We start from the raw sequence: 59388 nt of genomic DNA, 5'->3' as shown, positions 1-59388 counted from the left end.
CCTCGCATGAGGCACTCAGTGGACTGCAGCAGGACCCTATGAAAGGCACGCTGACATCAGCATGTGTACAGAGCAGGGTACAAAGCTGTACGGATCTATACGGGCTGCTGCAGGGCAGTGTACAGAAGAGGTATGGCCAGGACAAGGCGCCAGCAAAGGGCTGCAGCAAGGCACAGTATAGTGGGGGTCTATGGGCAGGTCTATGGCTTGCAAGCAGGGCTGGCAGGTGGCAGGACAACAGCAAAGGAGCTGGACCCTGCATGGAACAGAGGGCCAGCAAAGGGCCCTTATATAGGGCTGGTTGGGCTGAGCCAACCAGGTCGGTCGGGCCAGCCAACCTGGTTTGTCCAGTCGGCCCAGTCAGGGCAGACTGGTCGGTATTTTTTGCCAGGCCTTAGGGCCTATAAAAGGAGAGGCTTGTGGCCTCATTTCATATCCAGCAGAGCAGCTTTGGAGGAGCAGACAGGAGCAGCATATAGGGCTTCCTTGGGCCTTTTCCTAGGAGGTGAAGGAGACCTAAAGAGTGCTGCAGACTTAGCTCCAGGGAGAGGCTGAACCTAGACTGTCTTCTAGGGCAGAAGGTTGCTGAGATCATCATCTTCTGGAGCAACCATTCACAAGCAGGTTGGAGCAGTGGAACAGTTATCTTGGGGCCTACATTCAGGAGGACCAAGGGGACCTGTGTGCTGTAGACAAAGCTTGGCAGGGGCTGCCCACCTAGGCTGATTCACAGGCAGTAAGGTGGAGAAGAACACACTGGACGAAAAGTCTACAGACGCTTGAGGTGGAGCACGCGGACTCGAGTCTAGAGATAGCCAGCAGATAGGAGGACCTTGTGGTAAGATCAGAGGACCACATCATTGGTGGGACTCTGGATCTGTCTCTTTTGTATTGTGTCCATAGTTGTGGACGGAAATATATATTTTGGTGGTTTGTCTATCTGGCTGGTTCATTGTCTATTGATGAGTCTGCACATCTATTGAATGCACATAAGTAAAGAAGTTTGTGATTCCACACCCACACCACACTGTGTGTGTCACGATCTGTGACGTATTCCTTTCTCTAGTTCTAGACTTATGGATGGTTTGATGAATGGACACTCGTGGAAGGGTATGTCCTTTCGACGGGACACTTCCTATGAGGCACAACCCTTACCCTTTTGACGGGACACTTCCTATGAGGCACAACCCTTCACAAGAGACATTCTATTGAAGAGACATTCCTATTGTAATGTACCCTCTCATCAAGGGTCACACCCTTCACAAGGGGTCACACCTCTTCATGCACATACACTTTGGAGTACACACCTTTTCATGTGTGACTCTTCACTCTCTATATAAGAGAGGCCCAATTGTATGGATGACACACAACAGATACCCTACAGACATTCAAGCAATACAATTATTCCTTGTTCTCTCCTATTTCAGTCTCCTTTCTATTCCTTAGCACATTTCTAAATATAGTTAATCTAGGGTTTCTTATAGTGGTATCACAGCAAATTTCACTCCTGCCTGTAGGAAATGCCCTCCACCTTCTAGCGCCGATCTGATACATCTTTTTCCGCTAGAAGGATATCCGTGCACATTGTGCATGGAAGAGATGGAGAGGATGAGCATAAAAATTTTTAGCGCCAACCCTGCCTAAAGTCATCTATGGCCTCTCCATCTCCCCCACATCACGAGTTGATGTGAATGGACACGATAAAAATCGTGTCTTTTCAGGTGCTTGGGCTGTCCCAAAACCAAGGGACACACCTTTTCCACCATCGGACACACCTTTTGATGAAGAGTCTTGACTCCTCACCCAAGGGACACACCCCATCGTGGCAAAAAGGACACACCTATTCATGTGGGGACACCCCTTTGAAAAACAGGGACACACCCCTTCATGAAAAGGTGCACCTATTCCAAGGGTCACACCCCTTCGAATAGGCACACCTTTTAGGCACCAAGCACTTATAAAAAGGGTACCTAGAGGGGTTAAAATGGAAAACCCAACCCCAAACCTTAGGTTTACGCTAGCTACCCAAGGGTTAAATAAACCCACCCTTTAATTTTTGGGCAACCACCCCATCTAGGCAGCCCAAACGAATAAAAAACAAAAGGGAGGTACCTTTTCAATGCCCTACGGATTTTTCGTCAAATTAGGTTCGTTTCGCTGCCAGCCCCTGCTTGCGCCATCTCGCTGCCCGCCCCTGCTCGCTGCCAGCCCTGCTTGTGCCATTTCGCTAACAGCCCCTAGTTGCGCCATCATGCTGCCAGCCCCTGCCTCGCCATTTCGCTGCCAGCCCCCTCACCATTTGCAGCCCCTCCTCTCGTTGGTTTTTCGGCCCTGTTTCCTGCCAGCCTGCAGCGTGAGCACAGCGCCAGCCAGCCATTCTGCCACAAATCAGCCTGCAACCAGATTTGCGCCATTGATAGGCTGCTCCCCTTGTTTCGCCACCTTTTTCCTGCCAGATCAGCAGCAGTTTCAGCTTCCTATCGCGATGAAGACAGCCTGTTAAATGCCAGGCCCAGTTCTGCTCCTCGCCACCCATTGCAACATGGACCTCCGGACAGAAATCTGCAGGCCTCTTCTACGCAACAATTCGGCAAATTAAATCATTGCCAGGTGGAATCTTTCCATTCTGCTTTTAAGGATTCTCTTGTCATTATCAAATTATAGCAAATGAAAGATGCTCCCTTAAAGCATGGAAACCCCTTGTAATTCACCCGACATTTCAAGGACACCTCAGGCATCATCTACCACACAATATCGTCTTCAAATTGCACAACCAGCCCATTTCGGAGCTTTGGCATCGTGGGTCTTCTGTGTCACGTGCCCTCCTAGTGATTTGGACCACATCCTATACCTTCTGCGTGAGGCACCTCAGTTACATTACTTCCTCAGCACAGTCTAGGTTGTGTTCCACAAGACACGAAGATATCCAGAACCCAATATTCCTCAAGAGTTTGCTGTCCATCTTTGAAGAGAATTTTACCCCTCACCTTCGGCATGTCCAGGGTACTCTCCACCTCCTTCAGCTCCCATATATCCTACCATACAGGTTGTACCTTCCCCACGACAGTACAAATAAGGTCATCTATCTGATAAGGAGGTTTCCACAGTGGATTACTGCCGGGAATAAGTTTGATTGGGTGATCCACAAGTTGTCGAGGTGGTAACTGCTTTGGCAATTCCTGTGGAAAAATATCCAGGTAGGGCTGGAAAAAAGGTTGGTTGAGGTATTCAGGAGGATCCTTTGTTGGTGTCTCCTCTACTGCCGTAACCAACAAAAGTGAAGTCTTTACTTGACGTTTACGAACCCACTTCTTTACTTGTAGGGCAGAGGCAACTGGGGTTGAAGGAGAGTCCCTAGAACCAGTTAGCTCAATAAGTTTTTCCTGGTGGACAAAATGGATAGTATGGCTGCGAAAACTGATTGATGGATCATAGTCGTAGAGCCACTGTTGTTCGAGTATGACATCGTACCGAGAAAGAGGCATGATGTCGAAGTTCAACTTGTCCGTATAATGTTGGATGCGAAAAGACAAGTTTTTGATCCTGGTGTTGCACAAGAAAGTCATTCCATTTGCGAGTTCAATCTGATAGTCCATGAGACTAGGACTGGTGGTCAACCGAAGTTTGTCGACCATAGAACTAGCTAGGAAATTATGAGAGCAGCCACTGTTGATGAGGATAGTGACCGTTGTTCCACGAATCGATCCTTGAACACAAAGTACTTGAGTGGCCAGGGAAGGTTCGGGGTTGCTGGCAAGGCTCAGGTGGATGGTATTTGCCATTCGAACAGCTTTGCCTTTCTTGTCTTGTGCTGGGGTAGCATCTTCTGTTTGAGAAGTGCTAGGTTGCATATTGGAATTTTGCTTTGGTCGCTTGGGACAATCGAACCATCTATGGTCGCCTGTACAGATGGTACAAAGTCCTTTTGTGCTGGAGTTGTTCTTCTTGTCAGTGGCCGCACCTTTATGTTGGGGATGTCGATAATGACTTTGTGAAGAAGAAGAGGCGCGATCCTTGGAGGAGTGCTTCTGTTGGAATCCAACATATGATTTCTGAGTCTTCGGGGGATCTTGAGACTGTCGCTGACCTTGATTACCGGAGTTTTTTCAAAACCTGGTGTTATCTTGAGGGCGAGCACCTTTGGCCATAGCGATTAGCACTCTGCTTCCTTGTGTTTTGGAAATCTGTAATGCGCTCTGCGTAAGCAATAGCGCCAGCTGTGGTGGTGATGTTTGCTTTAAGGACATCAATGCGTAACGAGGGATTTAGGCCTGAGATGAAAGCATGAAGGCGATAATCCTCAGTTAAACCATCAATCTCCAGCACCAAGGAGCCTGTTTGCTCCAACTGTCGGAGTTTTGATCGTGCTTGGAAGTCCGCATTGGCAGGAATGAACTACTTACGGAGCACATGTTCAAAACGTTCCCATGTTAATACACTTTTGCCGTCCTTTAAGCGTCTTTGCCACCATAGGAAAGCTGTATCCTTAAGGAGAGAGGCTGCCAAGGCGATCTTTTTGCCTTCAGTGAGGTCAACAGTATCAAAATACATTCGCATTTTTGCGAGCCATTGGTCAACTGTTCGGCGATTGCGTTGACCAATATAGGCTTCCAGAAGTTTGATGTCAAGTCTTTTAGTTTTGGAAGCTTGAAGTAAACGGTAGAGAGCACATAGTTCAGTGTTTTCTATCTCTGGTGGGAATGAATCCGCATAGTCGTCTGGTTGCGTCACGTCATCCTCTATATGTGTGGTACTGCGAGAATCTTGAAGTTGTTGAACTTTTTGGACCAATTCAGAGATGCTGTCCTGAAGCTAGGAAATTTGAAGTTGCAGTAGTGTTTCACCTTGTACGTTGACTTCAAGGGTCTTTTTTGGACTTGAGTCTTTGATCTCTAGAGAGGCTTCACACGAGCGTTGCGACATATCGGAGATCCCTGTGAGAAAAGCGCGAACTTGCGCTCTAGTTTGTACCATTCCTGGAAGAAGATTCGGGCTGCTCCCTGAGGTTGCTCATGTTGGAGGGGGCAGGCGAGGCAGGATGGAACCACCCGTGGAAATCTGGTAAAGGAGGTCCTGTCTGAGGTAACACTGGTGATGTCGAAAGGGGTGTTACTGCTCGTGAGAGAACAGGAGTAGGTTGCAGAGTCCACGGATCTGAGAAGGGATAAGGAGCTGCTATCGGAAGTGGAGGATATCCAGGAGAAGGAGTGCCTTCGAAGTGTAAATACTGTCGTGGGGAAGGTACAACCTGTATGGAAGGATATCTGGGAGCTGAAGGAGGTGGAGAGTACCCTGGAGATCCTGAAGGTGAGGGGTAAAATTCTCTCCAAAGATGGACAGCAAACTCTTGAGGAATATCGGGTTCTAGGTATCTTCGTGTCTCGTGGAACACAACCTAGACTGTGCTGAGGAAGTAATGTAACTGAGGTGCCTCACACAGAAGATATAGGATGTGGTCCAAATCACTAGGGGGGCACGTGACACAGAAGATCCACGATGCAATAGCTCCAAAATGGGCTGGTTGTGCAATCTGAACATGATATTGTGTAGTAGATGATGCCTGAGGTGTCCTTGAAATGCCGGGTGAATTACCAGGGGTTTCCATGCTTTAAGGGAGCGTCTTTCATTTGCTGTAATTTGATAATGACAAGAGAATCCTTAAAAGCAGAATGGAAAGACTGCACCTGGCAATGATTTAATCTACCAAATTGTTGCGTAGAAGAGGCCTGCAGATTTCTGTCCGGAGTTGCAATGGGTGGCGAGGAGTAGAACTGGGCCTGGCATTTAACAGGCTGTCTTCATCGTGATAGGAAGCTGAAACTGCTGCTGATCTTGCAGGAAAAAGGTAGCGCCACAAAGGAGCAGGTTGTCTATGGCGCAACAGGCTGCAAGGTACCCAATTCTGGATCGCGATAGGGGCTGGAGCACCAGGCTGGTTCGCGGCAGAAATGGCGGGCTTCCAAGGCTGCAGGTTGATTTGCAGCAGAAAAGGCTGGCTGGCGTTGTTTTTACGATGCAGGCTGGTAGGAAACAAGGCCAAAAAACCAGCGAGACGAGGGGCTGCAGATGGCGAGGGGGCTAGCAACGAAATGGCGAGGCAGGGGCTGGAAGCGAAATAGCGCAAGCAGGGGTTGGCAGCATGATGGCGCAAGCAAGGGCTGGCAGCGAAATGGCGCAAGCAGGGCTGGTAGCGAAATGGCGCAAGCAGGGCTGGCAGCGAAATGGGGCTGGCAAGCGAGATGGCGCAAGCAGGGGCTGGCAGCGAAACTAACCTGATTTGACGAAAAATCTGTAGGGCGTTGAAAAGGTACGTCCCTTTTGTTTTTTTTTTCGTTTGGTCTGCCTACATGGGGTGGTTGCCTATATGGAAGGATATCTGGCAGCTGAAGGAGGTGGAGAGTACCCTAGAGATGCCGAAGGTGAGGGGTAAAATTCTCTCCAAAGATGGACAACAAACTCTTGAGGAATATCAGGTTCTAGGTATCTTCGTGTCTCGTGGAACACAACCTGGACTGTGCTGAGGAAGTAATGTAACTGAGGTGCCTCACGCAGAAGGTATAGGATGTGGTCCAAATCACAGGGGGGCACGTGACACAGAAGACCCACAATGCCAAAGCTACGAAATGGGCTGGTTGTGCAATCTGAACACGATATTGTGTGGTAGATGATGCTTGAGGTGTCCTTGAAATGCCGGGTGAATTACCAGGGGTTTCCATGCTTTAAGGGAGCATCTTTCATTTGCTGTAATTTGATAATGACAAGAGAATCCTTAAAAGCAGAATGGAAAGACTCCACCTGGCATTGATTTAATCTGCCGAATTGTTGCGTAGAAGAGGCCTGCAGATTTCTGTCCGGAGGTCCATGTTGCAATGGGTGGCGAGGAGCAGAAGTGGGCCTGGCATTTAACAGGCTGTCTTCATCGCGATAGGAAGCTGAAACTGCTGCTGATCTGGCAGGAAAAAGGTGGCGAACCAAGGGGAGCAGGCTATCAATTGTGGATCGCAATAGGGTCTGGCGCACCAGGCTGCTGATGTCAAGACAGACTGGCAAAACAGAAAGGGGGAGGCAGGCTGTCAATGGCGAAAATCTGGTCGCAGGCTGATTTGCGGCAGAATGGCTGGCTGGCGCTGTGCTGACGCTGCAGGCTAGCAGGAAACAGGGTCGTATACTAGCGAGACTAGGGGCTACCGATGGCGAGGGGGCTGGCAGCGAAATGGCGAGGGCAGGGGCTGGCAACGAAATGGCGAGGGCAGGGGCTGCTGGCAGCGAAATAGCGAAAGCAGGGGCTGGCAGCGAAATGGCGAAAGCAGGGGCTGCGCAGCGAGACCAACCTATTTGACGAAAATCTATAGGACGTTGAAAAGGTACGTCCCTTTTGTCTTTTCGTTTGGGCTGCCTACGTTGGGTGGTTGCCCAAAAATTAAAGGGTGGGTTTATTTAACCCTTGGGTAGCTAGGGTAGACCTAAGGTTTGGGGCTGGGTTTTCCATTTTAACCCCTCTAGGTACCCTTTTTATAAGTGCTTGGTGCCTAAAAGGTGTGCCTATTCGAAGGGGTGTGACCCTTGGAATAGGTGCATCTTTTCATGAAGGGGTGTGTCCCTATTTTTAAAAGGGGTGTCCCCACATGAATAGGTGTGTCCTTTTTGCCACGATGGGGTGTGTCCCTTGGGTGAGGAGTCAAGACTCTTCATCAAAAGGTGTGTCCGATGGTGGAAAAGGTGTGTCCCTTAGTTTTGGGACAGCCCAAGCACCTGAAAAGACACGATTTTTATCGTGTCCATTCACATCAACTCGTGATGTGGGGGAGATGGAGAGGCCATAGATGACTTTAGGCAGGGTTGGCGCTAAAAATTTTTATGCTCATCCTCTCCATCTCTTCCATGCACAATGTGCACGGATATCCTTCTAGCGGAAAAAGATGTATCAGATCGGCGCTAGAAGGTGGAGGGCATTTCCTACAAGCAAGAGCGATATTTGCTCTAATACCACTGTAAGGAATCCTAGATTTACTATATTTAGAAATGTGCTAAGGAACAGAAAGGAGACTGAAATAGCAGAGAACAAGGAATAATTGTATTGCTTGAATCTCTGTAGGGTATCTGTTGTGTGTCATCCATACAATTGGGCCTCTCTTATATAGAAAGAAAGAAAGAAAGAAAGAAAGTTTATTAAAGTCTTCGGGAGACCGTGAAGGTTTATGAGACTAAAGATAACTGATACAATGAGCATAACGGTGGCGGTCTCAAAACGGGCCAGCCAACCGTTTCTACAAAAAAGAGGTTATGAAGGACGGTGTGTCTAGTCCTGATACAAAAAATATGTGTCTACCTCCAGATGATACAAAAAAGAAGGGGGGGGCACCAAAAATGGGGCAGAGGGGGGAGATATAGTATATATGAAAAGGTGTGTACTCCAAAGTGTATGTGCATGAAGAGGTGTGTACCCCTTGTGAAGGGTGTGACCCTTGATGAGAGGGTACATTACAATAGAACTGTCTCTTCAATAGAGTGTCTCTTGTGAAGGGTTGTGCCTCATAGGAAGTGTCCCGTCGAAAGGGCATAAGGTTGTGCCTCATAGGAAGTGTCCCGTCGAAAGGGCATACTCTTCCACAAGTGTCCATTCATCAAACCATCCATAAGTCTAAAAATAGAGAAAGGAATACGTCACAGATCGTGACATCCTGTAAGAAATCCTAGATTTACTATATTTAGAAATGTGCTAAGGAACAGAAAGGAGACTGAAATAGCAGAGAACAAGGAATAATCGTATTGCTTGAATGTCTGTAGGGTATCTGTTTTGTGTCATCCATACAATTGGGCCTCTCTTATATAGGGAGTGAATAATCACACATGAAAAGGTGTGTACTCCAAAGCGTATGTGCATGACGAGGTGTGTACCCCTTGTGAAGGGTGTGACCCTTGATGAGAGGGTACATTACAATAGGAATGTCTCTTCAATAGAATGTCTCTTGTGAAGGGTTGTACCTCATAGGAAGTGTCCCGTCGAAAGGGCAAGGGTTGTGTCTCATAGGAAGTGTCCCGTCGAAAGGGCATAACCTTCCACAAGTGTCCATTCATCAAACCATCCATAAGTCTAGAACTAGAGAAAGGAATACGTCACAGATCGTGACATCCTTTCCCACTCAAAAGAAGACCCTGGTGGAGATAATGAACTCATGTAGAAAATATCACTGTAAATTCTGAAAATACTGCTGTAAAATGTCAAGGTACTGCTGTAAGTCTTCATCAGATTGCCAAGTAGCATCGGAGTCGTCCAGATCTCACCAAAGAGTAAGGAATTCCGTGATAAGTCGATGTCGAGTCTCTCGCTGTCGATGGTCCAGAATACGCTCAGGAATAAGGAGAACATAATCGTCTTCGATTTCTGGGACATATTCACTTGCAGGAGGAACTGCTTCATCGCCTGGAATGTACGTCTTTAGCCAAGAAATATGAAATGTCGGATCGATTTTACCCCATGATGGTGGTAATTCCAATTTGTAACTTAAAGGTGAATTTTTCTTGACGATCCGGAAAGGTCCATAGTATCTTGGTCGCAACTTAGGAAACACAGACTTAACCATCTTATAGCAATGTGGGGCTACAAATAATAGCACCATGTCACCAGTGTCAAATTCTAGGTGACGTCTATGTTTGTTGGCAGACCGTTGATACCGCTCTTGCGCTTTTCGCATATGATCCCTGACTTGGAGTAGAATGTCTTGCATTTCTTGAACCAGTTGATCAGCTAGGGCCACTCAATGTTGAAGTACAAAATTCGTTGGTACAATCGGAGTGTGTCCATAAGCTGCTTGAAATGGAGTCATGCTAATGGCACTATGGAAAGAGTTATTATAAGCAAACTCAAGGAGTGGTAGATACTCTTCCCAAGCTGCTAGGCATGACTGAATATAATGTCGAAGCATTTCTTCCAGAACTTGGTTGAGACTGAACTGAACAGTAGAGTTGTACCCAAAGATTCGAACAGTGAAATCCAAAAGTGACTGGTAAACTTAGGATCTCTGTCGGATATAATATTCTTGGGCAATCCATGGTGTCGGAAGATGTGTTATATGAAAAGTTTGGCTATGTCCGGAGCCTATGCACTGCTTTTGCAAGCAACAAAGTGTGCCATTTTGGACAATCGATCAACAATTACCATAATCTGAGTGTTATCTCTAGAGGATCGTGGTAGTGTTGTAATGAAATCCATGGAAATACTTTCCCACCTTTCAGTTGGAACTGGAAGAGGCTGAAGAAGTCCTGTTGGAAGTCGTCGGCTTGCTTTCATTTGTTGACAAGATAAGCAAGATGTAACCATTTTGATGACATTGCTTTTCATCTGAGGCCAATAGTATGTTGTACTGAGTAACCGATAAGTCTTGTTGATGCAGCATAAGGTACTACATGATGCTCTTTTGACAAAAGACGTCGAACATCCTTGTCATGTGGTACACAGACGCGATCTTGATAATACAGAAGGTCGTCCGTATAAGAATAGGATGAGAAAATCTTCTGTTCGGAAGTCGAAGGTTGATCTTTTGAAAGAACTTGTACTGCTGTGCCGAAGTCTTTATCATTGAAATACTTTCCTTTGAATGAATTCGGAACATCCACAGATAATGTAGAGATTACCATAGCTGATGCTAGAGTTAACCTGCTGAGAGCATCTACAACTACATTGCGTAGGCCTGGAATGTACTCAATGGTCATGTGAAAGTTGGCCAGAAACTCAACCCAGCGTGCTTGTCGAGCGTTCATGACTGGCTGAGTAAAGATATACTTTAGAGAGTGATGGTCTGTCTTGACCACAGAGTCGGCTCCCATGAGATAATGTTTCCAAGAGCGATAAGCATGTACAATGGCAAGAAACTCCTTATCATAAACCGGGTATCGGGTTTGGATATCAGAATGTTTATGGCTGTCAAAAGCAATAACTCTGCCTTCTTGCATCAAGACTGCTCCTGTAGTGATGTCGGAAGCGTCGGCCAAACCCTCCAATGGAAGGTTTGGGTCAGCAATAGCCATAATTGGTGTGGTAGTGAGTGCTTGCTTGAGTTGTTGGAAACTATACTCTGTTTTGGGAAGCCAGTGAAAAACTGCTGTGCTTTTGTGGGGGTTAAAGGTCACTGTGCCTTTACCCTAGTTATGTACAATACTCAAACATATATATAAATGAATGAAAAAGAAGATTAGGGTGGTTCTGCACCCACCAAAACTTGTGTGGCTCTCTGTCTCTCTCTCTCCTTCCATTCTTGCTTCCGTTGAGAGCACTCTCAACTGGTATCAGAGCCCGGGTGATCTAGCTGAGCGTGCGTGAATGCTTGAAGCTCAGCAGCTCTGTGGGAGGAAGGAGAAGCTCTGTGGGAAGCTTTGTGGGTGACTTTACTTGCATCCGAGTGTGCAGAGACCTTGGAGAAACATTTGGAAAAGTCCCTTTGGCTTTGCAAAGTGGTTTTGAGAGCCTGTTAAGAGCTTTCAAAGAAAAAGTCGTTTTTTGAGCTTTTTCCTGTTCCGTTCGATGACAGAGACTCCGTATTGACTTGTAGAGGCAACTATTGCTTGCTTTGGTGTCCACATTACTTCAGGAGCTTGGAAATACCTTCATTTTTGAATCTGGGATCATTTCAGTGGATTTCTGACTCACTGTGTCAGTTCCTGCGTTTTTTGCCCGGGTGTTGGAACTCAAGTTTGGAGCAACCATTTGCAGATCTGTCAGTTCCGGTGGACTCAGGAGGTCCTAAAACTTCTATGTTGCTCATCATTCGCACTCCGGTGGAGTTTACAAACAGCTCTGTTTCCAAAAACGTTTTTCAGTCCGTGTGTTGGACCCAGTGATTGAGACCACGGTTTCCAAAACCATCTGTCCCATCGCGTTTCGGACGCCCAAAAACCCCTACCTATCAGTTCTTGCATGATTCGGTGGAGGATTTTCAGAGTTATAAATCTCTGTGTATTCGATTTCGTCTCTCTGTTATGCATTTTTCATACTAAGGTTTTGAAACCTTAGATTTATGCCACATGGCAGTGGATAAGTGTTGACTCCCATTTCTCACTCATCGGTTGGGATTTTGGAGTTCTGGCAGAAGAGAGATATTTGCAGATTTTCTTGCTGAGTCCGATTATGCAATGGCGCCCATGTTTTGAGGCATCTCAGGTTCTATTTTCAGTAGCGGTCATTACCGTGGGACTATGATTTCTTGAGCATACCTTATGCAGATCACTCTGGTTGCAGCAGTGTGCGCTCATTCGTGGTATGCATTGGGTTGCAGTGGATGATTTATAGGCCATTTGGATGCATTGCGGTCCTTGTTGGATGCGCTGATAGGCCCAAATTGCCTTGTGGGATGCTATTTTTTATGGACACTTTGCACATGGATGCTATTTTATGCTGAGGGACAGCTTTGACACATTGTTGGTGATGCACTGATAGTGCTATGCTCTCTTGGATGAGATATTATTGATGCATATGCCAGTGGACGGTGTTTATGCTTGAGTCATTCGGCACTTATTGGCATTTTCTTTTGGGCCAGATTTGCTCATATGGATGCATAGTATATGCACATGAGTCAGATGCATCTTTTGATGCTTTGAGCTTTGAATTTTGGTGATATTTCACTCTATTGTGGCATACACATTTGGGTGCACCTAGTATTTGGTGTGATTCTCTCTTGCAGGTACTAGCATTTGGGATTTTGTTTCATTTGCATCATGGCATCCTCTTCCATGTCTGAAAAGGAGTTTTTCAGCATTAGAAAGTTTGATGGGACAAACTTTTCTTTGTGGAAAGAACAAATAAGGGATGTGCTTATTCAAAAGAAGCAGATTAAACCCTTGGCAGGGATTAAACTAAGCCTGCAAATATGTCTGAGGATAATTGGAATGAGTTGGATGCATTAGCAAAGTCTACTATTAGACTTCATCTTGCAGAGTCAGTTTATTTCACAGTAGTAAATGAGCAGACTACGGAAGATTTGTGGAAGAAACTGTGTGCCACTTATGAGAAGGAAACTGCCTCTAATAAAGTTTACCTCATGAAGAGGTTGTTTGAGCTGCAGATGAAGGAAGGGGTCTCCATTGCTTCTCACTTGAATGAATTCAATATTATTTTCAGCCAGCTTCAGGCTCAGAAGATGAATTTTGATGCGGAGACTAAGGCAATATTTCTCTTATGTTCATTGCCATCCTCATGGGATACCTTCCGTACAGCTGTCAGTAACTCTGCACCTGGTGGAGTACTGAAATTTGATGATGTTGTGGGTAGCTTGTTGGCCGAGGAGATTAGACGGAAGTCTATGGATGGCAACAAGCAGGATGCAGCCTTAAATGTGCAAAGGGGCAGATCACAGTTCAGGGGGAAGTCCCAAGAAATAGGGAAGCCTCGTAGCAAATCCAAGGCACGAAACATTGAGTGTTACCACTGTGGCAAGAAGGACCATATGAAAAAGGATTGCTACAAGAGCAAAAGGATAAGAAAAAGAATGCAAATTGGGGTGCAAATCAAAAGGAAGAGAGTCCAAGGGAGGACAAAGGAAAAGTGAAGATCGAGGAGATCAATGCAATCACACATGATAGTGACAATGATGTTCTCTTCATGTCTAGTTTATCTGCAGAGTTGCTTATCACTTCAGATGATGCATATTCCCAAGATTGGATTTTGGATTCTGGTGCTTCATTCCATGTTACTCCCCATAGGGAATGGTTCTCCACTTATGATAGTGGAAAGACAGGTTGTGTGCATCTTGGAAATGACTATGCATGTGACATAGTGGGAGCAGGTGACATAAAGTTTTCTTTTGCAAATGGGTCTGCATTTGTTTTGAAACATGTGAGACATGTGCCTAAGTTGACCAAGAGTCTTATTTCAGTGGGTCAGCTAGATGATGCTGGTTTTCACACCACTTTTGGCTTTCAAAGTTGGAAAATTCAAAAGGGCTCTATGCTTTTGGCCAGGGGTGCCAAGTGTGGGACTTTGTATCCCTTACATGTATCAGGGGTATTTGATCATGTTGTTGCAATAACCGAGCAGCCAAGCACTTCTTTGTGGCATTGTAGGTTGGGGCACATGAGCCACAATGGAATGAAACTCTTATGCCGCTTGGGTTATGTACCGCATTTGAGTTTCTCTGATTTCGAATTTTGTGAGCATTGTCTCTATGGGAAGCAGACTAAATCAACCCATAAAAGAAGGGGAAACAAAGAGTTTGAAATGCTTGATTTGGTGCATTCAGACGTATGTGGTCCCATGCCTACACGGTCATTAGGCGGGGCTGAATACTATGTGACATTCATTGATGATGCAACTAGGAAAGTGTGGGCTTATGCTATAGCTCGGAAGAGTGATGTGTTCCAGGTATTTCAGAAATGGCTGGCCTTGGTTGAGAATCAGTCAGGTAGAACGCTTAAATGCCTACGGACTGACAATGGTGGAGAGTATCTCTCTCATGACTTTCAGCATTTCTGTGATACACGTGGGAATACACGTGGGATTAAGAGGGAGCTCACATCCCCTCGTACTCCAGAGCAAAATCCAGTTGCAGGAAAAGATGAACCGTACCATTCAAGAAAGGTTGCAATGCATGCTTTCCAATGCAAGTCTTTCTGGTGGTTTTTGGGCTGAGGCAATGAAGACTGCAGTGCATGTGATCAATAGATCACCTAGTAAGAGTTTGGATGGTGGTATTCCTAAAGAGGCATGGAGTGGCAAGAAGCCCTCTTACTCTCATTTGCGTATATTTGGGTGTGAGGCATATGCACATGTGCCAAAAGAGCTTCGAAAGAAGCTAGATCCTAAGTCTAGGAAATGCATCTTTCTAGGTTATGGTAAAAGTGGAGAGATAGGCTATCGTCTCTGGGATCCAGAAGCAAAGAAGATCATACGCAGCCATGATATGGTCTTCAATGAGAAGAAGATGCATAAGGCACCCATGAGGGATGTGGAAATGAGGAGAATCACTTTCCAGGATGTGAATCCACCTGCATATGTTGATAGACAGCAAGCTGTCCATGCACCAAATGTGCAAGAAATGGTACAACCAAGTACTCCCACAGGTATACAATCAAGGGTAGATGATGGATCATCTATTGGTGGAAATGATGAGCCAAATATGGCTGATATGCAAATGGGACAGCAAGCTGAAATGCCCTTGAGAAGATCATCTAGAGTGTCTAGACCACCTGATAGGTTTGTTCCAGGGGTAGACTATGTGATGTTTACTGATTGCGGGGAGCCTTCTTGCTACAAAGAGGCTATGATGCGTGAGGATCAACGCAAGTGGGAGTATGCTATGCAATCAGAGATGATTTCACTTATGAAGAATAAGACTTGGGACTTGGTTTCTTTACCACATGGAAAGAAAGCATTGCCATGTAAATGGGTCTACAAAATGAAGGTCAGAGGTGATGATGTGCCTAGGTACAAGGCCCGTTTGGTTGCTAAAGGGTTCAAGCAAGAGAAGGGTGTGGACTTTGATGAGATATTCTCTCCAGTTGTGAAGATGACCACACTTAGATGCATGCTTGGACTAGTGGCATCAGAGGATATGGAGCTTATGCAGATGGATGTCAAGACAGCTTTCTTGCATGGGGATTCGCATGAGGAAATTTACATGGTGCAGCCGGAAGGCTTTGAAGAAAAGGGCAAAGAGCATTTAGTTTGCAAGCTAAAGAAGAGTCTCTATGGTCTTAAGCAAGCACCTAGAGAATGGTATCAGAAGTTTGATGCTTTCATCCGGTCCCAGGGTTTTAGAAGCAGTGAAATTGATCACTGCCTCTACACTAAAAGGGCTAAGGATAATAGCCTGATAATCTTTACACTATATGTGGATGATATGCTATTGGCTAGCAAGAATACTTATGAGCTAGATGCATTAAAGGCCAAGTTGCATGAGGCCTTTGATATGAAGGATTTGGGATTTGCAGGTCATATTCTTGTGTAAAGAATAAGGGAGAGAGATAGGAGACTCAAGTTCAGCTTTCTTCACAACACACAAAAGAGAGAGGACACAAGGTTGGAGGGTGAAGCCTTTCTTCACTTTTGCACACAACAACAATACAATAGAAGAGGGAAATACCCTATATGTCAAACCCTAGAATACGTGGTTCATATGTGAACCCAAACCAAAAACATACGTGGTAGTCTAACTACACCACGAGTACAACTAACATAGGCGGTGACATAAATGATAGTCATCCAGGAGATGTATCGGGGGTAGAGCTTGATATCTCAACACTCCCCCTAAAGCTCAAATCCATCTCACGTACACCAAGCAAGCTCCTAAATCTGCGAAGCTTCTCGGTACCCAATGCCTTCATAAAAATATCAGCCACCTGCTCCTCAGTGCTGACATAGACAAGATCAATCTCACCAGCTAGAACCTTCTCTCTCACAAAGTGATAATGCACCTCAATGTGCTTTGTTCTAGCATGATAAACTGGGTTATTAGCAAGCATGATGCTGCTAATGTTGTCACAATGAATAACAACTGCTACATGAAAGAGAGAATCACACCAAATACCAGGTGCACCCAAATGTGTATGCCACAATAGATTGAAATATCACCAAACTCAAAGCTCAAAGCATCTAACTCATGTGCATATACTATGCATCCATATGAGCAAATCTGGCCCAAAAGAAAATGCCAACTGCAATGGCAATCCAAAATGCCAATAAGTGCCAAATGACTCAAGCATAAACACCGTCCACTGGCATATGCATTAATAATATCTCATCCAAGAGAGCATAGCACTATCAATGCATCACCTGCAATGTGTCAAAGCTATCCCTCAGCATAAAATAGCATCCATGTGCAAAGCATCCATAAAAATAGCATCCCACAAGGCAATTTGGGCCTATCAGCGCATCCAATAAGGACTGCAATGCATCCAAATGGCCTATAAGTCATCCACTACAACCCAATGCATACCACGAATGAGCGCACACTGCTCAAACTACTGCAACCAGAGTGATCTACATAAGGTATGCTCAAGAAATCATAGTCCCACGGTAATGACCGCTACTGAAAATAGAACCTAAGATGCCTCAAAACATGGGCGCCATTGCATAATCGGACTCAGCAAGAAAATCCACAAATATCTCTCTTTTGCCAGAACTCCAAAATCCCAACCGATGAGTGAAAAATGGGAGTCAATACTTATCCACTGCCATGTGGCATAAATCTAAGGTTTCAAAACCTTAGAATGAAAAATGCATAACAGAGAGACGAAATCGAATACACAGAGATCTATAACTCTGAAAATCCTCATTTCAGAGCCGCTTGACTCTCCATCAACATGAGAGCTACCAGCAGACACATCAAACACTGGAGCATGGTCTACTTTTTCTTTTCCCTTATGTGATACCTGCACAACACTATCAGGGCTGCCATGTGACGATTCACTAGATCTCAATCTCCCTGTCCATGCATTAGATCCACTAGTAGAGGACTCTCTGGGTCCACTCAAGGCTTGAGATTGCTGCTCTGCATTTATTGCAGCATTCCCATTTCCTGCATCTGCATCTCCTACCATAATAGTTGGTGCATACCAGCTGCTCATTTCATCAAAAACAACATCTCTGCTCACTTGCATTTTGCGGGTGAAAGGGTTATAACAGCGATACCCTTTCTGGTGCTGAGCATATCCAATAAAGATGCATTTTTCTGCCTTTGGATCCAGCTTTGTTCTCTTCTCATCAGGAACATGAACATAAGCTATGCAACCAAATACCTTCAAGTGAGAAATATCTGGTTTTTGGCCTGTATACATTTCTTCAGGCGTCATGCCATGGACAGCTGCAGTGGGGGTTCTGTTCATAATATAAACAGCAGTTGCTACTGCTTCAGCCCAAAAATAATCAGGCATGTTTTTCTCATTTAGGATCGCCCGTCCTACTTCTGCAATATGCCTGTTCTTCCTTTCTGCAACCCCATTCTGCTGAGGGGTAGACCTGCATGAGTACTTCCTTTGAATTCCCTGTTCTTTCAGATATTCACAAAATTCTTCTGAAAAGTACTCTCCCCCTCCATCAGATCTTAGCACTTTAATATGCACACCTTTCTCTTTTTCAACCATGGCCTTAAAAGCCTTGAAATGGCTGAACACTTCACTTTTGTGCTTCATAAAATAAATCCACACCTTCCTAGTGTAGTCATCAATAAACGTCACATAATAATGGCATCCACCAATAGAAGTAGCTTTGGTTGTCCAAACATCTGAATGGATCACTTCCAAAGGTCTTCTGCTCACCTTAGCATTTTTGGGAAATGCATGTCTGACCTGCTTACCCATTTGGCATGCTTCACATACCTTTTGCATTCCCTCAACTCTGAATTTAGGCAAACCTGCAACAATGTTTTTCGTTTGCATAGATTTCAGCCTTTGTATATTCACGTGCCCAATGCGCTTGTGCCATATCTCAATATCTGCAATGACACCTCTCCCATGCGCAAACATAGCAGCTTTCACCTCAGGCATATCAACATCCAATGTGAACATTCTGCCATTTTTGTTGCCTTTCGCAACCAAGCGGCACTTATTTTTCAAGTCCTCAACAAAGCATCCATCAGGATTAAATCTAACCTGCAGACCTTGCTCAACCATCTGGCCTACTGAAACCAGGTTCTTAGTGATTTTTGGAACATGAAGTACATCTGCCAAGTACTTCATTTTGCCATCCTGCATAGCCAATGGCACTTTACCAACCTGCGTAATTGGGTGCGCAGTATCATCACCTGTTTCAACATAACCTGGCTTATCCAAATTTCTAACATCATGAAACCACTCACCATGACTGGTCATGTGGTTAGAGGCACCTGAATCAACATACCAAACATCATTGCAAGCTGCAGCATCTCCTGACATGGAGTTAACCATATGCTGCATCACAAAAAGGTGCTCATTTCTGTCGTCACCATGCCCACTTGATGATGCATAGTTGCTTTGCTGTAACTTCCCACTTTTGATGTCATTCTGCTTTTTATAGCATGTATTCTCCTTGTGTCCAGGCTTTCCACAATAATAGCATTCTGTGCTGCTATTTACTTGCTGGTTCCTTTGCCATGAACCACGGCCTCTTTGGCTCCCCCTGCCTCTAGACCTACCACGTCCTCCTCCATAGGACTGGTTTTCCTGTTGTTGCTGTTGGTTCTGATTTCCTGCACGGCCACCAAAACGGCCTCTTCCTCTACCCCTGCCTCTACCTGTATTCGAGTAGAAAGCAGTCTCTTGAGAAGTTGAGGTGGCTGAACCACCATTCCTTTGCTCTTCACTCAGCAAGAGAGCAATAAGTTCCTGAAAATCAGGAAATGTTTCACGGACTCCAATGGATGTCCGAAACTGTGCATAATCTTTTCCAAGACCATTCAAGGTCACAGACACTAAGTCCTCATCATTAACAGGTGCTCCAATGGAGGCAAGAGAATCTGCAAGGCCTTTCACTTTCAAGGAATACTCATTTATATTCAGATTTTTCCTTTGCACATTGTGCAACTCCTGCTTTAGCTGCATCTTTCGTGCTTTGGTATTTGTGCTATACAGCTTCACCAATGTATCCCATGCCTCCTTAGGCGTCTCTACATCCTGTATATGCACAATCATAGAATCTGAAATGCTAACAGACAGCCAATACAGGCATTTTCTGGCTTTTTCATGCCATTCTTTAAAGGCCTTCAATTCAGCAGAAGTGGGAGCAGCACCCAAAACTGGTTCTGCAGTTTCACCACTGATGTACTTCCAAACTCCCTTTCCCATAAGGAAGTTTGTCATCCTGAACTTCCATGCTTGGAAGTTGTTCTTGTCAAGCTTCTCACTGACAATGGTAGACGGATTCTCAGACATTTTACAAATCACGAATTGCAACAGCAACCTGTAAAGACAGCAAATGCCTCACAAGGGCAAATAGCAAAACTTCTGCAAAAAGCCTCACAGGGGCAGATCTGCAACACTGACGAAAGTGTTATTTCACCACACAGTCACTTCCTAGTGACGATTTTGCATCAACAGGCAACAGGCATGAATCTGCAACTCCCAATATCTCTGCACACAGGCATACGATGCAATTTCTGTGGCACCTTTCCACCGACTAGCCGCGCAGTGGTTGCACAGCGAAAAACAGGGCCTTTTTCTGAGTGCCTGCGAAGAACTTGCGCCTTCAAAACGGGCCCCGAAACGGCCTCAAATCAAAAAAATAAAGTCACCCGCAGCATATACTGCGCTCTCGCCACACCGCGAAGGGCCTCTCAATCTGAAACAGTGCACTCCTGCACTTCTGGCTGTGCTACCTGCAGAGATTTGCTCCCAAACTCGAAATAGGAAAGCAACACTGGTCCTCTTACCAGGACACCACAAACTTGGCTTGCTTTCTTGAGCTCCTTACCACGAACAAGGCTCTGATACCATGTAAAGAATAAGGGAGAGAGATAGGAGACTCAAGTTCAGCTTTCTTCACAACACACAAAAGAGAGAGGACACAAGGTTGGAGGGTGAAGCCTTTCTTCACTTTTGCACACAACAACAATACAATAGAAGAGGGAAATACCCTATATGTCAAACCCTAGAATACGTGGTTCATATGTGAACCCAAACCAAAAACATACGTGGTAGTCTAACTACACCACGAGTACAACTAACATAGGCGGTGACATAAATGATAGTCATCCAGGAGATGTATCGGGCGTAGAGCTTGATATCTCAACATCTTGGTATGCGCATCACACGTGATCGGAGTAGAAAACTCCTTTGGCTTTCACAAAAAGAGTATGTTACAAAAGTATTGCAGCGTTTCAATATGGAGGGGGGGAAGGCAGTGAGTACCCCATTGCCTCCATATGTGAAACTGAGTCATACAGATAGTCCCAAATCAGATGAGGAGAGGGCCATGATGGCCAAGGTTCCTTATGCATCAGCAGTTGGGAGTCTTATGTATGCTATGATAGCTACTAGACCAGACATTGCATTTGCAGTGGGAGTTGTTAGCCGATATATGGCTAATCCAGGAAAGAGGCATTGGGAGGCAGTTAAGTGCATCATGAGGTACATGAAGGGTACCAAGGAGATGTGCATTTGCTTTGGTAAAGCAGACATGCGTGTACTTGGGTACACAGATTCAGACTATGCAGGGCATGTGGATAGTAGGAGATCCACTTCTGGTTATGTGTTCACCTTTGCAGGTGGTGCAGTGTCGTGGATGTCTCGCGCACAGAAGTGCATTGCTTTGTCTACAGGAGGCTATATGGCTTGATCGGCTAGTGGGAGATTTGGGGATTCATACAGGTGTACCGACATTGCATAGTGATTCCATGAGTGCTATTCAGCTAGGACGGAATCCGGTCTTTCATGCAAAGACCAAACACATTGAGGTCAGGTACCATTTCATCAGGGAGGTACTTGAGGACAAGCGCATAGAGCTTGTCAAGGTTCATACAGATGATAACCCTGCAGATATGCTGACGAAGAGTCTACCTAGTCAGCGGTTTGAGTATTGTCGTGTATTGATGGGCATTGGATAGTATGCTCACTGGTTGTTCTCCGTTAAAGACACATTGTCCTTTAAGTGGGAGGTTGTGGGGGTTAAAGGTTACTGTGCCTTAACCCTGGTTATGTACAATACTCAAACACATATATAAATGAATGAAAAAGAAGATTAGGGTGGTTTTGCACCCACCAAACTTGTGTGGCTCTCTGTCTCTCTCTCTCCTTCTTTCGTTCTTGCTTCCGTTGAGAGCACTCTCACCCCCCTCCCCTCTCATTCCCACGCCCCCCCCTTCCCCTCCGTGTGCCTCCACCCTCCCGTTGAGAGCACTCTCAGCTTTTCAATAATTTGGACATAGGAGCTGCGATTTCGAAAAACTGATAGACCTACTCCAACTGTCGGAGTTTTGATCGTGCTTGGAAGTTCGCATTGGCAGGAATGAACTGCTTACAGAGCACGTGTTCAAAACGTTCCCATGTTAACACACTTTTGCCATCCTTTAAGCGTCTTTGCCACCATAGGAAAGCTGTATTCTTAAGGAGGGAGGCTGCCAAGGCGATCTGTTTGCCTTCAGTGAGGTTAACAGTATCAAAATACATGCGCATTTTTGCGAGCCATTGGTCAACTGTTCGGTGATTGCGTTGACCAGTGTAGGCTTCCGAAAGTTTGATGTCAAGTCTTTTAGTTTTGAAAGCTTGAAGTAAACGGTAGAGGACACGTAGTTCAGTGTTTTCTACCTCTGGTGGGAATGAATCCGCATAGTCGTCTGGTTGCGTCACGTCATCCTCTGTATGTGTGGTACTGCGAGAATCTTGAAGTTATTGAACTTTTTGGACCAATTCGAAGATGCTGTCCTGAAGCTGGGAAATTTGAAGTTGCAGTAGTGTTTCGCCTTATACGTTGACTTCAAGGGTCTTTTTTGGACTTGAGTCTTTTCTCTAGAGAGGCTTCACGCAAGCGTTGCGACATATCAGAGATCCCTGTGAGAAAAGCGCAAACCTGCGCTCTAGTTTGTACCATTCTTGGAAGAAGATTCGGGCTGCTCCCTGAGGTTGCTCATGTTGGAGGGGGCAGGTGAGGCAGGATGGAACCACCCGTGGAAATCTGGTAAAGGAGGTCCTATCTGAGGTAACACTGGTGATGCCGAAAGGGGTGTTACTGCTCGTGAGAGGACAGGAGTACGTTGTAGAGTCCACGGATCTGAGAAGGGATAAGGAGCTGCTGTCGAAAGTGGAGGATATCCAGGAGGAGGAGTGCCTTACGTCTTTAGCCAAGAAATATGAAATGTCGGATGGATTTTACCCCATGATGGTGGTAATTCCAATTTGTAACTTAAAGGTGAATTGTTCTTGACGATCCGGAAAGGTCAATAGTATCTTGGTCGCAACTTAGGAAACAAAGACTTAACCGTCTTATAGCGATGTGGGGCTACAAATAATAGTACCATGTCACCAGTGTTAAATTCCAGGTGACGTCTATGTTTGTTGGCAGACCGTTGATACCGCTCTTGCGCTTTTCGCATATGATCCCTGACTTGGAGTAGAATGTCTTGCATTTCTTGAACCAGTTGATCAGCTAGGGCCACTCGATGTTGAAGTACAAAATTCGTTGGTACAATCGGAGTGTGTTCATAAGCTGCTTGAAATGGAGTCATGCTGATGACACTATGGAAAGACTTATTATAAGCAAACTCAAGGAGTGGTAGATACTCTTCCCAAGCTGCTAGGCATGACTGAATATAATGTCGAAGCATTTCTTCCAGAACTTGGTTGACTCTTTCAATCTGGCCATCTGATTCTGGGTGGTAGGCTGAACTGAACAGTAGAGTTGTACCCAAAGATTCGAACAGTGAAATCCAAAAATGACTGGTAAACTTAGGATCTCTGTCGGATATGATATTCTTGGGCAATCCATGGTGTCAGAAGATGTGTTGTATGAAGAGTTTGGCGATGTCCGTGCACTGCTTTTGCAAGCAACAAAGTGTGCCATTTTGGACAATCGATCAACAATTACCATAATCTGAGTATTACCTCGGGAGGATCGTGGTAGTGTTGTAATGAAATCCATGGAAATACTTTCCCACCTTTCAGTTGGAACTGGAAGAGGCTGAAGAAGTCCTGTTGGAAGTCGTCGGCTTGCTTTCATTTGTTGACAAGATAAGCAAGATGTAACCATTTTGATGACGTCGCTTTTCATCTGAGGCCAGTAGTATGTTGCACTGAGTAACCTATAAGTCTTGTTGATGCCTGGATGGGCAGCATAAGGAACTACATGATGCTCTGTCTTTAGCCAAAGAACAAGGAATTCTGTGATAAGTCGATGTCGAGTCTCTCGCTGTCGATGGTCCAGAATACGCTCAGGAATACGCTCAGGAATAAGAACATAATCGTCTTCGATTTATGGGACATAATCACCTGCAGGAGGAACTGCTTCATCGCCTGGAATGTGGTTTGTCTATCTGGCTGGTTCATTGTCTATTGATGAGTCTGCACATCTATTGAATGCACATAAGTAAAGAAGTTTGTGATTCCACACTCACACCACACTGTGTGAGCTCCTGGGCATTACTATAAGTCTTCCGCTGCGTGTACCCGCTGCGTGTACCCTCTGTTGGGTATTTTCTAACACATGAACCTTGAGGCCTCACCATACACCACCAAATCAAAACTCTTCTTATATTGCCTCATAGGATTTCTCCCAACTAGAGAAACTCCAAGCCTTGGGCACAGATAAATGTGCAAGTCTGAATTATCTTTAGCTACCACAAACTGCAACGCTTGTCCTCCCTTGAGTAGCACTACCTTGCTGAGAACCTCCTGGCTTGGGTCAAGAACCGCTAACTCCAATGGCTTGCTGAAGGAAGGAACCATTGCATGACTTGATGTTTGGCCATTCATTAGTTGGTCCAAGTCTCTCTTATCTGCTATCAACTCAACAGCTGTCCATGTGACCATTTCTTTTTGAATCTCTTCAATGTCATAGTTTAGAGTCATCTTGGTAGATGATGAACTATCCCATGGGATCCATGTAGAAAAATCGGAGAAACCTTTATTCGAGAAGCCTTTCAATCTCGCGCTCAACCTGTCCTCCTGAGACTGCGTCGAGATTGACACCTGCTGCTTCATTGCTTGTAGCAAGCTGGAAAAATCCTTTTCCATTTCATTCTTGACAGCTGTAGCCTCGTCCCTGAGCGATATCTCCATCTTGCTACCAATGAGTGTGTGTATGTCTTGCTTTACCATGGTTCTTATCACATCCAACAGTCCATCACATACAGTGCTGTACAAGGCCCAGGCTGCTGACATGATCTTATTGTGCATAGATGCAGATGATGGATCTGAGGGGGGGTTCATGAGGTGCTCTATTATCAAGGAAAGCCTTCATCTTTGATGTCCTTTTCAAAGTTAGCTTTAGACCATGTCTTCACATCCGAGGTTAGAAGAGTTGTGACGAACTTCTCACTCAATGTAAGTTTAGCACCAAGCTTTTTCACTAAATAGCTGGCTGCCATCACTTGTTTCTTCCATCAGGGCTGAGACTCTGCAGGTTAGCACCACTAAACAACAATCTACCATGCTGCATACCAGGTTCACCTGACCAGATGCTACAAAGCTCCTCCTCCAACTTCGAGAGTTCTAGTAATAAACAGGCACCACAGTCACAATCCACCTTGTTGACATTGCAACACGGATCATTTACTTTCAACTCCTGATCATTTCCATCAACAGCTTCTTTAACAGCAATGTTTGGACCCTTTGAACAGTGGTCATTTGCTTTCAGCTATTGTTCATGTACATCACCAGCTCCTTTACCAGATATATTTGGACTATCTAATGCGTTGTGAAGCACACTACCTGCACCATTATCACTATCCACCTTGACCGCAGAACAACGACCATTTGCTTTCAGCTCCTGAACATTTCCATCATCAGCTCCTTTGCAGGTAATATTCGGACCATCCAATGCATTACGAAGCACATTTTCTTCCAAGGGACGTTTTTCTAACAAATAATGTGGCAGCACACACTTGAATACATCTGAATCATACTATTTAAATCATTTTGCTTGGATTTTCTGGCATCCAGACGTTGCTTCCAAGCCTCTTTGGCTTCATTGTACTCTCTCTCCAGATCTTCTTTGCACATGACCCACAAGAGATTGACAAAATCATCATCTCACAAGGCAGTGCACTCCACAAAATGAGAGGCGAACAACAAATTCAAGACAGGTTGAGCATCAATGGAATCATAGACTGCTTCTGCTTTGGTGTTGGTGACCACCTTAGCTGGAATGTGCATGCAGACAAGCAGGGCAGTTCTGTGGTGGCCTTGGGAGAGCATAAAGCCCACCAGTTGGTGGTGCTCATGATCACTGGCAGCACTGGCAGCTATTTGGGAGGGCATGAGTTCATGGAGGAGCATAGGGATATTGAATCCTGGCAGAAGCTTGAGGTCATCTTCTGATTCCTTGCGGAGAGAGATTTGCAGCCTCTGGGTTCTCTGCTTTCGGCCAGGGATGCTTGAGCTGCTGGACTGAGATGTGAGGGGCTTATGTTTGCACCCTGCACGCATGCACACACACAGCTGCAAAGCTCCATCAGATATCTCACAAAGTTGCAAGCCACATCCTTCCTGCTGGCTTCGTGCCCGACCATCTGTTTGTTCCCAGGCCAGTAAAACAAGCAAATTCGATTCTTTTGAGGTGCACATGCAACGTACAGGCCAGGCTTAAGGGCATCTACATTCATGCTTTCCAAGACCCTTCGAGGTAGCAAGCCCTCTTCTTTGAGTAACTGAGTCCATTGAAGTCAAGCTTGGCAAGCTTCCCTTGTTTATCAAGGGTTGCCGATCCTGGCAAGAGCGTGTTACAGAGAGCTGCGATTTGCCCCTCAGGGATGAGCACTTTGTCTACGAAGGGTAGGTCTTGCTTGTCGGAGATGATTTCTATCAAGCAAAAGATGGTAGGGGGGTGGCTGGTTAAGCTTGCAGCTCCACAGGAGTAGGCATGGTGTGGCTGCAAGGGGCAAGGCAATTGGGGTACTCTTGGGGGTAGCAGAGGGAGCTGCATTTGTAGTGGCAAGACGAGGAAGGGCATCGACCTCTGGTAATGTTGGCGGAGGGCTGGAAGGAGCTGGTTTCATTAATGGATTCATCAGCTTCCACATACAAAAAATACCAATAAATAGAAATAAGTCTCTAAGTAATTCCAAAATTAACTACAGTTGAACTCTGAAATAGTTGGTGTATAACATTCACTCCCTCTTAACAAATGAGATGTTCTCATCTCGAGAGCAAACTGCAATAGTTCTAAATAAACTCGTTTAATCAAGAAGAGACCCAATCACTGTAAGAAGGGTTCCTTAACAATCGAATTGTAAGAAAATATGCTTCAACTAAACTTTTAGAGTCTACTAAGATTACAACTAGCAAAACCTCAATGCTAAAATACTACCAGACCTTCACCATGGTTGCAATTTAAGTTAATAGTATATTGAACTTAAGCATGCACCCAATTATTCTTTAAAAAAACTTGCAAAGATGGAGATGTGGATACACTCACTCAATTTAACAACCATATAGAACTCAAGACCTTTAGTTTTAGCCTTTATAGGTGCTTTCAAGAAAAGTGAACTACAACTCAATTCAACTTTAATTAGAATTCAGGTCTCCTTCCTTGCATAACCAGAAATCCTGTAGACAGTTATACACTAATACCAAAAGTACTAGACAGTCTCATGAAACTTCCCATTCTCAAAACAAAATCAAGTAACTCTCTTAACATAGACCTTAACGCCTGACTCTAATTGATGAGGTCCAAAACCTTACAGAAGTATATTGTCCTGGCCTTGGACGGCTTCCAACCTGAAATGTACTAGTCAACCTTCAACTTACAGAATTAAAGGTAAACTCGAGGGACCATGCGAACCGTATTAAGCTTGCACATTAGCGTGAATTATTCAAATATAAATCTTTGCTCAAATTTAACATTCCATCCCATTTCTTAAAAAAATAATATATACCTTTGTAAGACTAGAATAAGTCCAATCATACAAATTAAGATTTTTTTACGATCGGGCCACACCGCAACACCCGCTCCTCCATGGGGTCCTAACCAACAAAATTATAAGAAAAGAGGGAGTGGTGGGCAGCGAGTAATTTCAATCCACCGCACCACGGGCGGTACGAGGAAGTACATGGGCAACCGCACCCCATGAATTCCCTACCAAGAGGAACCTAAAATCTACACACTTTACTTAACTACACCTTTAATTAATTAACTACGTACACCACATTATTAATTTAAAAGCATAAGACGCATGAGAAAATGAAACAAAAGACTCATAGAAATTGAGGTACGAGACTCACGGCAAATATTTTGTATTCAGTTAATGATGTGTGCCATCAGTTATAAGCAGTACACTATGTACAATGCAACCAAAGATCTCATGTCTCCTATGTGATTGAGTTCTCTTAGTACGCTTTCACGCAACATAAGTAGCATGCCACATCGTATTCTGAGTAGGGCATGACAATAAGTCCCCGTATATTACATGTCTTGACTTTTAATGTCGGAATATGTATACATAAATTCAAAGTTTGCAGTTCTGAAGTCCAAAATTCTACAATAAAATTAAAAGAGAGAAACGTAAGAGAAGAAAATTAAACGAGCTAACAAAATTGGAAACAGAAAAGGTAGTGACCTTGCTTTTAAAGCATCTTTCCTCCCAATTCTCATACACATAGGGATGTTAGTCTCATAATGGTTTCCTACTCTACCTTTCACTTTCTACCCTTTCTTTTTCCCAGAGCACCTGCTGCCTCCTCTGGATACACATCGTGCATTATCCTTTGTAGTGCAGTCAACTCTTGCACCTCAACATTCTCTGCCTCCAAAATGCTCATGGGCTCCGGTGATTCTCGAAGCACTAATTGGAGCACTTCCATATATTCATCTAGGCACTGGACTTCATCCAAACTCTCCACTGTAAACGTGACGACATCAACTGTCTCTTTTACCAACTGTGTCTTCATTTCTTTCTTGGATCTTTCTTTTTCTTTTGGAGAATCTTCCATGGATGCTTCTATGCTGCTCTCAGGAATCGTCTGCCCCACATGCAACAAAATCAAAACATTAGGCGCAGCCTTCCCCTGAAGAAAGAGTCTCCTCTGATAATTGTGCATGTGATTTAGGGTGTCTTGCGGATTAACCACATTTTTCCTGTTTCTGACTTGGATTGCTATGCAACCTATGCAGTTGTCATCACCAATGTCATATTCTCCCTTATGATTAGGCAACACAAAAGGTATGATGAGATCATATGCCTCCTGCCCTTTATTGCATATCATGGCCCCACAATTCCTTATAAAAGTCTTGAGAACGTCAATTGAAGGGTATCCACCATAAAAGCGATAAAATGCATTGAAAAACACACGTGCTTTTTTCAGATGGCCTGACTTTGTGAACCCATTCCAGTTCCTCAAGAAAGCTTGAAGAAACTCTTCCAGCCCTTGAGGAGTAGAGAAATCATTCCGGTTCTGTAAACTGTCCATGGCATCAAGTAGTAAAAACCGTGCTGCTAGCTCTCCTCTTTCTCCTGCACTTGCAATGCCGTTCAGGAGTAGAGAGTTTAAATGTCGAAGTTGTTTAGTAACCAAGACTTCACTGTGCAGAACCTGTGCTGCTGCTTCAGCTAAAACAGGTTCAGGTAGCGCATGGGTAAGCACATAATCTCTAGCTGCTGATGTATGCAGACAGATGCGCATATGTGATGCAACCAGCTCTTGAGCAACCATTGACCGTGGGCAAACATCTACACCTATTCGACGGCCAAGAAACACTAATGACATATCTCGAGACTTCAGCTTTTCTTGCCCCTGCACTGACTTTACTTCTAGCCCTCCAAGAAGCTTGACTTTTGCCAGATTTACCAATTCTTGTGTATTGTGACCTTCCAGAAAAGCAGCCCACAATGGCCTGCCACGAACGAGAAAACGTTCTGGTTCTGCAGCCTCGTTCAGAGTGGTGGGTTGTGATGTAGCAAGTATATTAAACGTGGGCATTCTTGATAACGGCCCAAAAAGTTGCTTGAGACCGATCCTCACTTTAGCACTTGGGTCCTCCCTATTCACAGGGGTAAAATTGCTCACCCTTGCAGTTGTATCAATAAACAACACAAACGATCCCATGCGTTGAGCCGCATTAACCTTGAGAGGCAGCTCTGCGCAGGCTCTTCTAAAAACAATAAAGCTTCTCTCTCCTGTACCATGGGCTTGAGTAAGAAGCTCCCTGGCTTCGTCTATCACGAACAAAAACTGAACACCAGATTTTTTGAGGGACTTTTCGAATTTGTTCCAAACAGCAAAACATGCAAGCTTCATCTCGTCCGAAGAGCACTCTGGTCGCTCTAAAAGTCTGTCTAGTATGCCACCATAGTCCTTGGTCTGCTGTCTGTGAAACAACTCGCCTCTATCTGGAAACGTTTCTTCGTTGGCCAACCAATCAAAGCAGGCCCGGAAGATGGCGAAAGCCTGCTCAAATTTGGTCATCGTCACAAAGCGCTGTCTCAATTGTGGATGCGAGGGAGGGTACCCTGTAGATGTGGGTTGAAGCAACGAGAAATAGAATACCACCATTCCGCTAGCAGCACGTGCAACCTCTTTCATTAACCTAGACTTTCCCCAGCCGCTAGACTGGACTATTGGAGCGCACGGGGCATACCACGTCTTGGTATCTTGAGCCCAGTTTATGAAACACCGATCGATATACTGCTGAACATAGGAGACAACGAAGCCGTCTGGGTCCTCATATTGTCTGTCGAAGGCCTTTTCGAGAAGATCCAGCTCGGTTGGAGAAAGACCCTGGGCGGGAGCGTCGGCTTTAGCATCGTCAATGGCGAACAAGCTCTCTATGATCCGTTGCATCCATTCTTCTCTGTTGTGAGCCTCAAAGATATACTGTAACGTCTGTGGAGGAAAATTAAAAACTCTGTCCATCAAAATCCTAACCCTTTCTTCAGAGAGGGTGCCCCCACTGGCGAGCACAGCACTAATGATTCGACAACGACGGACATGGTCCGCAGTCAGAATCTCCGAAGGATCAAAGGCAACGGTGTGCTTGCACTTGTCCCAGCCCTCCTGTAAGCGCTGCCGGTCGTCGCCCATGCTTTTTCAGAAGGCATCGAGGTCCCTGAAATCTCTGCTAGCTCTAGCGTTGGCCACCGCCACTGAGAGCTGAACAGTTAGAGAGCTGAACACAACCGGGAATAACAAGATGAATGTCTTTGTTGATGTATGTTCTAGCCTACCCTCCGAGGGAATAATAACGAGTTGTTACATGCTCATGAGCTCTTCTAATTGTTTCATGCCTTCTTCTTGTTATGCTCTTGAAGTCCCCCAATACGTAAGTCTGAGTTTGTGGAGGATTTTTTGCTAGTGGTGGCTTGTAAATATTTTTCTGTGACTTTCCGTTTAGAATATTGTCAACAAACATCGAATGCCATCCTTGAAGACTATAGTATTCTTCTTGGTCGATTTTGTGCGATAGATCATAGACCCACTTGGTCCATTGTCCATGCCGATTCTGTCCATAGACGCTCCATTTCATTGATGATGCCTCGGTCCATCTTTATGTGTTTTAGCTCAAATTTTTCTAATAAGAATAGATTGTTTGGGTCATGGATTCTAGATAGTGTTGTGTAGACCAAGCCATGTGTCTTTATACGTATTGGGTCGAATGCTAATGAATCCATTGATAGCCCCTATGCTCTGCATATTGTCCTAGCAACACCTGGTTGGATTGGGAATCAAGATGACTTAAAGGGATACCAATGCCATGTAATTGTTGTGTCGAGACTAAGTATCCATGTGTAAGAGCAGTGGACAAGTGGCAATAGCATAGAATAAAGCTCTGAGGAGGTAGCCTCAGTGCTTTATTATCTTTTTAAGTCTCATTATTTCATTCAATTGTGCTTACATTGGATTGGTACTTGTCATGCCATATGGGGTTCTTGTTGTACTGTGCATGTTCCTACATCGAGTAAAGAAGGCATAACTCCCTGTAATGGTTCTTGGGGTCCTTCGTGCTATAGCTATTGTAATGTATAACCTTTTGGCATCTTCATGTCCTTGTTTTGTTTCCAAGGAAAGAGAACTCACTCGCGTACTCTGCCACAACCAAACTGGAGGATTGTTTAATATACTTTTTTATTATGCCATCGAAGAAGATATCTTGGCTGTCAGGGTCCATTTTCTCTAGCTACCAACTATGCTTAAGTAGCAATGTTCGATCTTTTGGAGGGCTAGTGCGCATGAACTCCTTGGTGTTGCTTGTCAAGGGTAAGGACAAACATAGGTACATTGCTTGTTATGCACTGATGTGTTGAGTATTGAGAATCACATTGTTGAACTTGTGTACTGTTTCATTGGCAGGTATTTTCCCATTGAGTGTTTTATTCAAAGCTTTTTTAACCACCTCTACGGTGGCCTTATTAGCCTTAGCGATGTACGACATACAGTAAGCTACATCTCCATGTGGGACCAGAATAAATTGGACGTTTGTATTTGCTTCCCATAGTTTTGATAATTTTGGGTTGAAGGCGCTAGCGTGTGAGTCCTTGGGATGCCTTTTTAAGCAAAATTTCCATTGTTTGGTCATTGAGAGTAGGGCTAATAGTTGTAATTTTTCTATGAATGATTCAAAGTCAAGTTCCAAAGTGGATGTAGTTTGATTATCCTCTCGAAGTTTTGTTTATCCTTTTGATCTAGAAGTTCTTGCTCTAGTGGAAGTAATATTTGTGTGGTTCACATAGGAGCCCTTGGAAATTCCAAATCTACATCCTTTGCCACATTTATTGCAAGTTTTCAAGTGTTTGTGCATCTAAAGGTACTGCCTCAACAAGTCCAATAGTGAAAGGCTTGTTGTTATGTATGTCAATGAATCTAATCACCTCTTCCTCAGAAGAATGTCCATAAGCTGGTGCATTGTTAACCCACAGCAAGCCATGGTCATGTTGGCTCCCTCTATTCAACCAAGAATGTGATGAAGAATGAAGGAGGCCCCAATTGCCTTAACATTACAAACGAGTTTTTCTTGAGCTTGTGCTTATAATCCAATGAGGTTCCTAGGCAAGTGAAGTCACTATATCCAACATTTGACTGCAATAATTTTTCAATGTTGCATCTACAATTGCATCTCTGGCATGCAGTTCTCTGTCTTTAAGTTGTCCTTTTCTCATTCTCACCAACGTAGAGGAAAGACCTGACAGACCATGATTTTCACTCTTATTCTTTTTTGTGAGCTCCCATTGGGTGACTTTTTCATACGATGTGTGCGGGGGGATCTGGTAATCTCTTGTGTTTCTATAGAATATGTTTGGGAAGACTGTTAACCGTAGAAACTCACCCTTAGTATTTTAGGGCATATGCACATAGTAAGATGTCAAAGGGGTTGTCTCTCTCGACATCCTCTTGCAGTTGCATTGTGCAATGGCTATGGTAATGGAATGAGTACGATTATGGTAGTAATTCCTATGTATTCTTTGCAAGTGTGTGTTTAGATTTAAAACTCCCATCAATGATTGAGCCATACAATTAATTCCATCAATTGGATAAAAAGTTTTCTAAAAAGGGAAACATATGAGGAAAAAATGTTTAAGACACCTAAGTTGAAAAATGCAATAACCAAAATTCGCAAAAAAAAATCACCAAAATTAAGAATTTTCAATAATATTGAGTTTGACAAACACGATATTGAAAAAAGATGTCAAATCCTTAAGCAGTCCACATTCCGAGGTTAGGGTCCACTTACTTGCCACCATCCAACCAAACTAGATGTTAGAACATCAAAGTTGTGATTGGGTAGACAAGTAATGCCTATTTTTCCCAACTTGTTATCACTTTACCTAGGAACATTGACAACCATATGGATTCTTAGATTATATATATATATATTGTTTAAGTCACAAGTGGACTAAGGATCAAATGAGTGCATGGGTTGAGGAGGGATTAGTGAAGGTATGAGAGAATTAGTGTGCTTGGTGCGTGGGCTGATTAAAAAGATAGTGTAAAGGAGAGATTTCATGGGGGGTTACAGAAAAGAATAATTCATAGTTGCAGAAGTATACATGTGTGTGTGTGTGTGTGTGTGTGTGTGAAGTAATAAGTGATTCTATGAGATACATTTACTAATCAAAATTTGTGTGTGTGTGTGGCCCACCCCCAACCCAGAGGGTAAGACCACATGGTGGGGAGTAAGCCCACCATGTGGAACTTACTCCCCACCTACTGATAATAAGTGAATAAAAGTGGATCTGTATCATAAGTGTCAAAATGAAAAAATGATGCCAATAGTAAATGCGTAAACCACTTCTGCAAAATAGATATAAAGGCTAGTAAAACTAAGGCGGATAAAAAAATGACTAGGGATTTTCCATGCTAAAGAATTATCCAATGGATGTGAATTAATTGTATGGCACTAGCCCGACCAAAGGCTAGCTTGGAATCAAAGTATATGTTTAGATTAAAAAGTCTTATCAATAATTGAGCCATACAGTTAATTCCATTAATTGGATAAAAAGTTTTTTTAAAAGGGAAACATATGAGGAAAAAATGTTTAAGGCACCTAAGTTGAAAAATGCAATAACCAAAGTTTGCAAAAAAAAAAACACCAAAATTAAGAATTTTTAATAATATTGAGTTTGACAAACACAATATTGAACAAAGATGTCAAATCCTTAGGCAAGAGGTCAGGGCCACTTACGTGCCTCCATTCAAACAAACTAGATATTAGTACATCATAGTTACGATTGGGTAGACAGGTAATGCTTGTTTTCGCCAGCTTGTTATCGCTTTACCTAGGAACATAGACAACCATATGGATTCTTAGATTTTATATATATATATATATATAATGTTTAAGTTACAAGTGGACTAAGGAGCAAATGAGTGCATGGGTTGAGAAGAGGATTACCAGAATTCGAGCGTTTGCGTTCGAGTGAGGTGACAGTTCGAGCGAGGACTTTCATAAAATTGACATTCTAGTGTGATGATTTATGTTCAAAAAGTAGCATGCATTGCTTACTTTTACAATTGTTGTACTACCCATGATATTATGAGGAGTCAATTGCCTTACATACAAACAACAATTTTTGAAAAATGTTTTGCAATGTTTTTGCAAGGGTCAAGGAAGAAGGAGGGGTCGAAGAAAGGGGTTAGAGTATGTGTTTTTCTTGTGAAATTTCCATTTTCAAGGCAAAAGATAATGGGTGGAGGAGCCTCTTGGGAGGCTCCTTCTGCCAATTTTATTTGGGCCATAACTTGGTCAATCAAACTCCAAATATGGTCATGTTTGTAGTCAAAACGATCGAAATGATATGAATGAATCCATTTATCATGTTAGAATGTCTAAATTCTACAACTTAAAAAAGTTTGTACTTATCTTTGTTTCATCAGAGCTAAACCTTATCAAAATCTTATATTTTCGTAAATTTTTCTCATATAGAGTTCGGGTCCTTGGTTCTCTCCCTCCCTCCCACAGGTATATACATGGTCATGGACATATGAAGGTGATCCATATTTTGTTAGCATCATGGTCATAAGGTGATCAATAATTTCTTAGCTCCATAGTGTAAACATTTTATTCATGTTATCATTTTGTGTACAAAATGGATCATATCATATGGGTAGCATAAAAATCGATGAGCTACATAGTACAAATAGTTTTTTGTGAAGGATTTTTATAGGAGGAGCTTCTATATCATGGATGGGACTATTTTTGTTTGTATGTAAGTCCACAAAATAAAGAAACCCGTTCAACTCACGTGCTACCTTACATAATTTTGAGTGATTACCTCGAGGTGTAGACATTGCAACATTTCCCCTTTTGTATCTATTGAATGATTTCTAACTTGCATGGATTTATTATTTATCAAATAATAGGTTTTCTCTTTGTATGTTGCCAATAAGTTTTCATTTGGTATTCATTGAATCATTGCTGACTTGTATGGACTTATTAGTTATCCCCAATAGTAGGTTTTATCTTTGTATGTTGCCAAGAATCATACGAAAAATAAGTAAGAACAATCTCTAATATGGTCATGTAGATTCAACCATTTCTAGTAAAAAACTATTGCTACTATAGGTTCAGAAAAAGTTCATCACAAGCATCGCTCGAACTCTGGGCTCGCTCAAACGCAGTCGCTCGTCGATGTTTTGACTTACTCGGCTGAGAAGGGATTAGTGAAGTGTTGACTCTGTGCCAACATGAACTTATGTAGAAAGAGAATGTGATACAACTTTGTGTTTCAACTTCTACATACGACTTCTACATGTAGAAAGAGAATGTGTTATAACTTTGTGTTACAACTTTGTGTTACAACTTCTACATACGACTTCTACATGTAGAAAGAGAATGGTTATAACTTTGTGTTACAACTTTGTGATACAACTTTGTGTTACAACTTTGTGTTACAACTTTGTGATCCAACTTTGTGTTACAATTCCTACATGCAGAGAGAGAAGCTCTCCAACTTATATAAATACCCATAATGGAATGAAGCCCACACTCTTTGGGGCATTGTGTTGAGTCTACTTTGGTATTCCAAGCATTTGTCTCAAGTGTCCATGCTTCCTTGCACTCCACGTCCAAAAGCATGTCCTAACCTTGCAACTCCTCCTCCCCTCTCCTCCAACCTGGCAACCCACCCTCTCCCTCTCCTCCTCCCTCCTCCTCCTCCCTCCTCCTCCTCCTTCCTCTCTCTTCTTTCCCCCATGCTCTTACACCTTCTTCCTCTCCCACTCCTATGCTCCCCCTAAACCCTTTGTTCCTGAACCCTTAAAACTCCATGATCTACAAGGGAGACGAGTTCTCCACCATGTACTCTACCATGAACCTTGGAACCTCCTTCTAACCCTGGACTCCTTCTAAATCCTGGAACTCCTTCTAAGCCCTGGAACCTCCTTCTAACCTTGGAACCTCCTTCTGACCCTTGGATCCTCCTTCTAACCCTGGACTCCTTCTAAACCCTGGAACCTCCTTCTAAACCCTGGAACTCCTTCTGAACCCTAGAACCTCCTTCTGAACCCTGGAATTTCCTTCTAACCCTTAAACTCCTCCTAAACCCTACAGCCCCCAATGAAGGCGAAAGCCTTCATTACCTCAATCATGATGATACATGTTCCTTTTACACATGCATGTACTTTGTTTGCTTGCCACACTTAAGCCTATGTCTCTCACCGGAACACGACTCGAGGTCCTAAGCTACACGTATACTACAATTGACAACTCTAATATATCTATAGGTGACAAAAAGCCTCGGAACCCTGCATACTGAGAGAACCCTGCTCTTATTACGAAAGCAGTAGGAAAGAGCCAACATTTGATGCTATTGTCGGGGAGACTAGCATCTCAAATAGTGAGTAAACATACGTAGGTATGTGTAAAAAACAATCTACTTCGAACTTTCACGAATATAACACTCAAGGGTAAGGAGAGTAAATTTTTTTTTTCCATTTCTAGCCAAACATATCTACCCCAAGCATCAACCTTGAGGTTAATCTTAAGAAATTTTCTTTATTTCTTGAATAGAAGCCACATGATATACAATCAGGCTAGGTAGTGGACACGAATACGTAGAGCTTGCAATTTCAATCATTTCACCTTTTTGCATAAAAGCAAACTGAGCTATCCATAAAGAGTTATGGCTCGGGAAGAGTTTAGGGTTAAACCCTAAACCTAAACTCATTTCATATAAAAACCCACTCCACCCCCTCATTCTTCATGTTTCACTTTTTGCCTCCATTCTCTTCTTCATTCCGAGCCCTACACAAGACACTCCTCCCTCTCCATCGACCACCACCTTACTCCCATCCTCACATTGTAAGTAACTTCGAGCCCATCTCGCAGCGATAACCCAGCCATCCACCCACCGTCCATTGTTCCTCAACAATCCAGTTACATTGAGAAAGAACTTGGAGAGCGTTCAGGTGACCACCTCTCCCTTCCTTTCGATTTCGTCCGTCAAGATTTTTTTTTAATTTCTTTTTTCTTTTTTTCCCCCTCCCATTTCCACCACCCCCCTCCATTTCCATTACCCCCTCCCCCTTCCCCCTCCACCTCCCCCTCCCCCCTCCATTTCCATTACCCCCTCCCCCTTCCCCCTCCATCTCCACCTCCCCCTCATTTCCACCACTCCCCCTCCCCCCTCCCTCCACCTCCACCTCCCCCTCCCCCTCCCCCCTCCATCTCCACCACCCCCCCTTCCTCTTCCATCTCCAGCTCCCCCTCCCCCCTCCATTTCCACCACCCCCTCCCCTCCCCTCTCCATTTCCACCTCCCCCCCCCTCCCCCCTCCATCTCCACCTCCACCTCCCCCCCCATCTCCATCTCCACCTCCCCCTCCCCTCCCCCTCCATCTCCACCTCCCCCTCCCCCTCCCCCCTCCATCTCCACCTCCCCCCCCCCCCCCCCTCCCCCTCCATCTCCATCTCCACCTCCCCCTTTCCCCCCCCTCCATCTCCACCTCCACCTCCCCCTCCCCCTCCCGCTACCCCCTCCATCTCCATCTCCACCACCCACTTTTTGCCCCCTCTCCCCTCCATCTCCACCATCCCCTTCCCCCTCCCCCTCCATCTCCACCACCCCCTCCCCCTTTTCCCTCTCTCTTTCTCTCTCACACTCTCTCTCTCTTACTCTCTCTCTCTCTTCTCTCTCTTTCTTTCTCTCTTTCTTACTCTTTCTCTCTCTTTCTCTTTCTCACTCTCTCTCTCTCTCTTTCTCTCTCTCTCTTACTCCCTCTCTCTCTCTCTCTCTCTCTCTCTCTCTCTCTCTCTCTCACACACACTCTTTCTCTCTCTTTCTTTAGCTCTCACTCTCTCTCTCTCTCTCTCTCTCTCTCTTACTCTTTCTCTCTCTCTCTCTCTCTCTCTCTTATTCTCTCTCACTCTCTCTTTCTCTCTCTCACTCTCTCACTACCTCTTTCTCTCTCTCTCTCTCTCTCTCTCTCTCTCTCTCTCTTTATCTATCTCTCTCTCTCTCTCTCTCTCTCTCTCTCTCTCTCTCTCTCTCTCTCTCTCTCTCTCTCTCTCTCTCCTACCCCCCCCCCGCCGGTCGCTCCCTACCACTAACCTAACACTAACCTACCTAAGCAAGGGCCTTGCTTGCTGCTTGGAAGGCCGACACCCTTAGGGCCCTTGCTTGTTGCTCGGAAGGCTGACACCCGCAGAGCCTGCCCCGCGCCCCTCCACACTGCCTCCCCGTCGCTCGCGTCGGTGCCTGTCGCCACGTCGCCCGTCGCACCGCTCTGACTACCCCCGCCCTCGCCACCCCGCCCACAGCACCGTCCCTTGCCCCCTGTGGGGGTTAAAGGTCACTGTGCCTTAACCCCGGTTATGTACAATACTTAAACACATATATAAATGAATGAAAAAGAAGATTAGGGTGGTTCTGCACCCACCAAACTTGTGTGGCTCTCTGTCTCTCTCTCTCCTTCTTCCGTTCTTGCTTCCGTTGAGAGCACTCTCAACTGGTATCAGAGCCCGGGTGATCTAGCTGAGCGTGCGTGAATGCTTGAAGCTCAGCAGCTCTTTGAGAGGAAGGAGAAGCTCTGTGGGAAGCTTTGTGCGCAACTTTACTTGCATCCGAGTGTGCAGAGACCTTGGAGGAACATTTGGAAAAGTCACTTTGGCTTTGCGAAGTGGTTTTGAGAGCCTGTTAAGAGCTTTCAAAGAAAAAGTCGTTTTTTGAGCTTTTCCCTGTTCCGTTCGATGACAGAGACTCCATATTGACTTGTAGAGGCAACTATTGCTTCCTTTTGGTGTCCACATTACTTCAGGAGCTTGGAAACACCTTCATTCTTGAATCTGGGATCATTTCATTGGATTTCTGACTCACTGTGTTAGATCCTGCGTAAGTTTGGAGCAACCATCTGCAGATCTGTCAGTTTCGGTGGACTCAGGAGGTCCTAAAACTTCTATGTTGCTCATCATTCGCACTCCGGTGGAGTTTACAAACAGCTCTGTTTCAAAAAACGTTTTTCAGCCTGTGTGTTGGACCCAGTGATTGAGACCACGGTTTCCAAAACCATCTGTCCCATTGCGTTTCGGACGCCCAAAAACCCCTACCTATCAGTTCTTGCACGATTTGGTGGAGGATTTTCAGAGTTATAGATCTCTGTGTATTCGATTTCGTCTCTCTGATATGCATTTTTCATTCTAAGGTTTTGAAACCTTAGATTTATGCCACATGGCAGTGGATAAGTATTGACTCCCATTTCTCACTCATCGGTTGGGATTTTGGAGTTCTGGCAGAAGAGAGATATTTGCAGATTTTCTTGCTGATTCCGATTATGCAATGGCGCCCATTTTTTGAGGCATCTCAGGTTCTATTTTCAGTGGCGCTCATTACCGTGGGACTATGATTTCTTGAGCATACCTTATGCAGATCACTCTGATTGCAGTTTGAGTAGTGTGCGCTCATTCGTGGTGTGCATTGGGTTTCAGTGGATGATTTATAGGCCATTTGGATGCATTGCGGTCCTTATTGGATGCGCTGATAGGCCCAAATTGCCTTGTGGGATGCTATTTTTATGGACGCTTTGCACATGGATGCTATTTTAAGCTGAGGGACAGCTTTGACACATTGCAGGTGATGCACTGATAGTGCTATGCTCTCTTGGATGAGATATTATTGATGCATATGCCAGTGGATGGTGTTTATGCTTGAGTCATTTGGCACTTGTTGGCATTTTCTTTTGGGCCAGATTTGCTCATATGGATGCATAGTATATGCACATGAGTCAGATGCATCTTTTGATGCTTTGAGCTTTGAATTTTGGTGATATTTCACTCTATTGTGGCATACACATTTGGGTGCACCTAGTATTTGGTGTGATTCTCTCTTGAGGGACTAGCATTTGGGATTTTGCTTTATTTGCATCATGGCATACTCTTCCATGCCTGAAAAGGAGTTTTTTAGCATTAAAAAGTTTGATGGGACAAACTTTTCTTTGTGGAAAGAACAAATAAGGGATGTGCTTATTCAAAAGAAGCAGATTAAACCCTTGGCAGGGATTGAAGCTAAGCCTGCAAATATGTCTGAGGATGATTGGAATGAGTTGGATGCATTAGCAAAGTCTACTATTAGACTTCATCTTGCAGAGTCAGTTTATTTCACAGTAGTAAAAATGAGCAGACTACGGAAGATTTATGGAAGAAACTATGTGCCACTTATGAGAAGGAAACTGCCTCTAATAAAGTTTACCTCATGAAGAGGTTGTTTGAGCTGCAGATGAAGGAAGGGGTCTCCATTGCTTCTCACTTAAATGAATTCAATATTATTTTCAGCCAGCTTCAGGCTCAGAAAATGAATTTTGATGCGGAGACTAAGGCAATATTTCTCTTATTTCATTGCCATCCTCATGGGATACCTTCCGTACAGCTGTCAGTAACTCTGCACCTGGTGGAGTACTGAAATTTGATGATGTTGTGGGTAGCTTGTTGGCCGAGGAGATTAGACGGAAGTCCATGGATGGCAACAAGCAGGATGCAGCCTTAAATGTGCAAAGGGGTAGATCACAGCTCAGGGGGAAGTCCCAAGAAAGAGGGAAGTCTCATAGCAAATCCAGGGCACGAAACATTGAGTGTTACCACTGTGGCAAGAAGGGCCATATGAAAAAGGATTGCTACATGCTAAAAAGAGAGCAAAGGGATAAGAAAAAGAATGCAAATTGAGGTGCAAATCAAAAGGAAGAAAGTCCAAGGGAGGACAAAGAAAAAGTGAAGATCGAGGAAATCAATGCAATCACACATGATAGTGACAATGACGTTCTCTTCATGTCTAGTTTATCTGCAGAGTTGCTTACCCCTTCAGATGATGCATATTCCCAGGATTGGATTTTGGATTCTGGTGCTTCATTCCATGTTACTCCCCATAGGGAATGGTTCTCCACTTATGATAGTGGAAAGACAGGTTGTGTGCATCTTGGAAATGACTATGCATGTGACATAGTGCATGCAGGTGAAAAAGTTTTCTTTTGCAAATGGGTCTGCATTTGTTTTGAAACATGTGAGACATGTGCCTAAGCTGACCAAGAGTCTTATTTCACTGGGTCAGCTAGATGATGTTGGTTTTCACACCACTTTTGGCTTTCAAAGTTGGAAAATTCAGAAGGGCTCTATGCTTTTGGCTAGGGGTGCCAAGTGTGGGACTTTGTATCCCTTACATGTATCAGGTGTATTTGATCATGTTGTTGCAATAACCGAGCAGCCAAGCACTTCTTCGTGGCATTGCAGGTTGGGGCACATGAGCCAGAATGGAATGAAACTCTTATGCCGCTTGGGTTATGTACCGCATTTGAGTTTCTCTGCTTTTGAATTTTGTGAGCATTGTCTTTATGGGAAGTAGACTAAATCAGCCCATAAAAGAAGGGGAAAGAAAGAGTTTGAAAAGCTTGATTTGGTGCATTCAGACGTATGTGGTCCCATGCCTACACGGTCATTAGGCGGGGCTGAATACTATGTGACATTCATTGATGATGCAACTAGGAAAGTGTGGGCTTATGCTATAGCTCGGAAGAGTGATGTGTTCCAGGTATTTCAGAAATGGCTGGCCTCGGTTGAGAATCAGTCAGGTAGAACGCTTAAATGCCTACGGACTGACAATGGTGGGGAGTATCTCTCTCATGACTTTCAGCATTTCTGTGATACACGTGGGATTAAGAGGGAGCTCACATCCCCTCATACTCCAGAGCAAAATCCAGTTGCAGAAAAGATGAATCGTACCATTCAAGAAAGGTTGCAATGCATGCTTTCCAATGCAAGTCTTTTTGGTGTTTTTTGGGCTGAGGCAATGAAGACTTCAGTGCATGTGATCAATAGATCACCTAGTAAGAGTTTGGACGGTGGTATTCCTGAAGAGGCATGGAGTGGCAAGAAGCCCTCTTACTCTCATTTGCATATATTTGGGTGTGAGGCATATGCACATGTGCCAAAAGAGCTTCGAAAGAAGCTAGATCCTAAGTCTAGGAAATGCATCTTTCTGGGTTATGGTGAAAGTGGAGAGATGGGCTATCGTCTCTGGGATCCAGAAGCAAAGAAGATCATATGCAGCCATGATGTGGTCTTCAATGAGAAGAAGATGCATAAGGCACCCATGAGGGATGTGGAAATGAGGAGAATCACTTTCCAGGATGTGAATCCACCTGCATATGTTGATAGACAGCAAGCTGTCCATGCACCAAATGTGCAAGAAATGGTACCACCAAGTACTCCCACAGGTATACAATCAAGGGTAGATGATTGATCATCTATTGGTGGAAATGATGAGCCAAATGTGGCTGATATGCAGGTGGGACAGCAAGCTGAATGCCCTTGAGAAGATCATCTAGAGTGTCTAGACCGCCTGATAGGTTTGTTCCAGGGGTAGACTATGTGATGCTTACTGATTGCGGGGAGCCTTCTTGCTATAAAGAGGCTATGATGCGTGAGGATCAACGCAAGTGGGAGTATGCTATGCAATCTCAGAGATGAGTTCACTCATGAAGAATAAGACTTGGGACTTGGTTTCTTTGCCACATGGAAAGAAAGCATTGCCATGTAAATGGGTCTACAAAATGAAGGTCACAGGTGATGATGTGCCTAGGTACAAGGCCCGTTTGGTTGCTAAAGCGTTCAAGCAAGAGAAGGGTGTGGACTTTAATGAGATATTCTCTCCAGTTGTGAAGATGACCACACTTAGATGCATGCTTGGACTAGTGGCAGCAGAGGATATGGAGCTTATGCAGATGGATGTCAAGACAGCTTTCTTGCATAAGGATTTGCATGAGGAAATTTACATGGTGCAGCCGAAAGGCTTTGAAGAAAAGGGCAAAGAGCATTTAGTTTGCAAGCTGAAGAAGAGTCTCTATGGTCTTAAGCAAGCACCTAGAGAATGGTATCAGAAGTTTGATGCTTTCATTCGGTCCCAAGGTTTTAAAAGGAGTGAAATTGATCACTGCCTCTACACTAAAAGGGCTAAGGATAATAGCCTGATAATCCTGGCACTATATGTGGATGATATGCTATTGGCTAGCAAGAATACTTATGAGCTAGATGCATTAAAGGCCAAGTTGCATGAGGCCTTTGATATGAAGGATTTGGGATTTGCAGGTCATATTCTTGGTATGCGCATCACGCGTGATCGGAGTAGGAAACTCCTTTGGCTTTCACAAAAAGAGTATGTTACAAAAGTATTGCAGCGTTTCAATATGGAGGGGGGGAAGGCAGTGAGTACTCCATTGCCTCCATATGTGAAACTGAGTCATACAGATAGTCCCAAATCAGATGAGGAAAGGACCATGATGGCCAAGGTTCCTTATGCATCAGCAGTTGGGAGTCTTATGTATGCTATGATAGCTACTAGACCAGACATTGCATTTGCAGTGGGAGTTGTTAGCCGGTATATGGCTAATCCAAGAAAGAGGCATTGGGAGGCAGTTAAGTGCATCATGAGGTACATGAAGGGTACCAAGGAGATGTGCATTTGCTTTGGTAAAGGAGACATGCGTGTACTTGGGTACACAGATTCAGACTATGCAGGGCATGTGGATAGTAGGAGATCCACTTCTGGTTATGTGTTCACCTTTGCAGGTGGTGCAGTGTCGTGGATGTCTCGCGCATAGAAGTGTGTTGCTTTGTCTACCACAGAGGCTGAGTATGTTGCAGTCACAGAGGGTTGCATGGAGGCTATATGGCTTGATCGGCTAGTGGGAGATTTGGGGATTCATACAGGTGTACCGACATTGCATAGTGATTCCATGAGTGCTATTCAACTAGCACGGAATCCGGTCTTTCATGCAAAGACCAAACACATTGAGGTCAGGTATCATTTCATCAGGGAGGTACTTGAGGACAAGCGCATAGAGCTTGTCAAGGTTCATACAGATGATAACCTTGTAGATATGCTGACGAAGAGTCTACCTAGTCAGCGGTTTGAGTATTGTCATGTATTGATGGGCATTGGATAGTATGCTCAGTGGTTGTTCTCCCTTAAAGACACATTGTCCTTTAAGTGGGAGGTTGTGGGGGTTAAAGGTCACTGTGCCTTAACCCCGGTTATGTACAATACTCAAACACATATATAAATGAATGAAAAAGAAGATTAGGGTGGTTTTGCACCCACCAAACTTGTGTGGCTCTCTGTCTCTCTCTCTCCTTCTTCCGTTCTTTCTTCCGTTGAGAGCACTCTCACCCCCCTCCCCTCTCATTACCACGCCCCCCCTTCCCCTCCGTGTGCCTCCACCCTCCCGTCCCCTCTCCCCTACCTTCCCCCCCCTTGCGAAAAATCCCCCCCCTGCGCCATCGACGCGAACCCCCCACAGTCTCTCTCTCTCCTTTCTTTAAAAAAAAAAAAACCTAACCATAAGGTATCCCTAGTGTTAAGGTAACCTTCGTTAGGTTAGCTTTAAATGCAGTTAGGTTAGGTTCGTTAAACTAGGCTAGTTACATTAGGTTAACTAGGTTAGTTAGTCTAGCCTAGGTTAGGTTAGGTTAGTATTAACCTACATTAGGTTAGTTTAACGTTAGCTAGGTTAGTAAAACTGCTAGTTAATTACCCTTAGAGGGTTAGTTGAACTAACTGTGGTCAATTTAACATTAACTAGGTTAGGTTAGACTAACTGTTAGGCATCTCACTAGACAAATAGTTAGTCAACCTAACTAGATTATCTTGGCTCCAACCCCTCAGTTGGACCTAAAGTCCCTTCACACCACCCTTAGGACCCCCCCAAAACCCCAAATTTTACCCCTTCTTTAACCCCTCGTAACTCATCCGTTTGGGACCCAAACTAAACCCCGTTTGAACCCAAATTTCACACACAAAAACACCACGCTATGCGGTATTTTTCCAAACCGTTGCACACCATTTCGGCATCCCTAGAACTCGCTCATTCGTGCCCCCATCGTTTCACACAAATTCGCTCATATCTTCGCGTCGTGACCTCCAATTAATGATCCGTCTGCACCAGCACATTTCTCTACACACGTAGAACAATCTTAGGAACATTATTAACACGACGGTCCCTACACAAACTAACACCACTCTAACCCTCCTAACAAAGCTACATCCACACCCGCACTTGTGGCGGAGACACCCTTAGCAAATCTCACCCAATCTGCATGCAGCGATGTTCCGACCAATGCCTTCGACTCCAACGCTCACCACATATGCATATAACTCTGTTGCAATAACCGCCCCTGCCAATCCTCTACCCCGAATCCCCCCCTGAGATTCAACCACTCCCTCTAACTCCTCCATGCCCCAACATGGCTGGACGTCGTCATGACAATGATGGGGATATCGACCTCGATGCCGAGGGTGACAATTTCTTCAATCGAAGAAATAATAACAATCGAGGCCAATGCCCCTTGGGAAAACTGGAACTTTCCAAATATAATGGTCGGGGAGATCCAGCTCAATTCCTCCAGCATTTTGATGCCGCATACTGCGTAGGTGGAGATCAATCCCATGAAACCAAGGTGGCTTGGTTTCCCATGGCCTTAATTGATGAAGCATCTGAATGGTACCTAGACCTTCTCATGGAAGAACGTGCCACATGGGACCTACTTCAAATGAAATTCAAACGATGCTTTCAAACGGAGAGGCTACAAGATGATCCCGCTCTCCAACTCAGCAAGATCGAACAAGGCCGGAGAGAAGATGTATGCACATATGAAACGATTAATCACCAAATGTGACCCACGCCCAGATGCAAAGTACCTCACGGCATGGTTCATTGTAGGACTCAGAAAGAAAATCTGAAAGGATATGAAAAAGATAAGCAGCTATGCAACGTTCAGTGGCGGCAGCCATTGACATCGAGGATGGCATGACAAACTCAGACACTAGCAGTGATGACGGTAGATCTAGTACCTGAGATAAGCACTCCAAAAAAGGCAAATCCAAGTCTGTTGCCGAAACATCAAATGAAGATTGCCTAGAGGCCATGACCATGAAGCTGAAAGAAGACATGATGCACGCCATGGAACAAAAACTTCGCTTGTCTCAGCCGCCAACTCAGACATATCCACGGCGAGAAAATGTATGGTGTCCACATTGCATGGCAAACCATACAGCAAATGAGTGCCCGGTCCTCAGAGCCAGGATCACTGCATAAGCAAATCCACCACCAAGGTTGTGGTGCCATATCTGCATCGTCGGCGACCATGATCAAAACAGTTGCATCTTCAACATGCGCAACAACCCGCCTCGAACTCAACAATACTAAGTGGCACCCATGCCAGTGTACAGGCAACCGGCACTTGCACAAGCGCCCCTAGCTCCGAGGCTAAATCCTGTTCCCGTTCGAACACAAGCCCCACAACTACTCAGGAACCCGAATCCACGACCATATCCAAGAGCACCAAATCCAGCTCCTCAGGCAGCTCCAATATATCAATTACAAGCCGAGGAAGTAGAGTCGCCATTTGAGTATGAAGCAGAGTACCCAGTGTACTATGTAGAAGGTGCAGAGGGTCTAATACCAGTTTATGCAAATCAAGTACATCCCAACACATATCGCACACTAATCAAGTGCTACGGTTCTAGAGAAAATCACCGAATCGCAGAGTGCCCTCATCGTGGTAGCCCAGCTACTTTCCAACCACTCTACAGAGATTGTGGCATAGGACATGCCTGCATGGATTGTCCCATGAAAAATAAGGTCCCAAAACAAACATAAATAAAGCTTGACATCCCCATTGGCATCATTGGGGTGGACCATCCAAGTGTTGAGATATCGAGCTCCACTCGTGATATGCCAGGGTGACCGTTGTGCATTTATGTCACCGACTTGTTAGCTGCAGATGCGGTTGGTACACTGCCCACGAATAATAGCTGGATGACAGCTATCCTTATCTACTCTAGTTCATGGCTCAATTAGTATGCCACCTTAGTTAGTTTAGTTTGGTTTGAGACCCACATATAGGGTTCTTCTATTTCTTTGTACTTGAGTTCTTTTGGCTTTTCACAACTAAGAAGAGCAAAACTATTTTCAGCCTCCACCTGTGTGTGTATTCCCCCATTGTGTATGTGAGAAAGCCGCAAGTGAGACTCCTTCCCTCTCTCCCACTATCAGTTGGGATGAAGTAGTTGCTATAGTAGTTTACATAATGAACAGGACTCCCACTGCAGCAATACATGGCATGATGCTAGAGGAGATGTATACTGGTAGGAAACCAGATATTTCTCATCTAAAAATTTTTTGTTGCATTGCCTATGTTCATGTGCCAGATGAGTTGAGGTCCAAGTTGGATCCAAAAGCTGAGAAGTGCATCTTTATTGGTTATTCTCTATAGCAGAAAGGGTATAGATGCTATAACCCTTCTACTCGTAAGTTTACAGTGAGCAGAGATGTTGTTTTTGATGAGATGAGCAGCTAGTATAAACCAGTAAATGTGATGATTGATGAGATGAGTAGCTGGTATAAACCAGTAAATGTGCTTCTACTCGTAAGTTTATAGTGAGCAGAGATGTTGTTTTTGATGAAATGAGCAGCTGGTATAAACCAGTAAATGTTGTTTTTGATGAGATGAGTAGCTGGTATAAACCAGTAGATGCACAAAATGGTAATGCTGCACAGAATTCACAGCAGCAATCACAAAATATTAGTGGACCTACAGTGTCCTCTAGCAGTGGTTCACATACTTCGCCATGGACAAGCAGATTGAGATCAGGAGAATCTCCTCAAAGCAATACAAATAGTGGTACGCAGGTATCACGAAAAGGAAAAGAGAAGGTAGATCAGCTCATGTTTGATGTGAATGCAGGTCACTCTTATGTGGATGGTGAATCCAGTGGCTCTGAACAGAGCATTGATGATGAGTTGGGTATTCCTTCCGTTGTTACACCTGCAGTAAGGAAGACCAGGGATGTTTTGAGAGCACCTGGAAGTGAGCCTATTTTGCACAGGTCTACCAAAGCTAGATATCCTGTGGATAGGCTGAAATATGATGGATTTACAGCCATTAACTATGCCTATATGGTCAAAGTGATACAAGAACCAGAACCCACTTCTTTTGAGCAAGCCATGGGAAAAGAAAAATGGGAGAAAGCCATGGATGAAGAAATGGATGCCTTGGAAGCAAATGCTACATGGGAATTGGTTCCTTTGCCTAAAGACAAAAATGCAATTGGCTATAAGTGGGTTTATAAGATCAAGCACAATGCAGATGGTTTTGTGAACAGATACAAGGCAAGATTAGTTGTCAAGGGGTATGCACAGACATATGGCATTGATTATGAAGAAACATTCAGTCTGGTTGCAAGGATGGCAACTGTAAGAGCAGTCATTGCTATGGCTGCATCAAAGGGATGGTCTTTACATCAGATGGATGTAAAGAATGCTTTCTTGCATGGTGATTTGCAAGAAGAGGTCTTTATGGAGCAGCCACCAGGTTATGTTCATGCTGTTCATCCTGAGTTTGTTGGCAGGTTGAAGAAAGCCTTGTATGGCTTGAAGCAAGCACCTAGAGCATGGTCTGACAAGATAGGACAATATCTTGTCACTATTGGCTTTCAGATTTCCAAGGCAGATTTCTCACTCTATGTGAGAAAAACAAAGAAAGGTATTATGCTGCTTGTTATTTATGTTGATGATTTGATCATCACAGGTGATAGTGATGAAGATATCCTTCATGTGAAAATGCTATTGAAGCAAAAGTTTGAGATGAAGGATTTGGGAGAGCTGCTTTATTTCTTGGGCATTAAGGTGATTAGATCACCAAGTGGGATACAGCTCTTGCAGAGGTAGTACAAATTGGACATGCTGTCCAAATATGGGATGACAGGCTGTAAGCCTATTTCAGTTCCTTTGGAGCAGAATGTGAAGCTGAGCGCAGATGCAGGTGAGCTTCTAGAAGACACTACTATGTACAGACGCATAGTAGGAAGTTTGATTTATATGACTATTACCAGGCCAGATTTGAGCTATGTTGTTGGATTGGTAAGTCAGCTTATGCATTCTCCAAGGTAACCGCATTTGGATGCGGCTAGACGCATACTCAGGTATGTGAAATCCACATTGCAGTATGGACTATTTTATGCGACTAGGGTTCAGATACAGGTGCATGGATACACTGATGCTGATTGGGCTGGTAGTATTTCTAATAGACGATCTACGAGTGGATATGTGTTCTCTTTTGGGAGTGCTGCAGTCACTTGGAGTAGTAAGAAACAACCTACAGTTGCCTTGTCGAGCACAGAGGCTGAGTACAGGGATGCAGCAATGGCTGCATGTGAGGTAGCTTGGTTGCATAAGCTACTTTATGATATGTATCAATCTACAGATGGGCCAGTTGTCATTTATTGTGACAACATGAGCAGTATACACTTGGCAAATAACCCAATCTATCATGCTAGAACAAAGCACATTGAGGTGCATTATCACTATATGTGGGAGAAGGTTTTACTAGGTCTTATTGATCTAGTTTATGTCAGCACAGAGGATCAGGTAGTTGGCATATTCATGAAGGCATTGGGCGCAGAGAAGCTGCGCAAGTTCAGAGACCTACTTGGTGTGCAGGAATTGGGATTGGGCTCGAGGGGGAGTGTTGAGATATCAAGCTCCACTCGTGATATGCCAAGGTGACCATTGTGCATTTATGTCACCGACTTGTTAGCTGCAGATGCGGTTGGTACACTGCCCATGAATAATAGCTGGATGACACCTATCCTTATCTACTCTAGTTCGTGGCTCAGTTAGTATGCCACCTTAGTTAGTTTAGTTTGGTTTGAGACCCACATATAGGGTTCTTCTATTTCTTTGTACTTGAGTTCTTTTGGCTTTTCACAACTAAAAAGAGGAAAACTGTTTTCAGCCTCCACTTGTGTGTGTATTCCCCCATTGTGTATGTGAGAAAGCCGCAAGTGAGACTCCTTCCCTCTCTCCCACTATCTTCACACCAAGTCTGGGTTCGACGAGTGTAAATTCACAACTTGTAAATGTAATTACATGGCAACAGAAAGAGGCCACCAAGGACCCTAACATTCTAATCCAACCAAAGCAATTTCTTAAAAAGAAAGCACAAGTACCTCCACCTCTGCCAAGCAATGAGCAGCCGAGTTCATCCACATCAACTCCCGAGCCTCAAATAAAAGAAGCTGCATACCCAAATGCAGAGGTGGAGAAGGCTCACTTTCAGGCACTTCAACAATGGATACAAAAGGAACAAGCCCAATTTGAGGCTGAGAAAAAAGCTCAATTTGAGGCTGAGAAACAAGCTCAAAACCCAATCTATGACTTGGCCCCACAAAGTAATGATACTGTACTCGAGCCACTCCAGAGCAAAATGTACCACCACATCAACTTGAAGGAGCCGCACTCTCTAGTATCCTGAGTTGCCCTATGTCAATTTCCATCGGAATCCTTCTACGGAATTGTCCCAATCTCTGGGAGAGTTTCAAAGGATGGATTGAACTCGCAAATCCCCCTCCACCTATGAATGACATTGAAGATATCCCTGTGCGGATGGGTGAGAGAGATGACATACGCAACATTATTGTGCCTTTGATCCACAAGGCATATAATGAAGTCCAAGCCATAGTGGATGGTGGAGCAGGTGTAAATGTCTTATCAAAGGAGCTCTACGAAGAATGGAGTCTCCCACCAATGCAAAAGGCTAATTTCAACATACGCCTTGCTGATGATTCACGGGCGAATCCCTTGGGAATAGTAAATGGCATGTCCACAAAGATCATAGGAGTCTGCTTTTCCCTTCAATTCACAATCTTGGATCTCCCCAAAAAATCCTATCAAATCTTACTGGGACGTCCTTGGTTACAAGAAGCATTAGTCCTCCATGACTCGGGAACTGATAGACTGACAATCCAGAATCGCAACACTGCAGTTAGGGTGAATGTGGGGACAGGAGCTATTAAACCAATTGTGCCTAGAGCATTGGATGACACATCTTCCACGACAATCTCAAGCAAATTAGCTCCCCTACAACAACATGCCATAGTGGGTGACTCACAAAGCAATGTCAATAAGTGGATACAAACATTGGCAACCATCGACAACTGCCATTCATTAGACCCCATCTTCTCACAGCTAGATGCTAATGCGCTATGGGTCGATCCTCCACCGACACATGAAGAACCAATCGATCTAGAGATGCCATTCTTTATGGCTGACCTTGAATGGGATAATGAACCTCAAGAAGGTACCAATACCAATGATGACTCAGATTTTCCTTGGGACCTTGAAACAGAGGCTGCGAATGCTGAAATTAAAGATCAAATCTTTGATAATGATAGCCATTCTGCATGCCCTAATGGCAATCGAGCTCCCAAAAGTTGAACCTCCACAGTTGAATAACAATAGTTGAATAACAATAGAAGATCTCGCAAGAAAGCTGAAGGAGGAAATCATAGAAAAGCCAAGGCCGAGCACTTCAATGAATTCGAATGAGTCCAATCAAGGAAGGTCGAATTGTACCTTGCAAAGTTAGCTCCCTCAAAATCAAAACCACCGCCTCTTGAATGGTCCCCTGAGGGAATGGAAGGAGTATGTGCAGCACATGAACCCTTACTTGGAAACACCTTACCAAGTGGAAAAGTTACCCCATAGTTCCCAACATAAGAAGTTTCGGAAATATAAGCCACATGTGCGGATGAAGCTCGATCAAGTGACTTCAGAAAAAGAAAGAAAAGAAGAGCCTAACAAATTAATAAATGCAACTATGCCACCCAGTACACATGACACATGTCAGGCTAGTTCAACCCCATCAGAGGCCAATCTTCGAGAAGTGTCAGAATACTTCAAGAATTATACAAGTGGCAGTGCCCCAATAGCAATGCCAAGACCACTCAGAGAATCAGAAGTTTAAGAAATCGATAACATTAGAGAAACTCCAATCTATGAGGGATCGACAAAAACACGCACAATAAACCTCGCCCTTGAAGGGGAGGAAGAAAATTTGGTTTTCATTGGGAAATAGCTTCGTCAAGAAGATGAAGCCAAACTCAAAGAACTAATGGAATACCGTGACTGCCTAGAATGGTCATACAAAGAGATGAAAGGAATTTCACCAGAAGTGGCAGTACACATGATACCTATAAGGGAAGGTGCTCACCCTAAGGTATGTGGACCTTATCGCACAAATCCTAAATATGGCACCATGGTTTATGACGATCTGGAAAAACTACTAGATGCCGGATTCATCTACGAGATAGAGCACACTGATTGGGTTTCACCCATTGTCATTGTACCTAAATGCAACAAGAAGATCAGAATATGTGTAAACTTAAAAAATGTGAATGCCGCCACAATTAGGGTTCACTATCCCCTACCCTTAACAGAAACAGTGTTGGAAAGTCTACATGTTGCATACATGTTGGATGCGATTGCACCTGTATCATTGAGCTTGTAGATAATTTGTATGCAAGTCTGATATTTTTGCATATAGGAGACAGCTATGATGTTTGGTGAGGGTCTCGTGTTGAGATATCGAGCTCCACTCGTGATATGCCAGGGTGACCATTGTGCATTTATGTCACTGACTTGTTAGCTGCAGATGCAGTCGGTACACTGCCCATGAATAATAGCTAGATGACAGCTATCTTTATGTATTCTAGTTAGTGGCTTAGTTAGTATGTCATCTAGGTTAGCTAAGTTTGGTTTGAGACCCACATATAGGGTTCATCTATTCCTTTTGTACTAAGAGAGAGTTCTTTTGGCTTTCACAACTAAGAAGAGGAAAACTATTTTTTAGCCTCCACCTTTGTGTGTATTCCCCCTTTGTGTATATGAGAAAGCTGCAAGTGAGACTCCTTACTTCTCTCCCACTCTCTTCACATGGTATCAGAGCTTGGTTCATGGTAAGGAGCTCAAGGAAGCAAACCAAGTTCGCGGTGTCTTGGTAAGAGGATCAGTGTTGCTTTCCTTTTTTGAGTTTGGGAGAAAATCTCTGCGGGTAGTCGGGGCCCATTTTGGTGGCAAAAGTTTTCTGCAGGCACTCAGAAAGGTGCCCTGTTTTTGTTATGCGACTACTATTCTGCAGGTTGGTGAAAAGTTGCCGCAGAAAATGCATCGTATGCCTATGCACAAAGATATTGGGAGTGACAGAATCATTCTTATTGCTTGTTGATGGAAAATCGTCACTAGGAAGTGAATGTGTGGTCAAATACCACTTTCGTCAATTTTGCAGATTTACCCTTGTGAGGCAAAACTTGTGTGTGTTTTCTACACTAACAGAATATTTTTGAGTGTTATGTAATGACGTATGATGCTCTTTCATAGATTGTCACTGAAAAGCTTGACAAGACCAACTTTCCAGCATGGAAGTTTAGAATGACAAATTTCCTTAAGGGAAAAGGATATTGGGAGTTCATTACTAGAGTTGAACAAGAACCAGTTATTCCTAATGTTCCCAATCAACAGGAGTTGTAGGCATTTAAAGGATGGCATGAAAGAGCCAGAAAAGTTATGTACTGGCTGTCTATCAGTATTTCAGATTCTATGATTGTGCATATTCAAGACGCAAGCACGCCGAAGGAGGCATGGGATGCTTTGACAAAAATGTATAGCACAAATACGCAAGCCAAGAAAATGCAGCTCAAGTAGGAGTTGCATAATGTGCAGAGAGAAAATATGAGCATCAATGACTACCACATGAAGGTGAAGAAGATTGCAGATGCACTTGCTTCTATTGGGTTGCTAGTGGAAGATGATGATTTAGTTTCTCTGACCTTGAATGGTCTAGGAAAGGATTATGCACAGTTCTAGACATCCATTGCCATCCGTGAGAATTTTTCTGATTTTGAGGAGTTGATTGCTCTTCTAATTTCTGAAGAGCAGAGAAATGGTGATGCATCTTCTTCAGAAGGAACTTCAAAAGAAGCTGTCTTCTACTCAAATGCTGGAAGAGGTAGAGGCAGAGGTAGAGCAGGCCGATCTGGAGGCCGTGGCAAAAATCAAAATATGTAGCAAATTCAAGAAAACCAGTCCTATGGAGGAGGACGTGTTAACTTTAGAGGTAGGGGAAGCCAAAGAGGTCGTGGTGGATGGCAGAGAGGCCAAAATGCAAACAGCAATAACACCATATTAGAGAATTTGGGAAAATCCTGATAATTTGGGAACTTTTGAGGGGTTGTAATTATGTAACATTCAATGTTTTTCATTGATTTTTCCCATAGATTTGGTAGTCCATCCAAATCTCGCAAATGTGCATGGTTTGCATCAACATAAATAAAATGTCAAATGTTGAGGTTTCGACCAATGCATGGTATTTTTTGAGGGGTTATAATTACAATGCATTGAGTGCACTCCATTGACTTTCTCCCTGGATTTTGCCGTGTATATGAAACTCACAATTTGGAGTGTGCCTGTTTTGCATTAGCTGAGAAAAAAACATCATATGTTTGAGTTTAACGAAGCATTTTTTGCCTCTTCTCAAAAAAAGGTGGTGTTCAAAAACACCATTTTTAGTTTAGTTGGAGAAAAAGTAAGAATGCAACACTAGTCCTTGATATTTTGTCGAGTGTGCAGAACTTGCAACCACAAAGCAATGGTCTGCAAAAAAAAAGATAAAGAAAAAAGATCAATGTCATACCTTCCAAATATTTGTCAGTATTCAATTAAATTATTGTTGTGCAAGGAAAAAAAAGTCATGCTTTTCAAGTACCTTCACTCCATTGTGGAGTCAGCATCAGAGTCGGAATCTATTCTATGAGACAAATTGGATAAAGCTCGCTTGCGTGCAATGGTTGGTATCTTCACCTTGATGGGGAGGTTGCTGCTCTTTGAGGAAACCTTCTTTGAGAGGTTACATTTTGGAACCCATGACCATACAATAGCATCAACAGATTCCCAACGTGGAGGATCACCTTTATTGCACATCCAAACCTTGTTCCAACAATCTGCATATACCTCCTCAATTTGTGCATTGTGTCTTTTGCATATAGGTGCCCAATATTGTATGAAAACCTTCTTGAAATTTTTAGATTTATTATCCTTCTGTACATCAGTTTGAGCAATGCCTAGCCAAATTGGGTAAATTTTTTCTGCTGGTCGGACCAAAAGAAAGTGTCCTTTTTGTACATCAACCATTGGATCAAATGATTGTTTTGGCTTTTTCCTTTGAGGTCCACAGTAATGATCATTCAACTCTTCAATTCCTTGAAACTCATCGTTTTCATTATCAACTACTTGCACACAATCAATATGTTGCGTCTTTGGCCAAAATCTCTCGTACATGCCCTCTACACTATTGTTTGGTTTATCAAGCTCATCAATCATGCTCTTCCAGTACTTCACTACTGGCTTGTAAAACTTTGTGAAAGATGCTTCTGGACCTTGCAAGTGTGCCCATTTTTCCCAAAAGCGTACATACTCCTTGATACCAACTATCACATCTAAGTGGTCCTTCACATACTTGAACATGGTTACATAAGGTGGCTCTCCACTTGGTAGCATTGGATGACCATCCGGATGTCTCTTCCACAACTCAATGCCACCTTCACTTGGTTGCCAATCTAATGATCGTGGATGCACTTTATATTGCATGATAGGAACTTCATTTCGCATAAAGAACCGAAATTGGAGAGGCTTTGAGTGTCCCACTAAAGAATCTTTCCCATCGCATAGGCATCCATCAACATAGCTCTTGAAATCAGGGACTTCCGTTACCAAAAATGGCGTTGGAGAAGACTCCTCACATTGTCTAAAAGTATCCATGAGATGTGCAAATGTCAATGTTTGGCTAGTTCTTAACCTCTCTGAAAACCTGCTAAACATTGCATCAATATCCTCATGTGTATGCCCAACCATCAAGAATCCCAATTGAATTGACTTGAAAATCCCTCGAGCAACAAGTAATGATAGGTATGCAAACAAGTACCTATTCTTGTTTTCAGAACCACAATTATCCAACTGCAACAATAGGTGTTCGGGTAGTTTCTTATAAGGATTTTCTTGATGGGAACTTCCAAGTCCAAGGTCTTTGAATGTTCCACCCACTGCCCCAAGATGAAGTTGTTGCTTGCCATTAGAAACATAGTGAGAATCCAATGCTTCTCTTGAGGTTAGTGCATTTAGCAGAGCATTGTCAGACCTTGGCATCCCATCATGTACCAAATCTCCAAGTGCATGGTTATCAAATCTTTCAAGATTTCTCAAACACAAAGCCAATGAACCAATTGTGAAGTTAGGATCCGACGGCCACAAGGATAAAGAAAAATGACCATAACGTCCTTGACCATGTCCATGTGTGATCATGCCAGTCAAAGCCACTGGGAGCTGAAAGGATTTGTCTGTGTCCTTTGAACGATTGTGTAATCTAGGGATGGCTGTCTTCTTTTGGTCCATCTTATCATGGATAATGCACAAGTATGTCTGAGGATACATTTCAGAAAATCTGTGCCAAGTGTAGTACACATTTCTACAACTTTTTTGTTGTAACATGTGCTTTCTTCTATCTTCCATCAACTTATTACGTTCATTTTGGCATTTTGTCGCTGCAAGCTGAGCCTTGATTGCACTACATAAACCACACTTAGAGAATTCACTTGTTTTTGACAAAGTTACATGCTTGAATTCAGAGTTCCATATGCGGTTGAATGTGGAAGTTGACATCTCCTTACAACCCAAACTATGCTTTAATTGCATGTTAACTTCATAGAGAATATCAACCTGCTTGTATATATCCGGTATCACCAACTGTGTTTCCCTTGATCCATCCTGAAGTGTTCTACTTTTGTGTGGCATACGCTCAGAATTGTTATCCACAAAATCTTGGATTATGGCTCTACCCAGTTCTGTGTGGTCCCAACCTCTCCGCACGATTCCTTTATTACCATGTATGCACCTTCGTATACCAATTTCAAATTGCTCCCTGTATCGATAAAATGTTGTTTTTGGAATACCATGCATTTCATACCATGCTCTACAACAAACTTGAATACCATTCAATGAAAAGACATATTTGAACTGCCCATTGTCATCTTTTTGACAAGCAACCCCAAGAGTGTCATATACATAATTGGTGCGAGCCTCCAAGCTTTGGCCCCAATACTCTATGCGTAATTTGGATATCATTTGACGATCGGCAAATTGACAACAATTTTGTTTACAACAATCAATCATAGATACTTTTATGATTGCATCCCTTGTGAGTCTAGATGATGCTAATGGCATGCCATGTTTTTTAGCTTTTCTCTTTATCATGCAGTAACGCCTCTTTTTTGTGGATTTTTCCATTGGGTCCTCATCTTCCATGTGCTTTTTCCCAGAACCACTTGAAGAATTCATGGTGTCATCGATTCTTAATGAAGTTCCATCTAAAAAGGTTATTTGTGCAATGGGCCATTTGATTAAGTGGATGGTATCGATGCCTGATACATCATTGTGATACTTTTCAATTCCCACACCTAGATTACCTTCACCAAGCATCTCAAAATTTATAGGTTCAAATGGGTAGACATATAAAACAACACCCTCTGCAATGCTCTTGGTTTTTTGCTCATCCCATATTAAGACTTTCTTGTCCTTCCATGATTCTCAAATGGAAAACTCATCATATTCACATAGAGGTTCAACGTCAATGGTATCTAATGTTATATCATTCATTGGTACAATAGCTTCATTGACATTGTCCACACAACTCATTGATCGTGCTTTCCAACGAACAACACTACCCAAAGCCTCATAGACTAAGAATGCATCCATTGTAGGAAATGGAAGAAGTGCACTTTCATCCATACAAATATCGATCGCCACCGATACATTGTTTTCTCCCAAGGGCACACCTTGGCACATGTCATCATGTGATGTAGAGAATATTGTCCCAATGGCAACAATCTTTCCACTGACAAGCAAGTTGACTTTAACCCCCACTTTCAATGTGGCATCTGCATAGTACATAGCATTTGTTATAGTTCAATATTGATATCTAATGGTGTGACTTAGGATGAAAATACTTTACAAGATTTCATTGCAAGACCAAATCTTCCTAAACCTTGGTGCTTTGAATTTTAGGCAGCAAAATTTGGCTACATGGCCAAATCTTCATAGACCATGGTGCTTTGAAAGGGAGATAGCAAGATTTGTCCACACAACCAAATCTCCCGAGATGCTGGTGCTTTCAAGAAGCCATAAAGATTTATGCACACATCCAAATCTACTTAGACCTTGGTTCTTTGAAAGAAGCCCACAAGATTTGGCCACATGGCCAAATCTCCTAAGACACTAGCGCTTTGAAAGAAGCAATAAGATTTGGCCACACGCCAAATCTGCTCAAACCTTGGTGCTTTCAAAGAAGCTAGCAAGATTTGGATGCACAACCAAATCCTTCGAGACCTCCGTGACTTCTTTCAAAGCACTGAGAAGATTTGGTTGTGGCGTTCTTTCAAACTTGGGGAGATTTGGTCGTGTGGCCAAATCTTGCAGGCTTCTTTCAAAGCACTAGGGTATGGAGAGTTTTGGCTGTGCAACCTCCTCTTGCATGCTTCTTTCAAATCACCAGGTTCTGGGAGATTTGGCCATGTGGCCAAATCTTTCAAAGCATTAGGGTTTGGGAAGATTTTGCCGTGCTGCCAAATGTTGCTAGCTTCTTTCAAATCACTAGGAAGATTTGGCCACATGGCCAAATCTTATTTGAAATCACTAGGAAGATTTGGCCACATGGACAAATCTTCAAACGTTAAATTTAAAAATTGAAGATCCAGATTTTAAAATTTAAAATTTAAAGTTTAAAATTCAAAATTCAAAATTTAAAATAAAAAATTCAAATTTCAAGTTTCAAGTTTCAAATTTTGAAATTCAAATGTAGAGATCCTACTTTCAAAAAAATCGTACATGCTTTTCATGCTTTTCATGATTCATGCTATTACACTTTAAAATCATACTATTACTTTAAAAGCAAACTAGAAAATCTAAAACTATTAAAAAACCAAAA

The 59388-nt window shown here is 43.7% G+C and overlaps 1 protein-coding gene and 1 pseudogene across 1 annotated transcript; both read right to left on the bottom strand.

Moving 5' to 3' along the window:
• Nucleotides 1-25644: 25644 nt before the first annotated feature.
• LOC147883548 (uncharacterized) lies at nucleotides 25645-26563 on the bottom strand (annotated as a pseudogene).
• A 1681-nt stretch (nucleotides 26564-28244) lies between these two features.
• On the bottom strand, nucleotides 28245-30637 carry LOC147883547 (uncharacterized). Its single transcript, XM_087400068.1, has one exon. It carries the CDS (start codon nucleotides 30628-30630, stop codon nucleotides 28249-28251), a length of 2382 nt encoding a protein of 793 aa, XP_087256194.1. The 5' UTR covers nucleotides 30631-30637; the 3' UTR covers nucleotides 28245-28248.
• Nucleotides 30638-59388: the final 28751 nt, after the last annotated feature.

The sequence above is a fragment of the Dipteris shenzhenensis genome, chromosome 28, assembly GCF_047967505.1.
Source record: "Dipteris shenzhenensis isolate YYH24624 ecotype China chromosome 28, Dip_SZ_1.0, whole genome shotgun sequence".
In the NCBI taxonomy this organism is placed as follows: domain Eukaryota; kingdom Viridiplantae; phylum Streptophyta; class Polypodiopsida; order Gleicheniales; family Dipteridaceae; genus Dipteris; species Dipteris shenzhenensis.
Note: the sequence above shows the minus strand (reverse complement) of the source record. Positions and strands in the feature narration are given on the sequence as shown.

Coding starts and splice junctions, on each gene's coding strand:
- LOC147883547 (XM_087400068.1), bottom strand. CDS start 30,630: ATGGGCGACGACCGGCAGCGCTTACAGGAGGGCTGGGACAAGTGCAAG.